Below are 72,089 nucleotides of genomic sequence, written 5' to 3' on the forward strand. Positions count from 1 at the left end.
GGAGTGGATCTAGCAAGCCAGGATATTGCACTTTTTCGGTCTTTGAAATTTGACACACGGGGCAAGCAGCTATTAGTTGTTCCAGGTGTTGCTTCATCTTGGGCCAGAAGAATAGTTGTTTCAGTTTCTGGTAAGTAACTTTGTTGCCTGAGTGATCCCCAGTAGCAGAGGAATGAAAGGTATCAAATAGTTTCTTCCTGAGGTCAGTGGAGGAACCAATAACCATTCTTCCTTTGAATCTCAATATTTCAGCTTGTACTGTGTAGTTTGCATGGCTGGTAGGGTTGATAGCAACTTCTTGTAGCAGTTTGGAGCAATCAGTGTCTCCTATGTAGGAGTTAGTGATATCTGTTGCCCAGGTTGGAGTTGCTAGAGTGATGGCACTGCAAGTGGTTTGTTGAGTTGCTTCCGGTAGTGTGTGTTCCACGAGTTGGAATTTCCTTGACAAGTGCGTCTCGCTGCCCTATTCTCACACCCCTTTTTTGTACTGGATGGAGAAGTCGAATTCCAGTAGCTTCAACATTAGTTTGTGCTGTATCCCCTCTAAGAGTTTCTGGCTTGCTAGGTATTTTAGACTGCTTTGATCAGTCCTGATGATCAGTTTGTTCCCCAAGAAATACTGTCTCCACTTCTTCAATGCTTCCAGAATAGCCATGGCTTCTTTTTCATATACTGATTTCTCTGCATTTGTAGGGCCCAAGCCTTTGCTGAAATATGCCAATGGTCTTGACTGTTGCATGAGTACAGCTCCTATACCTGTGTGGCAAGCATCAGTTTCTAAGATGAAGGGGAGCTTGAAGTCGTGTAATGCCAATAGTGGTGGCTGTGACATGGTTTGCTTCAGTTGTTCGAAAGCCTTGTTTTGTTCAGAAGTCCACTGATAGGCATTCTTCTTCAGACAGCATGCAATGGTTGACAAATGTGTGCATACCAAGGAATGAATCTTCTGTAGTAACCAGTGAGGCCCAGAAATCCTCTTAATTGTTTGATGCACTGAGGGACTGGCCAATTGAGGATGTCTTGTATCTTGGATGGATCAGTAGCCACCCCTTTGCCAGAGATAATGTGTCCCAAGTATTCTATCTGTGGCTATTCAAAATGGCACTTAGAGATTTTTGTTTTGAGGTCATGCATTCTGAGAATGTTGAGCACAATCTTCAGGTGTTCTATGTGCTCTTCTGGTGATTTGCTGTATATGAGGATGTCATCAAAAAATACCAGAACAAATGTGTCAGGTATTTAGAGAATATGGTGTTCATTAGCTCCTGGAAGGTGGCAGGTGCATTGCACAAGCCAAAAGGCATGACCAAATACTCATAGTGCCCTAGATGTGTGGAGAATCCAGTCTTGTGTATGTCTGCCTCATGCATTCTTATCTGGTGGTATCTAGATTTTAAATCAAACTTGGAGAAAATAATTGCTCCTTGTAGTTCATCCAGTAAATCCTCTATGACAGGGATTGGAAATTTGTTCTTGGTAGTTAAGGCATTGAGGGCTCTGAAGTCCACACAGAGTCGCCAAGATTTATCCTTTTTTCTAACCAATATCACAGGAGAGGAGAAAGGGCTTTTGCTGAGCCTAATCTCCTTGTTTTTTAACATTTCCTTGATCACTTGTTCAACAACATTCTTTTGGCTGTGTGACATTCTGTAAGGCCTGATGTTAGGTGGTTTGGCATCAGGTAACAAGGGAATTTGATGATCACAATCTCTTGGTGGTGTCAGGACCAGTCAATGATAGCAACGTTCATCAGCAACAGAAGGCCCGGATCGCCCTCTTCGAAGATCAACGGCTAGGATGTCTTTACCTTTTCGAACTACCTTTTTCGCGCGCTAAGCGTGTTTAAGATTGTAATAAGCACCAAACCTGTTAATCTGTGTGGTCCTGCTCTTTGGATATAAAAAGAGTAGGAGAGGGAGGATGGGAGGCACGCATAATGAAAACCCTAATTTATCCTTCAGCTTTGCACTTTACCTTTACTTAGTTGTGTAGATCTGAGCCACCGGAGCTCCACCTTCTTCCCCTTCTCCGGCCATGGCCAAGTCTTGACCTCCGGGTCCTGACAAGGTGGTATCGTAGCGAGACGAATCCCTCCCTCCCTTTCACCGCTCCATCAAACTACCCACCCTCCTACCCCATCTTCCGCCACCATGCCGGCGGACACCAGATCCCGATCCGTCTCACGCGAGCGCCGCACCCGTGGCGAAGGCCGCGTCGCCACGACGGAGGAAGATGATCCCGAGGATGAACAACGCATGGCCCGGCTTCCGCGTGAGGTCCGCGCCATCCACCGCCGCGTCTACAGGCACGAGCAAGCCTCCGCCGACACCTCGGCCGCTCTGGTCGCGATGCAAGGTGAGATGTCTCGCATGACCCAGATGCTAGCTGCTTTGTTTACTTCGATGCCGTATGCGAGCGCCGCCGCGATTGCACCCTCCTCCCTCCCCAGCCTAACTCGGGCCGGAGCGCCTGCACGTTCAACAGATGGTGTGGCCGGTATCCCACGACTCCTCCGCCCAGGCCAGCGCTTTCACACCGGCCAGCAGCAGCGGGGGCCTGGATTCTAGCTAGATCTCGACACTGGGATCTCACTGGTCGTGGCGCATTTTTCGAGTAGACAAACGACGCGCGGCGTGGAGCAGGGAAGCAGGCAGTGACCTTGAGCGGCGTGGAGCTAGGGCCGGCACGATGGACGAAGGGGGCAAGGGTGGTGTGATCGACTGGTCGGGGACGAAATCTGGTCGGCGCAGTGAAGGAAGGAGCACCAAGGGGCGACGCAGTCGATCTTTTTACTTTTTGTTGCCGACGACACAAACAGTTGTTTGATTTTTGCGGTGGTAGAGTCTGTAAATTCCATAAAAAAAGGGGTAATAAAAAATGGACGGTGGAAACCTTTTTTGCTTTATTATTAGGTATATAGATAGGAACCTCACCCAGCCGCCGCCTCCCTCCGCACCCAGCCGACGCCTCCATCCCCACCCAACCCCTCCCTGCGGCGTCGCCCCTTCACCCTCCACCACCGTCCCCTCCATCCCCCTCTCCTCCCTCCCCACCTGATATTCGCCCCGGTTCGTCTCGCGCGAGGCGGCTCCGGGCGACGACCCAAACCCAAGAAAGGGCAGCTGATCTTCCTCTTCCCGGCCGCTGACGCCGTCGGGGTTGGCGGTGGCGGCCGCGCCCGGCTGCCAAAGGCAGGGCGGTGGTGGCGCGCCCATGGATTCCCCTTCGCGCGGAGGCGGGGTCCTTCAGGGGCGGCGACGGTGGACGGCGGGTCTGGTTGTGGTGGCCTTCAGCTACATCAGCTGGATCATGGCGGGGGACACGGTGGTGTGGCGGGTGGCAAGGTACATGGTCAAGCGGCGGCAGCAATGAGGCTCGGCCGGGCTATCCTGGCGGGCAGCAACCGGCCATCTCCGCGTCGTGGGCGTGCGTAGGTGCTATCCTGACGGCTGCCGACCTCCACCGGCAGAGTTGGAGGAGGAAGATGGACCGTGGTTCCCAGTCATGGCGGCGGTGTGGGTGCCGTCCGTTCCGGCTTTCATGATGGTGGTCCTAGGGTTCTTCTTTCGCGAAGATGAAGACATTCTGGATGCCGATGTTTCTTCATCTAGCCGGAGTGATGAGTTCCGGAAGGCTCGATAGTGAATGGAACTGTGCATCTTTTACCCGGAGTTCACGGATTCGGGTGGTATTCGGTCGCGCGCACCCATGCTTTTATTCCGACCGCTTGGTTTCGGAGGGAGTGGCATGAACCTCTCGCTCTGAGTTGACATCAAGTGATTTTTGGTCCATGGTGAAGTCAAAGCAGAGAATATCATGAAGGCGGGATTCGGGGATTAGCTATAGAAGGTCCATGTCTTTGCGATGTTGAGGAACTTTCTTGGTGTTTCGGGATTCGCAGCAGTGGTATGAAAATGGGACGGCAGCACAGGTGAAGTTCAGAGTCCTACCTTTCAGGGTGAAAACCCAAGGTCTAGCCTTAACTGGTTGTGTCTGGCAATGACCTTGTTGGAGGCATTATTTTGAGAGCGAGGACTATCTTCAGGGTGAAAACCTAAGATCTTTGATCGGGCGACGACAACTCTAGTGCACTGTTCCCTCCTTGGAGGCATCGCTTTTGGAGAGTCTGTATTTCAGGTGTTGTCTTGGTGGAGAATGTGTTGTTGTTGCTAGACCTAGGATACTGTGGCGGGACTTTTATTTCTTAGTTTTTTTTTGGCTGTCTGCATCCGTACTGCTATTAGGGTGTTGTGTTGTTGCAGAGATTAGATGCAATTGATATCTTTTGATATTAATTGCCGCGCGGTGGAAATTAGAGCTCCTGCAAAAACTACCGCATAGTCGCGCGCTGGAAAATAGAGCACATGAAAAGCCTGCCGCGTCATCTCGCGGGCTGCAAACACCTCATCCGGCGTTGTACGCCGAATAGGTGTATCATCTAGAACTAGCAGTACTCTGTTTGCATTCCGAAAACTATTGGCATGGACATTTCACACACCATCACAAAACCCCAAATCAAATACTAAAGGCGGTCGTTGGAGCCTAGTATTTGAAATTCTATACAGACCCTTGCTACAACAGAACAGAGCTTTGGTAACACAATCATGTAACACATAGTAAAATATGTTACGGGTGAAATCAAAGTAACACATAACTTGTGTACCAACGACCGATAGTAACACAACTTATGTAAGGCCTAATGTTATGTTACAATGATATCGACGGTGTAACATATAAATATGTGTCGGAGGTAATGTGATACAAAGTACATTGGCATAGTAACACAGAGATATGTGTTGGTGTGAGTGTGTTACAAGCTTTAGTGCAAGTAACACATAATCATGTGTTTCTATAGTGTTACAGCTCTATTAGAAGGCTTATGGTGAGTTTTCGGTGGCCTGGGGTCAAACTTTAAACGGGGACACTTAATATGCATGCATCAAAAATTCAAAATAGTATTGGATATATTTATTCTATTACAAACTAGCTTCGACCGGAGCCTCCTCGACCTCCTCGAGCAAAATCTCCGACCAATGCCTCCCCGAATCTACTCCGCAAGTAGCAGCGCGTCCAACGCCTCCCCGACCTATGCCTCGAGCAGAAACAAATTCGGGAGGAAATATTTGGGACTTTTGCAATGTGTTCTTTCCACAACTTCGCCAAGTACCCCTTTTGTTCGTATGACATACCTTGTCATTAATCATCCCAAAACACATAGGGGTCCTTGGTGCAACTTCAAGAAAAAATTCCTTTGAACTGTAGATGGATGGAGGCGGCGAATCTCACTTTTATAAATTGCTTCCTACGAACCAACATGTGGTTGGATGGTTAGGAGGGCAATGGCACCCCAAGCCCAGCAGAGTTCAAAACCAAGGTTTGACACTTTGGTGTATCATAAATGCGGAATATTCTCCGGTGGGAGGCAGCATTCCCATTGATAGCGACGCGCATGTGGTGACTTCTTCAATCTACGAACCCGTTGGGTAAAGTTTCTTAGACTCGGGTCTCTCGGAGATGATCATAGGGGTAGGGTGTGCATGCGTTCATAGGGGTTATTATATGCTCATATTTGTAAGCGTTACCGCCTGTATTTCGCAAAAAAATACATCCTACACACAAGGTTTTCCGAGGGCACTACAACTCGCCCAAAAAGTTACCAGGAGGGTCGGCCCCTCAACATCCAATCAGGTTCTAGGAAAATACATCACGACTTTTAATACTAAAATGCATGATAAATTAATTACAAACAACAACAAAATAAACCATCTTGTTTTGACATAGAGTTTCTCCACTTACTCGAAATTTGTACGTCATGAATCTGTTTTTATGAGCAACACGTTGACCACCATCATGTTGCCTTGGTTGTTGTCATATTATTTTGCATGCTAGTTAGAGAAACTTCGAACGATTCTAAATATTGTTTTAATCTATAGATTCGTCTTAATTCAGAGAAAAAATGCTTTGTATTTTACTATAATTACATTCAATCCAAAGTTTCTAGGCACACTTGGTCGTCACCCCTCCCCCGGCTTCCCTTCGTGGTTTTATCCTCAAGCATCCTCTAAATAGGGATATTGATGTATTTTATTTATATTTAAAGGTGGATATTCAACTAATTTGACCAATTGTACATGGTTTTTTTAAAAAATAACTAATCATTTTGCTCTGTCAATCTTATTTTGATCCAGAGGGAAAACCAGCGGCGGGAAAATTTTAGTCATCCCCGCTAATATACAATTTTCCCTCCATTGACAGCTCATATATATTGACCCTCTAATTAATCTCTTTGCCAAATCAATCTCCCCCCTAAAAACACTCATCTACGCATAACTAAATCGCTCCCGACTGCCCTCGGCCACCACATCGCCTCCTCCGCCGCCAACAACCAACCACCGCGCCGCCCCCACTGACCTCCACCATAGTGCCGCCTCCACCTCCGAGATGCCGACCGACGGGGCGCGGCGCCCTGCACCTGCTCACCACCACCGCGCCTCAATCCACCTCTGAGACGCCGACTACATCACCCTCCTCCCAATCGCACCGGGAACTCTATTCCCCTCTTCTTGGTTGCACCTGAGGGCTCGATCTGTTCCCCTCCATCGCCAAGACCGGAATAGCATCCACTCACATGTTTTTTAATAGGATTGTTCTGTTCTACGATCCAAATTGCAGAGGACACGCCCACAACCTCGTTCCGATTGATTTCCATGTCACCTGCAAACTTGTAACTAGGTTGATTCTCCTTTCCCCTTCCCTCGTTTATATGCTATGAGTTCAAGTCTATTGGAAATTTTAATTGTCACTGGATATTTGATGAGTGAAAAGATATGCTCTTGTCCATCTAGAAAAAAATTGTATGTACTTTATTTTAATTTCATCTGAAATTTGTCGACATTATAAATGATAGAGGTGCTGCTGGTAAGATAGTAGATACACGCACATTCACCCTAGGGACCTTGACATATTTTCTTACTTTATTAGAGGTTGATATTCTGCAAATTTGATCAATAAATCTGTTAAAGAAAGTAAAATGCTTTTGCCCCGCCAATCTGGTTATTTCGTTTCCAGATGAAAAACCAATCTGGTTGCAATCCCGATAACCTACACCTACACTTTTCCCTCTGCTAGTCCAACTCTACATGGATTCTATACTTGAATCCAAAATTTGTGTGCCTAAACCAATATGTCTGTATCCTAGATTTTCAGTTAGCAACAATTTCTTCAAAATTAGTCAACTATATCTATACATTCTAGGTCTTAACTGATTATAAATCAGCAATACATGAATGTACAGTTTACACTTAGGCCTTCTTTTTGTCAGTGTTAGACTTGCAGAGTCTAACAGTTAACTGTGCACAAAACTCCCGGTTCTTAACTAGTACTAGAACATTGGCTAGGTGACATGCGCACACAAGCATGAGAAACTAGGAAGAAACTGATGAAACAATCCTGCTGTGTGCCGTTGTTTCTGCACAGTTCTCGCTTAGCTATTTTTTCTTAGTTAACCTTTTCACTTCAAGTACTCATACACTTCTAACTAGAATATAAAATAATTACTTGCTTAACATTTCCGTGTCACCGAACGAGGATGTGGAACATGATAATACAATCATTTACTCATTCAACAAAATTCATCGCCGCCACAAGACCCTCTTATTGATTCTGTGCCGGATGTAATATTTATGTGCCTTTGAGTTTTGGAAGTTGCAGCTTTACGTAGCTCCGTGCTATGAATATCATGCACTATTATTGTCTCTTGTAGGTGAGGAAAATGAGAGATCAAATTGATGAATCTTTTGCAAGATTAGGGACCAGAAATAAGTGCGGACACTCAGTACCTCGAAAACCCTCAATACAACCGCATACTTCTTCACTCAATGTAAATATCCACACAATATCTACAATCGCCGAGTTATTTTCTTTTAGAGTTACATGATTTTCCCTTTAACACCTAGCATCACCAAAATAGCATTAGAAAATATATTTGCAAATTAATTGATGTTTTTGTGTAAGCAACTTCGTTTATTATTTTCTTGAGGGGATATTTAGTTAGTAATTACTACCGTGTTAAAATGGAACTTTGCATACTGACTTGGTAGCTTACTACCATTAATCTTCTAAGCGTGACTCTCTTTTATTATTACTATTAATGATCCAAATTAGGACCCCATAATACATGCAATGAAATTCTGTATATTAGCAAGTAGTGTTCTGGTACTATTAGAAATATATAATTACGAACCTGCATATATTACATACTTAAACATGTGATGTCTACTAGCATAAAACGTGTAGTCTAGTAGATATCCTAGCCATGACACACTAAGGATTTCGCATGCAGCTACAAACATGTTGTGTTTATTTTGACTTTCGAGGTAGATGATAGTTAGATAGTCTCCTTCTGATCCTTGTTCATGTCAACGAGTAGTGCCAGCTGGACACGAGTACTCTTTGAGGGCGATGTTGCATGTTAATCGGTGTATGCCTTGCTAGCCTTTAAAAAAAAACTAGTGCATGTATGTGTGTTTGTAACGAAATGAATGTCAAGAAAGTCTTCCTTAAGACCTTAACCGTAACCATGTGTATTAGTTGGCATAGCTTTCAAGCAAATATATCATACTTGTCGTTGATTGATCATAATATAGGTTGATTCCGAAGTAGTTCTAAAGACTTAAACCTATCCAAACAAGCGGAATGTTGCATATGCTACTATTCGGAGCACTGATACTACAACTAAGTCGGTGGTATTGAGTTGGGTGCGCAATTCTCACTAGTGTGCATAGACAAACCTATTATGGACAGTGAGGAATTAGTATAGGAAGCATCTGATTCCAATACAATTTCTGATGCTTTTTTTTTAGAATTCTTAATCGATTGGCCTTCAGCTTCCGTGAGTTATTTTTTTCCCTCTAATATTTTAGAATCTTATTCATGTACATTTAATCATCAATTATAATTTCCAATTTTATTTTACAGATTTGAAAGAAGGATTGAGTTGCGGCTGAATTCTCTCGGTTGGATCAATAAGCAAATAAACTTTGGAGATCTTTCTTAGCAATAGTTACAGTTTACATTGATAGATTGAAAAATGTATGGAGTAATATCATTTGAGATGATATTTTCTTTCATTGAACTTATGCAAATGCTACGGTGTAATATTCTTCAATTTCTCTTACATTGTAATGATGCGTGCTTCAATTTCTCTCACATTGTAATGGCGCCAAGCATCATATTAAGTAATGAATTGATTTTACATGTGCATTAATTTTATTAAATAAATATATATTCCATAAATTGGGTACCTAATTTTGTGATTAATAATAACAAAAAATAAATTCATTATGTTGCAATAATAATATTGTAGTGTTACTATTGGTATTACCATAGATAAAAAAATGTGTTACTAGGCTATAAATCATAGTGTTACAAGGTGTGGCAATTATGTTACTAATCGTGCCATGAAGCTAAAAATAATGTTACTAATTATGTTACTACAGTTGCAAAAATATGTTACCATTAATGTTCTACGTCTATGAAAATATGTCACTGCCGGTGTTACTATAGTTAAAGAAATGTGTTACCAACGCATCTAGTAACACAGAATATGCGTGTTACTACAACATAAATTGTAACACAATTTTTAACATATGGTAACAATTATTATGTGTGACTGGGTAGACCACCTAGTAACACGGCCTAATGGAACACATCTCAAAATCTGTTACTACATGGCTTTGTAACACTGTTTTGGACCTGTGGTAACACAAGACTGTGTTACCAAAGCTCTGTCCTGCTGTAGCGCTTGGTCGCTTAACTTGGCACATAAATACGCACGGATGGGCAAGCGAAGGCAGGGTCGACCGCTACAACCTTCAATGCTCGCATTGGCAGCAGGTCCATAAGCTAGTTCGCCACAGCACCCGGCACCCAAACCCTGAACTATGGGGTTCTCCGGTGGCTGCAGAGTGAGCGTTTTGCTGCTCTTATCATGGAGTAGTAGTTGCATTTTGATGGCGGTGGCGGGGGCGGACTACGCCAAGTACAAGAACCCGAAACAGCCGCTCAACAAGCGGATCGGCGACCTGTTGGCGCGGATGACCCTGGCGGAGAAGATCGGGCAGATGTCGCAGATCGAGCGCGAGAACGCTACCGCCGGCGTCGTCCGGGAGTACTTCATAGGTACGTTCTTCACAGGGTGTGTTGAACAGTTGAAGCGTAAGGCACAGCATCCTTGAATCGTACGTATACTTAACCATGAACGGTCTCTGGCTGCAGGAAGCGTGCTGAGCGGCGGCGGCAGCGTCCCGTCGACGAACGCGACGCCGGAGGCGTGGGTGGGGATGGTGAACGAGATGCAGAGGGGCGCGCTCTCCACGCGCCTCGGGATCCCGATGCTCTACGGCATCGACGCCGTCCACGGCCATGGCAACGCCTACAAGGCCACCATCTTCCCACACAACGTCGGCCTCGGCTGCACCAGGTACCTGGTTGGATAACTCACTTGGATGAGTTTTCAGTACACGATGAGATCGATCGATGCACTAGTTCTAATTGAATGGCATATTGTTGAAGTCTTGACAGACAAGCCCACGTACCTGCTCCAAGTAGTTTTGTCTGCTCGATGGCAAAAAAAAAAAACAATTGGAAGCGAGAGTGTCGATGGTAATTTTATCCCAAGATTTCAAACGAGGTACCCACGTATCTCCATATGCCTCGTGCATTGTGTAGTTGACTTGTAGTAGGCTAGTAGCTCTCAGTAGTGTGCGTACTTTTGTAGTTTTGTAGGACGGACTCCATAGAGTCTGTTTTTCAATCCTTTTGAAATCAACATTTTAAAGTTTCAAAAAAATCTGAAAAAAACTGAAATGTAGATAACGATTACTTCTACCTCTGTAAAAAACCAATGCGAAATATTATATATCCGGGCTGTATAAAAATGACAAATGTCGGCATGACTGCCGTGCGATCATCTATCTCCCGCTGGTAGTGGTGCGCGCCACCATGAGGCGTCAGAGCATCTCCAGTCGCGTCCCCAAACCGTCCCTCAAAATGATTTGGGGCGCGCCAGACAAAAAAATGTTTCCAACCGCATCCTCCAAAGCCGATTTTTGTCCGGCGCGGTCCGATACGGTGTCCGCCACCCCGAGCCCGTCCCCGCCTCACAGGGGATGCACCGGGGACGCCGGACCACCGAAAAGCGAGGCGAAGCGACGCGGACCCGACCCGAGCTGCTCGGAAGACTAAAACCCCGTCGCCTACCTTTGGTCAAGCGACGTTAATGGCGCCCCAATTTTCCCAGGCGACGCAGGACGCGTCTCATCGTGCATGGCCGCGTGGCCGTCCACGTCGGTATTATTGCGTGCAACCACCCGCTGCCGCCGCTGTACATTAAGAGACCTTGCGGTTCGTCCCAATCTCTCACCGCTCTCAAACCTTCTCCTCGCCGCTCCAAGCAATGTCGTCCTCGTCCTCCTGCAAGATCGCCGCGGCGAACAACTTCGGCCGCGACAATCTAACTGTGAAGGAGGCGTGGGCGTTGTACCACGAGGGATATCCTGTCCCGCCGGACATGCGCCTGCCAAGCAGAGGCGGTTGGAAGATGGCCATGAACGGCATTGGCATCCCGCCGCCGCCGACGCCGGGCGCGGAGCGCTGGAAGGACAACATCGGGGCCCGACGGGCTGAACTCAGCGCCGTGGAGTGGGCGGATCCGACCTGGGCGGCCAAGAACAACAACGACTGGTGGGCCACGTACTTCAAGGCCAAGTACGACGTGGAGAAGCGCAACACCACCGACCTCATCGGCGGGCCGAACAGCTGGAACAGGGACGGGCGCACCCTGTTCTGGGGCGTTCCGGGGCGCACCCTCGAGAACGTCATCCGCGGCATCCGCAATGGTGCTCCAAGGTTGGAGGCGCCTCCCTCACCGCCACCGTCTCCCGCAGCGCAATGACAGCCGAGGAGGACTACGTACTCGTCCTCTTCGAACTCTTCTTCCTCAGGACCGGCCCGATCGACGCCGTCCTCGTCGTACCGCTCGGCGCCCTACACCGTCCCTAATCGCGTGAAGGAGGAGCCGGCGACGCCCGTCAATCCGAGACGCGGCGGCAGCCGCCGGCGGCAAGAGAGGCGCGGCAGCGGCCTCCTCATCCCGAAACCGGAGGTGAAGGAGGAGCCGGAGGAAGCGTCGCAGGAGGCGCTGCTCGTGGAGTAAGAGTGGCAGCAGCGCCTCATCGCCAGCAGCGATGACCCCGAGGACTGCCCAGGGCTGCGAGCGGCGTTCTTGGCATCGCTCAATGACAAGGACGCCTGGAGGGGCGACGTCGAGACAGCGATCGCCATGTCCATCCGCGACTCTGGCAAGCCGCTCGTGGACCTCACCGACGACGGCGAGGCAGGGCCAAGCGGCCTGGTGAAGGACGAGCCCGTCGACGAGCCCGACGAGCGCGTCAAGCAGGAGGTCGTCACCGACGACATGTACAACTTCCATCAGTACTACGACGCCTCCGGCCGCCGCAAGTACTACTAAATTAGGTTTAGTTTAAATTTAGTCGAATCTAGTTCGAATCTATGTAATATATGCAAGTTTGGATGAATTTAATCGAATCTCACATAAGTTTAAAATTTTCAAAATTTTGTTTGGAAAACGCGACTGGGGAGCGACATCCCCAAACGCGGCACGAACAAAACACGTCCTCTAAATGCTCGATCCGGTGCGGTTTAGGGAATGTTTTGGAGACGCGAGATGCTCAGCTAGCAGCAATGGTGTGAAAACCGCGGACTTGACCTTGATCGTCAGCGATCAACTATCCTGAACACTATCCTGACACGCTGCAGCTTATCACGTGCTGCATGCAGTTTATCTTGACCTGGGCTTGCTACATGCACGTACTGGTGCATTCTTTGCCTAAGCAAAGTAATAATCAACAGTTCAGAAAACCATGTCAAAAAAAAAAAAACAGTTCAGAAAACGGGGTTGCCTAGGCTGACAGCCGTCGAGCCGCACTGCCTCCGAACCTCAGCCACCGGGAGATGGTCGCACGTCCAAAGCAAAGCCGTGAACCCTCCACCACGTGAACATATGTTACATATCGTTCATGGATTCGACGATTATTCTAACCGTTTTTAACTCAAAAGATAAGTCCAATGGGAACACGTTTACTCCTTCAAGTGAACGATTAGTTCTAATCGTTCTGCCCTGTGAGGATTACAAATTACCGTTGAACACCTAAATTTACATTTTAGAGGTAAAACATTTACGAGATTCTATAACGAAAATAGTAATATACTCCCTCCGGTCTCTTTTAGTTGACTCAGATTTAGTATACCTTTGTACTAAATTTGAATCAATTAAAAAGGATCGGAGGTATTTTTTTGAGAGAAAGAAATCTTGTTTCTATATGGAAAAGTTCTGATTGAACCCCATGACACCTACACCCCACAACTTTTGAGTTTTTTTTAATATCTCTCAAACAATAGAACTTGTGCAAAAATAGTTCAGATTTTTTGTGCAATATAATTTTTTCTTTAAAAATCAAAACAAATTCTATAAATACAGTATCTATTTAATATTTTAATGTTAGAAAAATCCTAAACTATTTTCTCCAAATTATATCTCAAATGGTCTGCAAACAATCAAATTCAAAGATTGTATTAAAGAGGAGAATTTAATTGAGAGGAAAAAAAGGCTAACGCGGATCATGATGCACCTATGAATAACCCATCCCGGATATGGTCCTCAGACTCTAAAAAATCTAGAAATACCATTAAGGGCACCTCTAGTGGATCCTTTATATTTTAGCCCCTATCCGGCCGAGTATCCTATAGAGGAGTATATTTACTCCTCTAAAGAAAATGGTTTCTAACTGATCCTCTTAACTCCATATTTTTTTCAAATCAAACTATTCAAAGCCAAACGCATGCAAACCTATCTAATAAGTAAAATAGAATGAGTATGAAAGAATAAAATTTAATTTTACAAACCAATTTATTTAACACCAAACAAATTTCAGGGTTTAAATAATTTGAATAGCGCGAGTGTTCAAATGAAGTAAAGGCTCAACTATGAAGTGCTGTGGATTAGTAAGTGATTCTCAAAAGGATCGCAAGTGAGTATGCATTCGGCGCTTTAACCATGTATGCATCGTGTTCTGGCTCAACCATGTTTGCATCGTGTTCTGGGTTAACAGAATCTCCATTGGAGATGTACCAAGAGTTCTGTTCTCCCATGTCGCTCTCTTCTTCAATGGTTATGTTATGCAAGATGATACAACATATCATTATTTTTCATATGTTTTCAATACTTAGCAGAGAAACGAACAATGGCAAACCTCTTTCGAAGCACACCGAAAGCCCTCTCCATGTCCTTTCTTGTGAACTCTTGCATTATGGTGAAGTGAGATGCCTTATGTGTCTCGGTCTTAGGACGAGGGATTGTCTTCACAAAGGTGACCCCATGGAGTATAGATGTCATCTACAAGATAGTAACCCATCATGTATTGATGGTCATTGACTTCATAGTTGAAAGTTGAAGCCTCTCCCCCAACAAGCTTCGCATTCGAACACCCATAGGCAAGCACCCGAATAACAATGGTACACTTTCAGTGGGGTTGCACTGATCTTCCTTGGTACAGTCCTCCTCAACTTAAACAAATCATCATACTTCTCCACGGCTTTTGCAATAGTGAGGAAGAGACTCCTATGCATCCGAAAGCGCGAGAGAAAAAATACCTTTCCGCATAGGTTGCATCAGGGTTGAAGTAATCTCTCATAAGCTTGGCGTGGCTCTTCGCTCCTTCTCGGTTGATGTAGGGCTGAATTGTGATCCTACTCTCGGCCGGCGAAACTCGTCTTCAAGATCACAAACATGGCCATCTGGAAATCGGCCATCTGGAAATCACCGTCGTCTTATTCTTCCTCCTCCTCTGACCAAGAGTCATCGAAGATGAACTCCGCCAACCTCTTCATCTAAATTATACAATTACCTATGTTAAATTTAATTGACAAAACCAAAAACAAGAAAAATAGCAAAAAAAGAAACCCACCTAGAAAAATAGTTGAACACTTGGCGGGTAGAGAAGGTTAGATCATCAGCCGATGTCGTAGAGCTAGCGCCGAAGCTGCATGTGGGCATGCGGGTTGAATGCGACCGGCGGGGCTCAGTGGACGAAGATGCCACTCCAACCTCGGTCGTCGGTTGCACACGAAGCTCTTCGCAACCGAAATACGTAAGTTGGGATTTCGCTGATCCCCCTCTCGATTCCTGCGGCGCTAGCTCTGTAGCCGAACAATGGCATCTCTCTCCACCATCTTCTCTATTTTGCACAAAATCGAGCTCGTTGTGGCTCCTTTTGCGCCAAGTCAGAGAAATCGATGCGGCAGCGACAACGGAGATATCGGTCGACTTCGGTGACAACGAGCGACTTTGGGTGGTGCGGGAGCGCGGCAGAGGGTGCAAGATGATTGGTGGTCAACAGAGACATCGCTGGTGGTGTAGCGGGGTGGAGGGGGAGAGCGCCAGCGCGTGTGGGAGGACAGAAGTTATACTCGGCTAGGTGCAATTTAAAGTTGTAAAACCGAAATTTTAGCCAGCGTGACCAATTATATAGATATGGTTAGAGATGCTCTAACCAAGGTTTAAAATAGCGCGCTATTTCTCCGCTAATATCACGCAATAGCATATTTGGAGGGTTTACGCTAAATTTTAGCAACTTTTCCCGCTATGGCGCTATTTGTGAAATAGCATGATATATCGTGCTAAAACTTCATAGCGTTAGCGCGCTATTTTTTCATGCCAAGTTGCTTCCACGTTTCTTAATAAAGAATTTATAATATGTTGTTGCCTTATGGAATACTGATGTTAGCCTTCTGAAAAACTAGAGATCTATTTGTTGCATGTGGTTATGTATGTATGATTTAGTTATTTTAGAACTAAATATCTAACCTTTTTAGCGAAATCTTTTATTTTTAGACTATATTTGATATTTTTTTCAAAACGCTATTTGAAATATAGCACGCAATTAGCACGATATAGCGTCCATAGCGTTTGAAGGAGACCGACGCTATTTCATTTAGCACGCTATTTTAAACCTTGGCTCTAACTAGACTCAAAATCCGCAATGCAGCTTGTGTTACCGATAGGTGTGTGAGTATAAAACGAAAACTTGGTGGTGCAGGGACCCGGAGCTAGCGAAGAAGATCGGAGCGGCGACGGCGGTGGAGGTGAGGGCGACGGGGATCCCGTACGTGTTCGCTCCGTGCGTGGCGGTATGCAGGGACCCCAGGTGGGGCCGGTGCTACGAGAGTTTCAGCGAGGACCCCAAGGTGGTGCAGCTCATGGCCTCCGTCATCTCGGGCCTCCAGGGCGAGATCCCCACGGGCAGCCGCCGCGGCGCGCCGTTCGTGGCCGGCGGCGGGAAGCGCAACGTCGCGGCGTGCTCGAAGCACTACGTCGGCGACGGCGGCACGGCTGGCGGCGCCAACGAGGGCGACACGGCGGCCACATTCCACGAGCTGCTCAGCGTCCACATGCCGCCCTACTACACCGCCGTCGCCCAGGGCGTCTCCACCGTCATGGTCTCCTTCTCCGGCTGGAACGGCGCCAAGATGCATGCCAACCGTTTCCTCATCACCGACTTCCTCAAAACCACGCTCAGATTCAGGGTCTCTCTCTCTTGATTTCTCTCTGGATTCTGCAGTCTCCTTCATTTCATAGATTATGTTAAGAACCTTTCGATCTCTTCAGGGTTTCGTGATCTCGGATTGGGGAGGGATTGAGAGGATAACGACACCTAAAGGTGCCGACTACATGCTGTCCGTCAAGCTGTCGATTATGGCCGGCATTGACATGGTGAGTGGGTACTGATCACGTGTCAAGTTCACCACTGCTACTGTTACTGTGAGTGTACAACTTAACATCCGGCCGATCACGTCTTTCAGATCATGATCCCGTACACGTACACAGAGTTCATCGACGACCTCAGCACGTTGGTGAAGAACGGCACCATTCCAATGAGCCGGATCGACGACGCCGTCCGTCGGATCCTCCGTGTCAAGTTCACCATGGGCCTCTTCGAGAACCCTTACGCCGACAACAGCCTCGCCGGCGAGCTTGGTAAACAGGAGCACCGCGACCTGGCGCGGGAGGCCGTGAGGAAGTCCCTCGTCCTGCTCAAGAACGGCAAGCCCGGCGAGAAACCGCTCCTGCCGCTGCCCAAGAATGCCGGCACCATCCTGGTCGCCGGCAGCCACGCCCACAACCTCGGCTACCAGTGCGGCGGCTGGACCATCACCTGGCAGGGCGTCGGCGGCAACAACCTCACCACCGGTAAGGATCAAGATCGAAACTGGCACCGTACGCTCATCTGAATCTTACTAATAATGTGAACGCACGCAGGGACTACGATCCTCGAAGGCATCAAGCGCGCCGTGGGGCACGGCACGGAGGTGGTCTACACCGAGAACGCCGACGCCGGCTTCATGCGGCAGAACGAGGCCCGCTTCGACTACGCCGTCGTGGTCGTCGGCGAGCCGCCCTACGCCCAGTCATTCGGCGACAACCACAACCTGACCATCCCGGCGCCCGGGCCGAGCGTGATCCGGGACGTGTGCGGCAGCGTCCGGTGCGCCGTGGTGCTGGTCTCCGGCAGGCCTCTGGTGGTGGAGCCGTACATGGGCGCGATCGACGCGCTGGTGGCGGCGTGGCTGCCGGGGACGGAGGGGCAGGGCGTCAGCGACGTGCTGTTCGGCGACTACGGCTTCACCGGGAAGCTGGCGCGCACGTGGTTCCGATCGGTCGAGCAGCTGCCGATGAACGTCGGCGACGCGCGGTACGATCCGTTGTTCCCCTTCGGGTTCGGGCTCCAGACACGCGCCTACGGCCGCTGACATGGCTGACATGAAAGGTTTGCAGTAGAGTATCAAACATGTAATGAATCTAGTAGTTTGAGAATTTGTGATTCTGTATCATCATCGAGATCATGAGAGAAGTTCAATTTACCCCCCTAAACTCGTCTCAAAGTTCAGATTATAACCCTTAATTTTAATTTGGTTCAATCTTCAACCTTCGGAATTGAACCTTCTACCCTTTTTGACAAATTTTGAACCAGTTTTTCTCCATATATATTGTGCCAACTCATCAACATACAACATACACGGTGCATGTACTTCCTCTCTCTCTCTCTCCATATCACATGATCACCTCATGCCTCCTCATGATCGTCTTCCTCCCTGGAACGAGACCATGGCGACCACAGAGGGGTGCCTCCATCGGACAATAACACACCCGGCGTCTGCTCTCTACACATCACACGTCGGCCCAGCATTCCGCCGGCATGGGGCAACCACCACGCAGCGCAGCGAGCCGGGGGGGAGACATTTTATTCCAGCGGGTGAAGAGTTGAAGATGAAGCATAGATTTGAAGATGAAGAGTTATAGACATAGAATACATGTACGCACTATTTTACTAATACAATACATTACGTGACAAGAAAACCCGGCTTAAGACAATGTAAGGGGTGATTCTGAACCGTTTTTAGAATTCAGGGTTAAAAGTTGAACTAAAGTAAAGTTCAGGATTGTAAGCTAAACTTTAAGACAAGTTTAGAGGGGTAAATTGAACTTCTCTCAGATATCATCAAGTTAGAGCGTGATCCAAATCCATTGGAGCTTTTGGATCAAATCATCAAACCTTGAGTGCACCCCTTCCCCCTCACCACCGACTCTTCCTGGGCATTTCTCGGGCCGGGCCGGGCTTCGGGCTGGCCCGAAAAAATCCCGACGGGAAATCCTTGGCCCGAGCCCGGCCCGGCCCGACCAACTTTCGGCAAATTTTGGCCCGAGCCCGGCCCGCGGCCCGAAAAAGCCCGATTTTTTCCGGGCTGGCCCGACGGCCCGGCCCGATCTAATGGTAATTTTCTTTTTTCTGTGGCCCGAGCCCGGCCCGATATAATTACGGGCTGAAGAATGATGGCCCGAGCCCGGCCCAATAGAGAGAAAAAGCCCGGCCCGGCCCGGGATTTTCGGGCCGGGTCGGGTCGGGCCGTTCGGGCCGGGCTTCCCATGCCCAGGTATGCCACCGACCTGCCCACCACGGGCACCACCCCACACACCCAGACCGTATATCTTTGGAAATTGCATTTTCGTCCCTTTTTAGAGACTGTGATTAGTAAACTTTGATAATTTATAATTACCTGAGAACCAGCCTGTGGTTGGATGGTTAGGAGGGCAGTGGCACCCCCAGCCCACCAGAGTTCAAATCCCAGATTTGACACTTTGGTGTCTCATAAAGGCGGAATATTCTTCAGTGGGAGGCGACGTTCCCGTCGACAGCGAGGCGACTGTGGTGACTTCGTCAATCTCAAGACCCGCCGGATCAGTTCTTCGATGCAGTATCTTGGAGGTGCTCATAGGGGTAGGGTGTGTGTGTGTGCGTGCGTTCATAGGGGTGAGTGTGTGCGCGTATGTATGAGCGTCTTTGATTGTACTGTGTTTCGCAAAAAAAAAAAATTATAATTACCTTACACATCTACACCTATTTACGTTACGAAAACCGTATTTCATAGTTTTAAACACTACGAAAAGTCACAAATATAGGCATGAGATAGAAACTTACAATTGCATATTTTCCTAGCAAGTTATAAATAATTACTACCAATACAAAAAAAACACAAGATCACAAACCGTTGTGTTTAAGTTTCAAGATTTGGAACTTGGTATGAAGCCAAAAAAAAATTTAGTAAATTTACATGAGCCGCTAGCGCAGCCACCGGTCTGCCTCGCTTCCTGTGGACGCCACGGAGGCGCGGACGCGTGGTGGATCATGGTCCTTGTCGGCAGGAGAACTCCATTTATGGTTTTTTCTCATTCTATTTAGGGTTTGTGTCCTACTAAGAAAGACGTGGCGGTGGCGACTCTCTACATATGGAATAAAGTCCTCCCCGCTTAGCCTCCGTTCCAGTGATGTGTCTAGCTTTGCTAGAGGACGTGGGGAGGTTTGTGTCCGGTGAATCTCGGTGGATTTGGTTCGTGTTTCTATTTATCTACGCTTCTCTTCATCGGTGATGGATGCTGCTCTCTTGCGTTTTCTTGTATTGTTGTTGAAGATTATAAATATATAAGTGATTTTTTTTGCAAAAGAGTAATTTTTTAATTCAAAACTTAAGACATGAGTGTCCAAAATATGATTTGGTTGAATCCTTGTTTATTGACGAGTTAGTTGCGTGAACACAAGATCCGAAAGAAGAATATTGCCACAACTCTAGCGTAATTGTTTGTGTACATTTTGTTTACAAATAATTGTCCGTGTCATTGAAAAACATGTTTCATGTGACAAGTCGTTCACTAAATATGTTGGGCCTTAACAACAATTAAAAGTTCTTTACTATCAAATAGGGCAGCTGAACTAGCTAGCAAGCCAATCGCTCCAGTTGCAGGCATTGGCTAGATGAGCCTCCAAATTTCCTTTTTATTTAGTAATCTTAAAAATACTTCCTCTGTCCATATAAAGATACTATAGATTTTTCAAAAAAGTATCCAAATACATCTGAATTTAGGAAAATAAATTGGCAACTTTTTATAGACAAATGTAGTAATAAAGGTACTATTCCGTAAAAAAACTTATACTTCCTCAGTCTAAAAATAAGTAACCCAATTTTATCTAAATATAGAACAATATCTAAACATGTTTTTAGTGTATAGATATATCCATATTTAGAAAAGAAATGAGTCACTGATAGGAAATACGAAGAGATTTGAATGTTACACTTGTTTGTGAACATATGTTAACACACTAGCTTTTTTTAGAATCCCTTTGCCAATTAAAAAATGTGAAAGGTTTGTCCAAATTTAATACTCCATATTTATTAACGGCTTTCCTAAAAATCAGGCACCTGATTTTTAATAGATCTCATTCACCCCTTTTAACGGTTAGATTTCTTGTGTTAAGATTTGTGCAGCCTCTCGTTTTGTTGTCTTACGCGCCTCCCGTTTGTGTTGTTGGTGCTTTATTGGGCTTTTACCGCTGCCTTTTTTCATGGGTTGTTGGGTTTTCTGCTTTCATGCTTTGGCCTTTGGGTTTGTTGTGTGTGACCTCGGTTTAAAATATTGTTTGTTGCTTTGGATCATCGAGCGTATAGCTCGAATGGAGAACAAATTCAGCGAGATTGGTGTTCACTTTGGAAGACCCAAGTCCCTTCCAAGGTGAAGGTTTTTTTGTGGAGGCTATCAAAACAATCTATCCCAACAAATGCCTTACGACACAAATGACATATGCCAGATAGTAGTGTGTGTCAGTTTTGTGGAGCTCATGATTCATGGAAGCATGCGCTTATGGACTGCTCCATGTCCAGGTGTGTTTGGGCATCAATGGAAGAACACATCACTGAACACATGCAAAATACAGATGATGGAGTGATACCTTCAAATTGCATCACATTTTATATCATAATTTAATGTTATTCACTGATATATTTCATATTTAGAGATGATACTTATGTTATTTTATCTATTTTTGCATGTCCGATGATTATTGGAGAATTAACTGCCGGAGTCGGAATTCTGCTGGAAAAAGGACCGTCAAGATACATATTTCTAAAGATCAGCAATTCCCGGAAAATACCTAGTGATGGCGTGTAACTCACACGTTCGTTGGGAACCCCAAGAGGAAGGTATGATGCGCACAGCAGCAAGTTTTCCCTCAGAAAGAAACCAAGGTTTATCGAACCAGGAGGAGCCAAGAAGCACGTTGAAGGTTGATGGCGGCGGGATGTAGTGCGGCGCAACACCAGAGATTCCGGCGCCAACGTGGAACCTGCACAACACAACCAAAGTACTTTGCCCCAACGAAACAGTGAGGTTGTCAATCTCACCGGCTTGCTGTAACAAAGGATTAACTGTATTGTGTGGAAGATGATTGTTTGCAGAAAACAGTAAAACAAGTATTGCAGTAGATTGTATACGATGTAATGAATAGGACCGGGGTCCACAGTTCACTAGAGGTGTCTCTCCCATAAGATAAAAGCATGTTGGGTGAACAAATTACAGTCGGGCAATTGACAAATAGAGAGGGCATAACAATGCACATACATGACATGATAAATATAGTGAGATTTAATTGGGCATTACGACAAAGTACATAGACCGCTATCCAGCATGCATCTATGCCTAAAAGTCCACCTTCAGGTTATCATCCGAACCCCTTCCAGTATTAAGTTGCAAAACAACAGATAATTGCATTAAGTATGGTGCGTAATGTAATCAATAACTACATCCTCGGACATAGCATCAATGTTTTATCCCTAGTGGCAACAAGCACATCCACAACCTTAGAACTTTCCGTCACATCGTCCCAGATTTAATGGAGGCATGAACCCACTATCGAGCATAAATACTCCCTCTTGGAGTTAAGAGCAAAAACTTGGCCGGAGCCTCTACTAATAACGGAGAGCATGCAAGATCATAAACAACCGATGGCGTGTATTTCACACGTTCGTTGGGCAACCCCAAGAGGAAGGTATGATGCGCACAGCAGCAAGTTTTCCTCGGAAAGAAACCAAGGTTTATCGAACCAGGAGGAGCCAAGAAGCACGTTGAAGGTTGATGGCGGCGGGATGTAGTGCGGCGCAACACCGGAGATTCCGGCGCCAACGTGGAACCTGCACAACACAACCAAGCTACTTTGCCCCAACGAAACGAGTGAGGTTGTCAATCTCACCGGCTTGCTGTAACAAAGGATTAACCGTATTGTGTGGAAGATGATTGTTTGCAGAGAAAACAGTAGAAACAAGTATTGCAGTAGATTGTATTTCGAGTAAAGAGAATTGGACCGGGGTCCACAGTTCACTAGAGGTGTCTCTCCCATAAGACGAACAGCATGTTGGGTGAACAAATTACAGTTGGGCAATTGACAAATAAAGAGAGCATGACAATGCACATACATATCATGATGAGTATAGTGAGATTTAATTGGGCATTACGACAAAGTACATAGACCGCCATCCAACTGCATCTATGCCTAAAAAGTCCACCTTCGAGGTTATCATCCGAACCCCTCCGAGTATTAAGTTGCAAACAACGGACAATTGCATTAAGTATGGTGCGTAATGTAATCAACAACTACATCCTTAGACATAGCATCAATGTTTTATCCCTAGTGGCAACGAGCACAACACAACCTTAGAACTTTCGTCACTTGTCCCGGTGTCAATGCGAGGCATGAACCCACTATCGAGCATAAGTACTCCCTCTTGGAGTTAAAAGTAAAAACTTGGCAGAGCCTCTACTAGAAACGGAGAGCATGCAAGATCATAAACAACACATAAGCATAACTTTGATAATCAACATAACAAGTATTCTCTATTCATCGGATCCCAACAAACGCAACATATAGAATTACATATAGATGATCTTGATCATGATAGGCAGCTCACAAGATCCGACAATGATAGCACAATGGGGAGAAGACAACCATCTAGCTACTGCTATGGACCCATAGTCCAGGGGTAGACTACTCACTCATCACTCCGGAGGCGACCATGGCGGTGTAGAGTCCTCCGGGAGATGATTCCCCTCTCCGGCAGGGTGCCGGAGGCGATCTCCAGGATCCCCGAGATGGGATCGGCGGCGACGGCGTCTCAGTAATGTTTTCCGTATCGTGGCTCTCGGTACTGGGGGTTTCGTCACGGAGGCTATTTGTAGGCGGAAGGGCAAGTCAAGAGGCGGCGCGGGGGGCCCACACCACAGGCCGGCGCGGCCAAGGGGGGCCGCGCCGCCCTAGGGTTTGGCGCCCCCGTGGCCCCTCTTCGTCTCGCCTTCGGACTTCTGGAAGCTTCGTGAGAAAATAGGCCTCCGGGCTTTTATTTCGTCCAATTCCGAGAATATTTCTTTACTAGGATTTACGAAACCAAAAACAGCAGAAAACGACAAGCGGCACTTCGGCATCTTGTTAATAGGTTAGTTCCGAGAAAATGCACGAATATGACATAAAGTGTGCATAAAACATGTAGATAACATCAATAATGTGGCATGGAACACAAGAAATTATCGATACGTTGGAGACGTATCGGCATCCCTAAGCTTAGTTCTGCTCGTCCCGAGCAGGTAAAACGATAACAAAGATAATTTCTGGAGTGACATGCCATCATAAACTTGATCATACTATTTGTAAAGCATATGTAGAGAATGCAGCGATCAAAACAATGTGTATGTCATGAGTAAACAAGTGAATCATAAAGCAAAGACTTTTCATGAATAGCACTTCAAGACAAGCATCAATAAGTCTTGCATAAGAGTTAACTCATAAAGCAATAATTCAAAGTAAAGGTATTGAAGCAACACAAAAGAAGATTAAGTTTCAGCGGTTGCTTTCAACTTGTAACATGTATATCTCATGGATATTGTCAACATAGAGTAACATAATAAGTGCAATAAGCAAGTATGTAAGAATCAATGCACAGTTCACACAAGTGTTTGCTTCTTGAGGTGGAGAGAAATAGGTGAAGCTGACTCAACATTGAAAGTAAAAGAATGGTCCTCATAGAGGAAAAGCATCGATTGCTATATTTGTGCTAGAGCTTTGATTTTGAAAACATGAAACAATTTTGTCAACGGTAGTAATAAAGCATATGCATCATGTAAATTATATCTTATAAGTTGCAAGCCTCATGCATAGTGTACTAATAGTGCTCGCACCTTGTCCTAATTAGCTTGGACTACTGGATTATCACCGCAATACATATGCTTTAACCAAGAATCACAAAGGGGTACCTCTATGCCGCCTGTACAAAGGTCTAAGGAGAAAGCTCGCATTTGGATTTCTCGCTTTTGATTATTCTCAACTTAGACATCCATACCGGGACAACATAGACAACGAGATAATGGACTCCTCTTTTAATGCTTTAAGCATTCAACAACAATTAATTCTTTTCTCATTAGAGATTTGAGGATGTTTGTCCAAAACTGAAACTTCCACCATGGAACATGGCTTTAGTTAGCGGCCCAATGTTCTTCTCTCACAATATGCATGCTCAAACCATTCAACTCAGTGTAGATCGCCCTTACTTCCGACAAGACGAACATGCATAGCAACTCACATGAAATTCAACAAAGAGTTGATGGCGTTCCCAGATAAACATGGTTATCGCACAACAAGCAACTTAATAAGAGATAAAGTGCATAATTACATATTCAATACCACAATAGTTTTTAAGCTATTTGTCCCATGAGCTATATATTGCAAAGGTGAATGATGGAATTTTAAAGGTAGCACTCAAGCAATTTACTTTGGAATGGCGGGAAAATACCATGTAGTAGGTAGGTATGGTGGACACAAATGGCATAGTGGTTGGCTCAAGTGTTTTGGATGCATGAGAAGTATTCCCTCTCGATACAAGGTTTAGGCTAGCAAGGTTATTTGAGGCAAACACAAGGATGAACTAGTACAGCAAAACTCACATAAAAGACATATTGAAAGCATTATAATACTCTATACCGTCTTCCTTGTTGTTCAAACTCAAAACTAGAAATTATCTAGACCTTAGAGAAACCAAATATGCAAACCAAATTTTAGCATGCTCTATGTATTTCTTCATTAATGGGTGCAAAGCATATGATGCAAGAGCTTAAACATGAGCACAACAATTGCCAAGTATCACATTACCCAAAACATTTATAGCAATTACTACATGTATCATTTTCCAATTCCAACCATATAACAATTTAACGAAGGAGAAACTTCGCCATGAATACTATGAGTAGAAACCAAGGACATATTTGTCCATAAGCTACAGCGGAGTGTGTATCTCTCCCATAAAGTGAATGCTAGGATCCATTTTATTCAAACAAAACAAAAACAAAAACAAAACGACGCTCCAAGAAAAAGCACATAAGATGTGGCCGAATAAAAATGTAGTTTCGGGGAGGAACCTGATAATTTGTTGATGAAGAAGGGGATGCCTTGGGCATCCCCAAGCTTAGACAGCTTGAGTCTTCTTGATATATGCAGGGGTGAACCGCCGGGTGCATCCCCAAGCTTAGAGCTTTCACTCTCCTTGATCATGTTGCATCATACTCCTCTCTTGATCCTTGAAAACTTCCTCCACACCAAACTCGAAACAACTCATTAGAGGGTTAGTGCACAATATAAATTGACATATTCAGAGGTGACACACTCATTCTTAACACTTCTGGACATTGCATAATGCTACTGGACATTAGTGGATCAAAGAAATTCATCCAACATAGCGAAAGAGGCAATGCGAAATAAAAGGCAGAATCTGTCAAAACAGAACAGTTCGTATTGACGAATTTTAAAATGGCACCAGACTTGCTCAAATGAAAATGCTCAAATTGAATGAAAGTTGCGTACATATCTGAGGATCATGCACGTAAATTGGCATAATTTTCTGAGCTTCCTGCAGGGCAGTGGGCTCAGATTCGTGACAGCAAAGAAATCTGGAACTGCGCAGTAATCCAAATCTAGTACTTACTTTTCTATCAACGGCTTAACTTGGCACAACAAAACTCAAAACTAAGATAAGGAGAGGTTGCTACAGTAGTAAACAACTTCCAAGACACAAAATAAAAACAAAGTACTGTAGCAAAATAACACATGGGTTATCTCCCAAGAAGTTCTTTCTTTATAGCCGTTAAGATGGGCTCAGCAGTTTTAATGATGCACTCGCAAGAAATAGTAGTTGAAGCAAAAGAGAGCATCAAGAGGCAAATTCAAAACACATTTAAGTCTAACATGCTTCCTATGCATAGGAATCTTGTAAATAAACAAGTTCATGAGGAGCAAAGTAACAAGCATAGGAAGATAAAACAAGCATAGCTTCAAAAATTTCAGCACATAGAGAGGTGTTTTAGTAACATGAAAACTTCTACAACCATATTTTCCTCTCTCATAATAACTTTCAGTAGCAACATGAGCAAACTCAACAATATAACTATCACATAAAGCATTATCATGAGTCTCATGCATAAAATTATTACTCTCCACATAAGCATAGTTATTCTTATTAATTGTAGTAGGAGCAAATTCAACAAAGTAGCTATCATTATTATTTTCATCAAGTGTAGGAGGCATATTGTAATCATAATCAAATTTATCCTCCATAACAGGTGGTACCAAAAGACTACTATCATTATCATCATAAATAGGAGGCAAGGTATCATCACAGAAAATTTTCTCCTCAATGCTTGGGGGACTAAAAAGATCATGAAAACCAGCTTCCCCAAGCTTAGAACTTTCTATATCATTATCAACAATGGTGTTCAAAGCGTTCATACTAATATTACTACCAGCATGCAAATAAGATTCCATAGGTTTTTTAATTTTCGCATCAAACAATCCATGTTTTAAATCAGGAAATAGAATAAGAAGCTCACTCTTGTACATTATGCCAAACTAGTGAAATAAAAACATGCATGATATTAAGTAAAGTAAAACAAGTAACTAATTTTTTTTGTATTTTGATTTAGTGCAGCAAACAAAGTAGTAAATAAAATAAAGCAAGACAAAAACAAAGTAAAGAGATTGAGAAGTGGAGACTCCCCTTGCAGCGTGTCTTGATCTCCCGACAACGGCGCCGGAAAAAGAGCTTGATGGCGTGTATTTCACACGTTCGTTGGGCAACCCCAAGAGGAAGGTATGATGCGCACAGCAGCAAGTTTTCCCTCGAAAGAAACCAAGGTTTATCGAACCAGGAGGAGCCAAGAAGCACGTTGAAGGTTGATGGCGGCGGGATGTAGTGCGGCGCAACACCAGAGATTCCGGCGCCAACGTGGAACCTGCACAACACAACCAAGCTACTTTGCCCCAACGAAACAGTGAGGTTGTCAATCTCACCGGCTTGCTGTAACAAAGGATTAACCGTATTGTGTGGAAGATGATTGTTTGCAGAGAAAACAGTAGAAACAAGTATTGCAGTAGATTGTATTTCGATTAAAAGAATGGACCGGGGTCCACAGTTCACTAGAGGTGTCTCTCCCATAAGACGAAGAGCATGTTGGGTGAACAAATTACAGTTGGGCAATTGACAAATAAAGAGAGCATGACAATGCACATACATATCATGATGAGTATAGTGAGATTTAATTGGGCATTACGACAAAGTACATAGACCGCCATCCAACTGCATCTATGCCTAAAAAGTCCACCTTCGAGGTTATCATCCGAACCCCCTCCGGTATTAAGTTGCAAACAACGGACAATTGCATTAAGTATGGTGCGTAATGTAATCAACAACTACATCCTTAGACATAGCATCAATGTTTTATCCCTAGTGGCAACGAGCACAACACAACCTTAGAACTTTCGTCACTCGTCCTGAGTGTCAATGCAGGCATGAACCCACTATCGAGCATAAGTACTCCCTCTTGGAGTTAAAAGTAAAAACTTGGCCAGAGCCTCTACTAGAAACGGAGAGCATGCAAGATCATAAACAACACATAAGCATAACTTTGATAATCAACATAACAAGTATTCTCTATTCATCGGATCCCAACAAACGCAACATATAGAATTACATATAGATGATCTTGATCATGATAGGCAGCTCACAAGATCCGACAATGATAGCACAATGGGGAGAAGACAACCATCTAGCTACTGCTATGGACCCATAGTCCAGGGGTAGACTACTCACTCATCACTCCGGAGGCGACCATGGCGGTGTAGAGTCCTCCGGGAGATGATTCCCTCTCCGGCAGGGTGCCGGAGGCGATCTCCGGGATCCCCGAGATGGGATCGGCGGCGACGGCGTCTCGGTAATGTTTTCCGTATCGTGGCTCTCGGTACTGGGGGTTTCGTCACGGAGGCTATTTGTAGGCGGAAGGGCAAGTCAAGAGGCGGCGCAGGGGCCCACACCACGGGCCGGCGCGGCCAAGGGGGGCCGCGCCGCCCTAGGGTTTGGCGCCCCGTGGCCCCTCTTCGTCTCTCCTTCGGACTTCGGAAGCTTCGTGAGAAAATAGGCCTCTCGGGCTTTTATTTCGTCCAATTCCGAGAATATTTCTTTACTAGGATTTCTGAAACCAAAAACAGCAGAAAACAGCAATCGGCACTTCGGCATCTTGTTAATAGGTTAGTTCCAGAAAATGCACGAATATGACATAAAGTGTGCATAAAACATGTAGATAACATCAATAATGTGGCATGGAACACAAGAAATTATCGATACGTTGGAGACGTATCAACAACACATAGGTAATAGATTGATAATCAACATAACATAGTATTCTCTATCCATCGGATCCCGACAAACACAACATATAGAATTACAGATAGATGATCTTGATCATGTTAGGCAGCTCACAAGATCCAACAATGAAGCACAATGAGGAGAAGACAACCATCTAGCTACTGCTATGGACCCATAGTCCGAGGGTGAACTACTCACTCATCACTCCGGAGGCGACCATGGCGGTGAAGAGTCCTCCGGGAGATGAATCCCCTCTCCGGCGGGTGCCGGAGGAGATCTCCGTAATCCCCCGAGATGGGATTGGCGGCGGCGGCGTCTCGGTAAGGTTTTCCGTATCGTGGCTCTCGGTGCTCGGGGGTTTCGCGACGGAGGCTATTTCTAGGCGGAAGGGCAGGTAAAGAGGCGGCACGAGGGCCCAGACGACAAGCCGGCGCGGCCAGGGCCTGGGCCGCGCCGCCCTGGTGTCTGGCCACCTCGTGGCCCCACTTCGACTCTCCTTCGGTCTTCTGGAAGCTTCGTGGCAAAATAGGACCCTGGGCGTTGATTTCGTCCAATTCCGAGAATATTTCGTTACTAGGATTTCTGAAACCAAAAATAGCAGAAAACAACAACTGGCTCTTCGATATCTTGTTAATAGGTTAGTTCCAGAAAATGCACGAATATGACATAAAGTGTGCATAAAACATGTAGATATCATCAATAATGTGGCATGGAACATAAGAAATTATCGATACGTCGGAGACGTATCGGCATCCCCAAGCTTAGTTCTCGCTCGTCCCGAGCGAGTAAAACGATAACAAAGATAATTTCGAAGTGACATGCCATCATAACCTTGATCATACTATTTGTAAACATATGTAATGAATGCAGCGATCAAAACAATGGTAATGACATGAATAAACAAGTGAATCATAAAGCAAAGACTTTTCATGAATAGTACTTCAAGACAAGCATCAATAAGTCTTACATAAGAGTTAACTCATAAAGCAATAAATCAAAGTAAAGGTATTGAAGCAACACAAAGGAAGATTAAGTTCCAGCGGTTGCTTTCAACTTGTAACATGTATATCTCATGGATAATTGTCAACATAGAGTAATATAATAAGTGCAATATGCAAGTATGTAAGAATCAATGCACAGTTCACACAAGTGTTTGCTTCTTGAGGTGGAGAGAAATAGGTGAACTGACTCAACATGAAAGTAAAAAGAATGGTCCTTCAAAGAGGAAAGCATCGATTGCTATATTTGTGCTAGAGCTTTTATTTTGAAAACATGAAACAATTTTGTCAACGGTAGTAATAAAGCATATGAGTTATGTAAATTATATCTTACAAGTTGCAAGCCTCATGCATAGTATACTAATAGTGCCCGCACCTTGTCCTAATTAGCTTGGACTACCGGATCATTGCAATACACATGTTTTAACCAAGTGTCACAATAGGGTACCTCCATGCCGCATGTACAAAGGTCTAAGGAGAAAGCTCGCATTTCGGATTTCTCGCTTTTGATTATTCTCAACTTAGACATCCATACCGGGACAACATGGACAACAGATAATGGACTCCTCTTTAATGCATAAGCATGTGGCAACAATTATTATTCTCATATGAGATTGAGGATATATGTCCAAAACTGAAACTTCCACCATGGATCATGGCTTTAGTTAGCGGCCCAATGTTCTTCTCTAACAATATGTATGCTCCAACCATTAAGGTGGTAGATCTCTCTTACTTCAGACAAGACGGACGTGCATAGCAACTCACATGATATTCAACAAAGAATAGTTGATGGCGTCCCCAGAAACATGGTTATCGCACAACAAGCAACTTAATAAGAGATAAAGTGCATAAGTACATATTCAATACCACAATAGTTTTTAAGCTATTTGTCCCATGAGCTATATATTGCAAAGGTGAATGATGGAATTTTAAAGGTAGCACTCAAGAAATTTACTTTGGAATGGCGGAGAAATACCATGTAGTAGGTAGGTATGGTGGACACAAATGGCATAGTGGTTGGCTCAAGGATTTTGGATGCATGAGAAGTATTCCCTCTCGATACAAGGTTTAGGCTAGCAAGGTTATTTGAAACAAACACAAGGATAAACGGTGCAGCAAAACTCACATAAAAGACATATTGTAAACATTATAAGACTCTACACCGTCTTCCTTGTTGTTCACAACTCAATACTAGATATTATCTAGACTTTAGAGAAACCAAATATGCAAACCAAATTAGCAAGCTCTAAGTGTTTCTTCATTAATGGGTGCAAAGTATATGATGCAAGAGCTTAAACATGAGCACAACAATTACCAAGTATCAAATTATTCAATACATTTTAGAATTACTACATGTAGCATTTTCCAATTCCAACCATATAACAATTTAACGAAGAAGAAACTTCGCCATGAATACTATGAGTAAAGCCAAAGGACATACTTGTCCATATGCAACAGCGGAGCGTGTCTCTCTCCCACATAGTGAATGCTAGGATCCATTTTATTCAAACAAAAACAAAAACAAAACAAACTGACGCTCCAAGCAAAGCACATAAGATGTGACGGAATAAAAATATAGTTTCAGGGGAGGAACCTGATAATGTTGTCGATGAAGAAGGGGATGCCTTGGGCATCCCCAAGCTTAGACGCTTGAGTCTTCTTAGAATATGCAGGGGTGAACCACCGGGGCATCCCCAAGCTTAGAGCTTTCACTCTCCTTGATCATATTGCATCATACTCCTCTCTTGATCCTTGAAAACTTCCTCCACACCAAACTCGAAACAACTCATTAGAGGGTTAGTGTACAATAAAAATTAACATGTTCAGAGGTGACACAGTCATTCTTAACACTTCTGGACATTGCATAAAGCTACTGGACATTCATGGATCAAAGAAATTCATCCAACATAGCAAAAGAGGCAATGCGAAATAAAAGGCAGAATCTGTCAAAACAAAACAGTCCGTAAAGATGAATTTTATTGAGGTACCAGACTTGCTCAAATGAAAATGCCCAAATTGAATGAAAGTTGCGTACATATCTGAGGATCACTCACGTAAATTGGCTTAATTTTCTGAGTTACCTACAGAGAATTAGGCCCAGATTCGTGACAGCAAAGAAATCTGTTTCTGTGCAGTAATCCAAATCTAGTATGAACTTTACTATCAAAGACTTTACTTGGCACAACTAAACACAAAACTAAGATAGGGAGAGGTTGCTACAGTAGTAAACAACTTCCAAGACTCAAATATAAAACAAAAATACTGTAGTAAAAACATGGGTTGTCTCCCATAAGCGCTTTTCTTTAACGCCTTTCAGCTAGGCGCAGAAAGTGTATATCAAGTAACATCAAAAGACGAAGCATCAACATCATAATTTGTTCTAATAATATAATCATAAGGTAACTTCATTCTCTTTCTAGGGAAGTGTTCCATACCTTTCTTGAGAGGAAATTGATATTTAATATTACCTTCCTTCATATCAATAGTAGCACCAACGGTTCGAAGAAAAGGTCTTCCCAATATAATGGGGCAAGATGCATTGCATTCAATATCCAAGACAACAAAATCAACGTGGACAAGGTTATTGTTAACCATAATATGAACATTATCAACTCTCCCCAAAGGTTTCTTCTTAGCATTATCAGCAAGATTAACATCCAAATAACAATTTTTCAATGGTGGCAAGTCAAGCATTTCATAGACTTTCTTAGGCATAACAGAAATACTTGCACCAAAATCACATAAAGCATTACAATCAAAATCATTGACCCTCATTTTAATGATGGGCTCCCAACCATCCTCTAGCTTTCTAGGAATAGAAGTTTCAAGTTTTAGTTTCTCTTCTCTAGCTTTTATGAGAGCATTTGTAATATGTTTTGTGAAAGCCAAGTTTACAGCGCTAGCATTGGGACTCTTAGCAAGTTTTTGTAAGAACTTTATAACTTCAGAGATGTGGCAATCATCAAAATCTAAATCATTATGAGCTACAGCAATGGGATCATTGTCCCCAAGGTTGGAAAAAATTTCAGCAGTTTTATCACAAGCAGTTTTAGCAGTTTCAGGTAATTTTGCGCGCTTTGCAGTAGGAGTAGTAACATTGCCAACACCAATTATTTTATCATTGATAGTAGGAGGTGCAGCAACATGTGAATCATTAGCATTGCTAGTGGTGGTGATAGTCCAAACTTTAACTACATTACTCTTTTTAGCTAGTTTTTCATTTTCTTCTCTATCCCACCTAGCACGCAATTCAGCCATTAATCTTATATTCTCATTAATTCTAACTTGGATGGCATTTGCTGTAGTAGTAATCTTATTATCAATATCCTCATTAGGCATAACTTTCAATTTTAAAATATCAACATCAGAGGCAAGTCTATCAACTCTAGAAGCAAGAATATCAATTTTATCAAGCTTTTCCTCAACAGATTTGTTAAAAACAGTTTGTGTACCAATAAATTCTTTAAGCATAGCTTCAAGTCCAGGGGGTGTGTTATTATTATTGTAAGAATTCCCATAAGAATTAGCATAACCGTTACCATTATTATAAGGATATGGCCTATAGTTATTACTAGAATTGTTCCGATAAGCATTGTTGTTGAAATTATTATTTTTAATGAAGTTTACATCAACATGTTCTTCTTGGGCAACCAATGAAGCTAACGGAACATTATTAGGATCAACATTAGTCCTATCATTCACAAGCATAGACATAATAGCATCAATCTTATCATTCAGGGAAGAGGATTCTTCAACAGAATTTACCTTCTTACCTTGTGAAGCTCTTTCCGTGTGTCATTCAGAGTAATTAATCATCATATTATCAAGGAACTTTGTTGCTTCATCAAGAGTGATGGACATAAAGGTACCCCCAGCAGCTGAATCCAATAAATTCCGCGAAGAAAAATTTAGTCCCGCATAGAAGGTTTGGATGATCATCCAAGTAGTCAGTCCATGGGTTGGGCAATTTTTAACTAAAGATTTCATTCTCTCCCATGCTTGAGCAACATGTTCATTATCCAATTGTTTAAAATTCATTATGCTACTCCTCAAAGATATAATTTTAGCAGGGGGATAATATCTACCAATAAAAGCATCCTTGCATTTAGTCCAGGAATCAATACTATTCTTAGGCGAAAGATAGCAACCAATCTTTAGCTCTTCCTCTTAATGAGAAAGGAAACAATTTTAATTTTATAATATCACCATCTACATCCTTATACTTTTGCATTTCACATAGTTCAACAAAATTATTAAGATGGGCAGCAACATCATCAGAACTAACACCAGAAAATTTCTCTCGCATAACAAGATTCGATGAAAGCAGGTTTAATTTCAAAGAATTCTGCTGTAGTAGCAGGTGGAGCAATAGGTGTGCATAAGAAATCATTATTATTTGTGTTTGTGAAGTCACACAACTTAGTATTTTCAGGGGTAGCCATTTTAGCAGTAGTAAATAAAGCAAACTAGATAAAATAAATGCAAGTAACTAATTTTTTTGTGTTTTTGATATAGCAAACAAGATAGCAAATAAAGTAAAACTAGCAACTAAATTTTTTTGTGTTTTGATATAATGCAGCAAACAAAGTAGTAAATAAAATAAAGTAAGACAAAAACAAAGTAAAGAGATTGGGAAGTGGAGACTCCCCTTGCAGCGTGTCTTGATCTCCCCGGCAACGGCGCCAGAAAAAGAGCTGGCGTGTAGTTGACGTGGGAGTTAGAAATCTTTGTGGAGTAACTTTTCTTCAGGTCCCCGGCAACGGCGCCAGAAAAAGAGCTTGATGGCGTGTAACTCACACGTTCGTTGGGAACCCCAAGAGGAAGGTATGATGCGCACAGCAGCAAGTTTTCCCTCAGAAAGAAACCAAGGTTTATCGAACCGGGAGGAGCCAAGAAGCACGTTGAAGGTTGATGGCGGCGGGATGTAGTGTGGCGCAACACCGGAGATTCCGGCGCCAACGTGGAACCCGCACAACACAACCAAAGTACTTTGCCCCAACGAAACAGTGAGGTTGTCAATCTCACCGGCTTGCTGTAACAAAGGATTAACCGTATTGTGTGGAAGATGATTGTTTGCAGAAACAGTAAAACAAGTATTGCAGTAGATTGTATACGATGTAAAGAATAGGGCCGGGGTCCACAGTTCACTAGAGGTGTCTCTCCCATAAGATAAAAGCATGTTGGGTGAACAAATTACAGTCGGGCAATTGACAAATAGAGAGGGCATAACAATGCACATACATGACATGATAAATATAGTGAGATTTAATTGGGCATTACGACAAAGTACATAGACCGCTATCCAGCATGCATCTATGCCTAAAAAGTCCACCTTCAGGTTATCATCCGAACCCCTTCCAAGCATTAAGTTGCAAAACAACGAGATAATTGCATTAAGTATGGTGCGTAATGTAATCAATAACTACATCCTCGGACATAGCATCAATGTTTTATCCCTAGTGGCAACAGCACATCCACAACCTTAGAACCTTCTGGCACTGTCCCAGATTCAATGGAGGCATGAACCCACTATCTAGCATAAATACTCCCTCTTGGAGTTAAGAGCAAAAACTTGGCCAGAGCCTCTACTAATAACGGAGAGCATGCAAGATCATAAACAACACATAGGTAATAACTTGATAATTAACATGACATAGTATTCTCTATCCATCGGATCCCGACAAACACAACATATAGTATTACAGATAGATGATCTTGATATGGTTAGGCAGCTCACAAGATCCAACAATGAAGCACAATGAGGAGAAGACAACCATCTAGCTACTGCTATGGACCCATAGTCCAGGGGTGAACTACTTACTCATCACTCCGGAGGCGACCATGGCGGTGAAGAGTCCTCCGGGAGATGAATCCCCTCTCCGGCAGGGTGCCGGAGGAGATCTCCAGAATCCCCCGAGATGGGATTGGCGGCGGCGGCGTCTCGCAAGGTTTTCCGTATCGTGGCTCTCGGTATCGGGGGTTTCGCGACGGAGGCTATTTGTAGGCGGAAGGGCAGGTAAAGAGGCGGCACGAGGGGCCCGGACGACGAGGCCGGCGCGGCCGGGGCCCGGGCCGCGCCGCCCGGTGTCCGGCCACCTCGTGGCCCCACTTCGACTCTCCTTCGGTCTTCGGAAGCTTCGTGGCAAAATAGGACCCCGGGCGTTGATTTCGTCCAATTCCGAGAATATTTCGTTACTAGGATTTCTGAAACCAAAAACAGCAGAAAACAACAACCGGCTCTTCGGCATCTTGTTAATAGGTTAGTTCCAGAAAATGCACGAATATGACATAAAGTGTGCATAAAACATGTAGATATCATCAATAATGTGGCATGGAACATAAGAAATTATCGATACGTCGGAGACGTATCACCTAGAAGTTCCTATTTTGCCAGATGCTGGAGGAAGCCAAAAGGGGAGCCTAAGGTGGGCCCTAGGTGTGGGCCACCCCCTGGCCGGGCCTAGGAATGGTGTGGTGGCCCTGGCCCACCTCTGACAGCGTCCCGTCGCGTATTTCATCCCCCGGAGAACCCTAAGACTGGGGGAAGGCACACATGAAATATTCCACCGCCGCGACGGGGAGGAAAATAACAGAGAGAGAAAAGCTCTCCGGTAGGCAGAAATCTACCGAGGAAATTCCTTCCCGGAGGGGGGGGGAATCGTCGCCATCGTCACCATCATCGAGCTGGACTTCATCGGGATCATCATCATCTCCATCACCAGTACCATCATCTCCACCATCTCCACTCCATCCCACTGTAACATCTTGGGTTTGATTTTATCTAGTTCATAGGGGAAACTTTCCCGGTGTTAATTACTCCTTGTAGTTGATGCTATTGAGTGAAACCATTGGATTAAAGTTTATGTCCAGATTGTTATACATCATTATATCACCTCTGATTATGATCCATATCATGTATTGTGAGTAGTTCGTTTAGTTCTTGAGGACATGGGAGAAGTCAAGATGTTAGTAGTGGAATTATGTTGAGTAATATTTAATGGTTTGATATTTAAGTTGTGGTGCTATTCTTCTAGTGGTGTCATGTGAACACCGACTACATGATACTTCACCTTTATGGGCCTAGTAGAATGCATCGTGTATTTCGCTACTAATTGCGGGGTTGCTGGAGTGACAGAAACCTAAACCCCCGTTGGGAAACCAGTGCATGAGGGAGTGTAGGATCTCAAAGTTTAAGGATGTGGTTAGATTTATCTTAATTACTTTCTTATAGTTGTGGATGCTTGCAAGGGGTATAATCACAAGTATGCATTAGTCTAAGTTAGGGTAGTGCATTAGCATAGGTTCAACCACAGAACACCTACCAAACCAATGAAGATTATTCAGCTGCGTGAAGCAAAAGCACTTGACGAAACTCCCGTGTGTCCTCAAGAACGTTTAGACATCATAAGTAAAACAACCGGCTTGTCCTTTGGTCTAGAAAGGATTGGGCCACTCGCTATAATTATTATTAGTGTCTTTTATTTACTCGTACTTTATTTATTTCAAATATCAAAAACCCTTGAAACCTGTTTGCTAGTATTTAAAGTGAATCCTTGATCAAAACTGCTTGCCAACACCTTCTGCTCCTTGTTAGGTTCGACACTCTTATTTATCGAAAGTACTACGATACACCCCCTATACTTGTGTGTCATCATGGAGACACTCGATCTTGGCTGGCAACTATGATCAAGACTTTGGGGAAGGAAGATCAGGTGAAGGTTTTTGTCACATTGTGGGCGATCTAGAATGCCCGTCGAAAGGCCATCCATGTGCAAGTGTACCAGAGCTCATTATCTGTTCATTGCTTTGTGGACAATTTTATCGCTGACCTTAAGCACGACGAGGAGCAAGGGAGGCAGCGGCAATCGACGCCTTCTGTACAAATAGAAGCAACCTGGATCCCGCCTCCAGGCGGTGTAACCAAGATAAATGTGGATGCCGCGGTTGGAAAGAACTCTGAGCGTGGCACTGTGGTTGTCGTCGCTACGAGTGATTCCGGCGTATTTCTGGGAGCATCGGCCATGGTATTTCATGGGCAAACGAAGGCCGAGACGCTGGAGGTACTAGCGAGAGGTGATTGCATTGGCAAGGAACCTAGATGTTCGGCGTAAAAGTGGCGAGTGACTGCAAGAACGTCGTCAAAAGCTTGGAAGAAGGGACGAGGGGAATCTATACCCATATCGTATGTGGAAGAAGGGACGAGGGTTATAACTAGGATTTTTCCAGTAGCAGATCAGGAACACCAAATTTAGAACAGCTTAAGGCTCAAATCGGACTGAGCGCTAGCCGTCCCCATTTTTTTATGGACAAAGGTAATACTGCCTCCGGTTCATATTAATTGATTCTAATATGGATGTATCTAGACACATTTTAGTTCTAGATATATCCATATTGAAGTCAATTAATATGAATCGGAGGGAGTAGCAATGTTCACACACTAGCTTTTTTTTCTTTTTTTTGAGAAATCACACACTAGCTTTTTTTTTTTTTTTTTTTTTGAGATAAATCACACACTAGCTAAACGGAGTAGTTTTGTTGGAGATGCCCATGGGCCGCCCGTGGCCCGCGTGGGCAAACTTATTGATCTCGGCACTCGCAACTACCTTCCGCCATTCCCCAAAACCCCACACTCCGAAGCCGCCACCGAGCCGAAGCGCCGGAACCCTCAGCGCCGCCCAAGTCGCCGTCTTCTCCCAGCGAAGCGGGTACGGCCACCTCGAACTCCTCTCTCTTACCCCCCCCCCCGGCGCGTCCTCATCCCGCCCTCAGCGGATCTACGAATTATCGATCCATCCATTTCTCGATTTTGTTGAGCTGTTGTTCTTCAAGCGCGCTCGAGATCGATTCCCCGTAGGGTAATCGGCCAGATGTGCATATTCCCCTGTTTAAAAGGCATGGAAATATAGAGTTATGGACAAGCCAGTGGCGGAGCTTGAGAATGACTTTTGAAGGGGCCAAAAGTCTCTAGAAATAGATGAGGGGGGGCAATATAACATATTTTTGTTATATAAGGACAGAAATTTGGTTTCATGAAAATTTTCTCTGAGCTAGGGGGGCCATTGGCCCCTTCGACCCCAACAGAGCTATGCCAGTGGAACAAATGTATGATTTAGCTGAGTTTTATTTTGTCAGTTATGAGCAAATTATGATGCCAAAAGTGTGTAGGGTGTGTTTCGTTAGACAGAAAAACCGGTTATAGCCTCACTGGTCCAGGATAGATTTTTGGTACTGTAAGTATAATCTCGCTTTTGAGGGCCGACTAGCCTCACAGGGCCAGAATAACCTCGCTCAGTTTTGGAAGAAAAAAAATCCACTTAACTCTCAGCGTTGGGCGAACCAGTCCGCAACATATCACTGTATTTTCCATTCTCCATTACGATCTCTCTCTTCCCTTGATTATTTTTCATTCTAAAATCGAGCAGAGTTATTGATTACCTCAATGACTGCAGCAAGAAACGAGCACGATATGCATGTAGTACTTCCGTCTCTCATCTTTCCACTTTCTGTATGTGTGATGGCAATTTCTTTGTAGGTGAGTAGCTAGCTAACTTAGTCATGAATTTATTCGTCCCGTAACTGAGTACTAGCTTGGACTGAAGCATGCATACACAGCTAAGTACTGCAGACGCATCTGGGTTAACTCTAAAAGCTTACCTAGCAGCCCAAGTAATTAGCGCCTCGCTCTCGCCATCAAGCCAATCAACCAAATGCATGGATGGGGCAAGTTCGACTTTGCCAAGCTGAGCTAGCTAAGCTATAGCTGGTTTGAGCCGGAGCTTATAGAGGCAAAGTTTGCCGTTTGCTTTCACAAATCCTAAGATCGTGGCTTATGATACAATTAGCGAAAGTCTGCCGTTTGCCCCCCTTTGCCTCAACAAAGCTTCCACCACTGGAACAAACATATGATTTACAGAGTTTTATTGTGACAGTTACGAGCAGATTATGATACTCACTCCAGCCCAAATTAATTGGTGCAGCCCTGCGCCAATTAATTTGGTCTGGAGGGTGTAGAAGAATTTGCAAACAATGGGGCTGTAGTGAATAGTAGCACCACATTCTGCTATAAGTCATGACATAGCTGCCAAAATGTTTGGTTTATCACCATGCATCGTTGTTTCTCCTTCATAGCTCCAAATGCATTGTTATCACCTATCATTGTCACAACTTCAATGTACCATATGTTCCTACGGTGTAGATGAAAATGCTACACTTCTAGGCACCATAAGTAATATTTCTTCCATTATGTTGCTCCATTGATAAAATACTAGGAGCAGGGGATGTGAACTTTTTTATTTTTATTTCTCTATGCTATTTGAGGATAGTGTTGAATTATCTGACGCCACACCTTGCAGAGATGGATACTTCAGTTCCTTCACCATTTGTCAATGGAGAGACTCTGAAGATGTTTGTTGGGCGAAGAGTGCGCACAGTGGTTCAAGTCCAACGCAATGAAAGTGGAGTTCTTGTCGTCCAGTCCACTGATGGGCATCAGTTGACCATCAGAGGTGCTCCTGGTGCCCCTGAAGCACCGCACTATATAGAGGTTATGGGAATCCCTGACAGCAACCAGTCCATCCGCGCTGAAAGTTGGACAGATTTTGGTGAAAACTTTGGTGAGATTTGACACGCCTATTTATTGTGTTGTTCTTTATTGCATTTTTACGACTACTATTGTGAACTGTTGGTATGTTCTGCTTGCTGCAATGGGTTTAAAGTTTCAAAATTGAAGTTTGTTTCATTTTAAGAGAAGCAGTACCTATTTTGATGTTGCATTTCCGCGTTTGGTCAGTGAGGAGCGCAGCTGAACTAAGATAATGTGCTTTATTTCTGAACCTTTTTGGTACTGACTATTTGGCATTGTTATTCTTTGTTCACATCGACATTGATTCATACATTTCTCATTCAATTCTTGTATTGTTTGAGAGCATCACAAAAATCTAGGCGATTCTCCCTCTTATTCTCTGGAATAACCATTCATTTTCAGATATTTCATAATAAAAAACTGTAAAGTCCGAACTGACTCAAGTTGTTCAAGAGAATTATGCTTCTGCATAGTTATGTCACTTCAGATGCTCCAACTCCCTTTAGAAACCTTAGATCATCAGCGAAATGATTGACATCATCTTTGATATATGTCATGATAACAAACACTGTTCATCCTGTATGGAGAATGTAGCTGTAGCTGTTTATTCTGAAGATGGTTATTTTGCCCACCGTTTAATAAAATAATTCACAACAACTCAATTAAATCTTATTAACAAGAGCTTGTGGTACATTTCAGATTTTGTAGATGCTTTATTCTGCACTTATGTTGCAAGTAGTAGAAATAATTCTACTTTAGCCCTTTTCCCTCCAAAGTTTATCTTTCTACATTACCTCTATATGGGATCAACACTATTTCTTACTTTTTCACATCACCATTGATCTCCCTGTCATGTTTATCATGCAGATCCTGTGCCATTCAATGGACTGTGCAAGCTTGCAAGCGACAAGTACAAGTACCTGTTCCTGTAGAAGTTCAGCATCGCATAGAAGACGTTTGGCAAATCGAGCATGCTTGGAATTGATGCTTCGTTTATCGCTTTAAGATCTGTTCAAACGTTACTTCAGTCACCTCAGTAATTTGGGTCAACTTTATGCACTTATTAGACATATTAACCTAATCTAATCTATGTATCCCTATGGCGGCAAGTGTGTGTGCCCTTGCAGTTGAAGAGATTATTTCCTTTGCTGTTTCTAAGCAAAGTAAACCAAAAGCTTTATGTTACAATCGGATGGATTTGGACACTGGGATAGTTACATCAGTGTGCTGAACATCTGCTGCCAGATCTGTGCCCTGTGTGGTGAGAGCATTGCACACCTAAGTTTATGGTTTAGCCTCATTGTGCATCTACGGTTTACTGTTCAAGTCCTGTACTCCAGTTGATTATGTCAACATATGGTCTAGTACTCTAGTGAGCAGTCAACTCAGTGCCAACCTAACCTAGTGGTAATGAATCCCGGTGGGTTTTTGGTTAGTTGGTGGGATATTAGTTGCTGCAAATTTCTTCCAAATTCAGTGAATGTGTTCTTTTCTTCTCTGAACTACTCCCTCTGTTCGGAATAGATTGATGCTGACACACGCGCGAAATACACACCGTATGGTAGTGTCTTGTGTCAATTAATTTGATCGGAGGTAGTATGTTGAAGTGTAGCACAAGACCCATTTTGCAATCTAATCAACTAAGCATCAATTTCTTCCAAATTCAATGAATGTGTTCTTTTCTCCTTCTCTGAACTATGTTGAAGTATAGCACAAGACCCATTTTGCGATCTAATCAATGAAGCATCAATCTTTTTCTTGCAATTTCTAGCTTTCTTGGGGACTATTTCTGACCAAGTACTTTTCACCGTTCACCAGACAGCACATCGCCTTCAGCAGACACGCTCACTCCTGAAGCCAAGGAAACCAAGCTTTCGACTGTCTAGCAAGGCTAGATGTGAATCATTCCTTCCTTCCTACTAGAGCAAAGCCCTTTTAACAGCAACATCAAGAGGCCCCTGTGGACATCGACTTGGCTGAGTGGCTGTCCCGCTCATACCAATAAAAGTGTCCTAGAATTCCATGGATCCAGGGGTGGTTAGATTGCCCTAAGAATCAAACCAAAGATACATAATAAGATCAAAGACTCGAAGAGACATTGCCATTTTTTTGAGGCCAGGGCCAGATCAGAGACATATTAGAAGTTTATGTGGCACTTAAAATTTTGAGAACAAGCAAGCACTGCACAGTTCGACCATTTCTCATTAGGGTTACTGATGATTGCTGTGTGTTACAGTGATATTCTTGTCTAGCAATTAACGACATCGTGAAAGTATCCAAACTAATTTTGAATAACTTTCGGAAAGTAGATGCACGTGTGCTTTAGGAACCAAATGTGTTTGTCAATCTTGAATCCCCTGAATTTCAATTGTCAATTTTGAAGGTCCACAACCCACTGACGAGCACCAAGTGCGTGTATTTGGTGTTTCTCCAAAAACAAAAAATATCGAAGGTAAACATGTATCCACAAGCAGAAATGGAGGGATTAAGATTAAGATTACCGATTTAACACAAAAGTACCCAATCAAAAACTGGACAGTCAAATTTGTATTCATCTCAATGAAGAAATGAACTTGATAACTCATTTGTCGTTCAGATAACTAGAATAGAATTTGCATATACTCCGTAATAAGGATTCAACCAACAGAATAAAATCATATTTGAGATTTACATAATTGTTTTCCATTCTTCCCTGGGGAGATAAGCACATCAAACATAGTAGTATTTTCATATGACCACTGCCTGAAACTATGAGAAATGTGACGAGATCACCGGGTGGAGAGGGGGTGCATGGACTTAGCGAGCCCGTAGCTCCGTGCTCCTAGGCCGAGGCATCCAAGAACCAAGCCCTGCCGGTACGGCAGAGACGTCGTGCGCCGCGGCGGCGCATCCTGATACCCCGCACCGCCCGGCGCCTTCTTGACCGACGACGTGGATCGGCGCGCAGGCAGCGGCGCTGGGCAGGGAAGGGCTTTCCTTGCCCGCGACGGCCATATGGACGGCAGCCAGGAGCCTGACCTCTCGGCACCGGTGGTGATAGGCGGCGGCGGCCTCACCGAGGGGTCGCTGCAGGTGCGGCCGAGGAGGTCCCGGAGCGATATCCTCCGCCGGATGGTCTTGGAAGATGACGAGGAGGAGGACGAAGACGAATCTGACGCGAAGGAGCCGGAAGGCGGCGCGTTCTTGTCGAGCCGGGGGCTCCGGGGCGGCGATGCCGACCTGGCCCGGCGATGCCGTGGTGACCGGCCGTCGACGCCGCCCTCCTCCATCTGCTCCCCGCGATCGGCTTCTTGGAGGATGGGGGAGAGGCAGCCGACGCGGATGCGGCCGGAGACGAAGAGCTCCTCGGCGGAGCACATGGTGGCGCCGGCGGCAGCGCCGCCGACGCCGCGGTCGCGCGCGGCGAACTCGAAGTCGCCGGCGGCCGTGCAGAAGTCCCCGTCGGTGGAGGGAGCGTAGTGGACCGACGCGCAGGACGCTGGCGGCGAGCGGAGGATGTAGTGCACGGGGCTGGCCGGGCAGCTGAAGAAGTAGTGGATGCCTGCTGCACCGTCTTCGTCGTGGTCACCGTCTCGGCCGGAGCAGATGTGGCGAGGCCGCGTAGGGCTGCTGGGCGCGGTGGCGAGACTGCCCTCGTCGTCGGCGAGGCCCTGCATTTTGCAGCGGTCGATGCCACGGGAGGCGAGGGGCCAGCGCGGGGTGCGAGGTTTGGTGGCGAAGGCGAGGCCGGGTGCGAGACTGATGGGGGCGGGAGGATGGAGAAGGGTTAGCTGGCGGTATATGTAAACGGAAGTGTTTCGTCGTGTCGTGGGTCGTGGCCTCCTAGTACGTGGGTTCGTGGCCTTCGGCCACATGTTTAAATGCTATATATTTTCGGGAGCCGTTCAATGTTTCTCAATTGAATGACCAAACTCCAACCTTAATTTCAGAAATAAATATTGTACTGTAATAGATTTTAGCTCAAACTTGATTAAATTTAAGCTAAAGTCTCGACACTTATTATGCATCAGATGGAATACATTGTTCTTTTCCGCCAAACATGTTCAACTAGTCTACCATTGGGGTTATATGGTGGGGTGTGACATCGATATGGAGTATAACCCGCATCTCGGCTAGGTGTGGACCTAGAATACATTTCAATGGGGGGCATTTGTGTTGGAAAATTAAAATTTTGAATGTTAATTTAAAAATTCAAAAGGATCTTTAAATTTTGAGTGGGAGCCTAGGCCTCCATGAAGCTCTCTTCGGAATCACCCCTGCGTTTCGCCTCCTAAGGTTTTGGATGCCAATATTGAGCGAATGTTTCTCAAAGCGAACAATTTTGGACGAACCAAAAATTGCCAAATGGCAACTTATTTTTCTCGTTCGATCGGGAGACTATAATCCAAACGGTATTTCCTTATAATGTTTAAGATTTGTAGTTCAATACTCCTCTCTCTCCTCGAAACGCTTGCGTGAATTGCATGCATCCGGGATGAATAAGGTGATCATGAGCATTGGAGGATCCAAAAACTTTCCAAAACGTAGACAAATAACATGCTAGAGTGTCTAAAATGTTATTTTCTGTGTACATGCCTGCAAAAGTTCAACCTATCTGGGTGGGTGACCGGTGATAGATATTGTATTTTTATCTATCTTTTTGTAATTAAATGTATGCACAAAGTTATGATTGCACACCTTCAACGTAACCATCAATCATATGCATTACAAGTGTCTGGCACCCATCTGACAAGTTTAAAAAGGGGAGGAGCAACGTGTTGGCTCCCGGGTTACTTGGAGTCTCATTTAATTGAATTGAAATATACAACGAAAACCTTCAAAAATAAATGATGGATACACATAGATGTGTTCCATAGATTTGTGGGTTTTTTCTTCAACAATACACTAATTTGTAAGCTATGCAAAGAATATAGATGTGTGGCTCCAAACAACTCTATTATGCTCGGCAGATTTGTTTGTTTTTCGCTTAGGTCACAATTGGAAAGATGAGTTGAAAAAGAACAATCGCCTGCGTAACCTACATTTCATCTATATTTTCAAGAATTTTTAACATTTGGCTCCATTTTTCAGTTTCTCTAAAAGCGACCTCAACTTTTCAGCACAGAGGCGGTACTATTTTGTGCATTTGCTATGTCCCTCTAAAACCAAGACACTACTTGCCATGTGGCAATCTTAGAGCAAGGTGTGTGTCATACGCGTGAACCATTGCAAAGAAGTTCCATGGCCCCAAAATGCATAATGTACATGCCCTCCCATGCGACGAGTTCAAAGGAGAACTCGATTCATGCGTCACCACACTGACTAGAAAACATCCCTTGTAAAATCAGATCGAGCAGAGATATTCAAATTCAAAACGAGGCCTTGGCTAGTGTCAACAAAGATCATTTTTTATTAGCCTCTATTATGTCAAGGCCTACACGATTTTCCTCAACGGCTTGGAAAAACTCGAAAGAATAACCTGCTAGGCAGCACCTTCAATCTATCTAGAATGGGTGGGTCAAACCGTTGTTTATCTTTAATTTGAAGAAGAACCAAAGCCGTTGTTTATTGCTTCCAGGTCTGGGCTCGCTAACCACAACTCCGATGATCGTGAGGAGCACCAGGCCGGAGAACCGGCGCTGGCCGCCACGCGAAAACGCTAAACAAGTATAGCAGCATTTCGAAGCGAACAGGGAGACGACGCAATCTACGGGCGTATGATATCGTTGGAGCCGCTGGTGGCTGGTCTGCTCGGTATTAAAATGGGAGGTAGTGGACGCCCAGATTTTGGCGACTCGCGAGAGCAGAGACGGAGCCTGTCGTGCGTGCTTCAGTTAAGTACACCAACACGTACCTACGGGCCGCACCACGAGCTCGCATCTTTCGTTTGGATACGTCGACCGATGGACATTGTCCACGGAGATCTCATAAAGTTTCTGCTGAGACGGAACTCAAAATTTCACTATTGAGCACCTCTCCCAATCTGTGGAGCTTTGGTCTCTCAGATAACATGCATCCATCTCTAGGAAAATATTGGGATGATATTTTGAGAGGCACACTCCGAGTACCTAATATTCGGCCAAGTCGATATATGAGGTGCAATTTTTGGGATCAACTCTACCAACTATGAACAAGACGGCGTAAAAAGGTTTAGGCTTCCCAGAGATCAAATTCTTTGCTTGGCTTGCCACATAAAATAAAATTTGCACGGCGGATTGATTGGAGAGGCTCGTTGGACAAGTTGTGGCTTAGATCATCTCCACTCGTTCCCCCATATGGGCTCCGGCGGTGCCGATTTTTGGCCCATATGGGGGCTCCGGCAGTAAACACAAAATGGGGGCCGGTTGGTCCTCAGCTGTGACCCTCATACAAATGGTGTATATTCAAATAAAATTATTATTATTCCATTACAAATAAAATACTAGACATATTCATATCTAGGTCTATAGTACATGTACTCAAAGTCGTCGAACTCACCGTCATTGTCGTCGAAGGAGCCATCGTCGTCGCTCGTCGGGCGCGGCTCGAACCTACGAGGCGGCGGTGGTGGTTGCATCCGCACAGGCTGTGGCGGCGCACGCGGCGGGAACAGATGGCCGCAACGGCTGCAACCTTGGCCACCGTCGCCACAGCGTGCGCGGTAGGCCTGCTCCTCCTTCTCATAGCTGGCGAGCTCCATCTCCCGGCGATTGGCGAAGAAGGCGTCCCAAGTGGCGGCGTTGTCGGGATCCCAGCGGGGATCCATGCGCTGCTCGGGGGTGAGCTCGACGTAGTAGTGGTGGGTGATGGCCGCACGTCGAGCTGCACCATGGGGGCCTGGGGAGACTGGTACGCCTCCGGCGCCAGCCCAGGGGGCATAGGAACCCATGCGAGCAGCGGTAGTTAGAGGCGCTCCGCGTGGGTGAGGGCAAGATCATTGGATGCCATGGTTGAGATGTGTGAGAGAGAAATCCGTAGAACTAGGGTATGAGATGTGGCCCTTCCACCACTTCCCGCCTACATATAGCGGCGACAGTGGCAGGAAGCGGTGGAAATGGTTGGAAGATGTAGGCAGGAAGCGGTGGAATTGGCGGGAATCAGCGAAACTGGAGTGAAGATGTAGGCACATCTCGCTGCCAAGACTAGCCCCGCGGCGATTTTCCTGCCATCCAGCGCCCCCGCTAGCCTCCCTTTCTACTGGGTTCGGCCTGGGGGCGCCAGATGGAAAGTTGAGCCTCGCCGGTGTGAAAAACAAATTGGGGGCCGCGGCTTGGCGCGATTTTTTGGCGACGACGCTCCCCAAAAACCTATAGGGGCCTTTGGGGAGGGTGAGTGGAGATGCTCTTATGTCCACTTTGCAAACAAACGACGGGGCCCATCGACCACCTCTTCATCAATTGCCGCTATTTTGTTCGGCTTTGGGGTTTCGTCAAAGATTTGATGGGTATCCCGACATACACCCAAGGCAATGGATGGGTCTCTCAATTACGAGCTGGTGGGACATGATGTCGGGGGGCTCCACCCTAAACCGCAAGGCCCTTGCTTCCCCAACTTTGCTTACCACGTGGGAGATTCAGAATGAGTGCAGCGCAAGGGTTTTCCATAACAAGCATGCTTCAATTAATTCAAGTGATAAGATAGAGAGAGAAAAACCTGGCTGTGGATTTTAGCGGGTGCTAGTTTGAGTGAAAAAAAACCAGGATAGTAGTTTTATAATAACTCTTTTTAATTTCTCGTAAAGTTCTTCTTAATTAATTGACTGGACTGGGGCAAAGCTTTTACCCTTGTTTTTTTTTTAAAAAAGCATATAGCAAAATCTCAAACATCCATGCGACATACATGAAGTTCCGAACTTTTTTTTTACGGAACACAAAAGTAGACGCTCATAAATACACATATTATGAAGTTCTGAACTCCAAACTACATCGTAGCATTTCGATAATACCAAGGGCAGAACTAAGTTATATTGTGCATTTCCTTCAAAAAGAAAGTTATATTGTGCATTACTTGTAGTTCTAGTTCCGATCCTTCCCAAAATATGCACACTTCCAAAATAATTCACATACTTACTCGTGTGGTGTGCTCTACGCGGTACGTCCGTCTAGCACGACATAAAGTTCCTATCCCATCCGTCAGCTTTTCTCCCTGGATTTCGAAACCCTAACTAATCAAAGCAGGCAAAGTGATCCACCCTTGGATTGCAAGTCCGGAAAAGCGCCATTTGGATCGAGCGAGACTGAACGATGCGTCGACGATTACTTCAGACCCTGTCCGGTTTAATTGCAGTGAGGCCGGCATGTTTAGCGCAGCGGTCGGCTGTTGAAGATGACAAATAATTAAGCACACACATAATTTTCGGCTGATCTGAACTCTGAAAGCGACAATTAATTAAAGAAATCAAGCCACTGATTCAACGTTCGAGTTAGTTTAAGGGCACTATCACATCTTTTTTCTTAGTATTTGTCTTTTCTGGCTATCGTTCTTGTTGTATTGTTCCTGTGAGTGAGATGGGTTTCTCCGTGTGGCGTTGTCCACGGATTAGAGCGGATTTTGTGAAGCCTAATTGCAATGGTGTGAAGTTGTGGTTGTTGGAGATCAGGGTTAGAGTTCGGTTGCAGCAACCTACCACTGTCTCCTCATTCTCACTCTTCTACGCCTAAGAGTACCCTTTAAATCTAGCGCGTGCGAAAAAACACTAAAATACCGCGCGGTGGCTAGTTTTGATGCTCCACACGGGAAAATCGCGCGCGGGGGATATATTTTGCCGGCACCCAGGAAAAAGCTGCCAATGGAGTAGATAGTCTCTGGTCCAAACTATGTTTAATTAGTTTTATTTTATTGTACTAATTGGTGCCGAACTATGTTGAATGTTATTTTCTGTCTATTTGTTTCGTGTTGTTTGTCTATTTTTTGCGCAAAACTATGAACTAGTGTGTTTGTGGTGCTGCATTTTTGTGCGTGTGGTAAACCTTCTGCGCATGATATTTTAGTGCCTCCCATGAAGCAAAATCTCTCTGCGCGCGCTATCAACAAAACAGGGCGATGTATCGTGTTTTTACCGCGTGGAGATAGCGCGGCTGCTGGAGCTGCTCTAATAGTAGTATGTACTACCTCCATCCCAGGTCTATATTTTTTCAGAAAGTCAAACGAAGTAAAGTTTGATCAAAATTTTAGAAGAATTTATGAAAAAAATATGATATTTTATAGGTACCATATGAAAATATATTTCATTATCTATCTAATGATATTGATTTTGTACTTTTCATGTTAATGGTTTTTGATAAAAATTTAGCCAAACTTAACATAGTTTGACTTTTTGAAAAAAATAGGACTTAAGTCTTGGGATGGAGGTAGTATATACTTTCTTTCTTAAACAAGGCAAAATCTATTTCATTGATTAAGGAGAACCAATGGCAAGAAGGCCAATTAAAGCACAAAACAAAAAAAGATTACTCTCGCGGCATGATTGCACCCAAGTGCTTTGACCCGTGGCTTCCCAAAGTGCGGCATTCCGCCTAATAGCCGAAATAACAACGGAAGGCATAGAAAAACTCTAGTATTGCGCTCATTCCATATTTCCTAAGCGGAGAGCAAGACCAAGAAAGATAGCCCACTGTGCCTCCCATCCACTCCAACAATGGAGCACCACCAATCTTTTACCGAGACAAAATTTGTCCATTGATCAATGTCGACGTCCATCAAACCAAGCCAATTATTGATGCTCATTTAAATGCGGCGAGTGTACCTACATTGAGAAGGAGATGTGCCGCCGTCTGGGTATCGCGCTTGCAAAGTTACGAAATTAACAGCACAACCGATGGGCTCTGTGTACGTCTTCTCAAAGCTAATCAATTTTTTAATGACAACAGGAGAGCTGCTATTTCATTTCATTAGAGGGAAAGACGGTTACGGAGAAGGAGGTGAGAAAAGGACCAACCTAAAGCACACTATTTACAGGGGAGTTAACCTGGATCGAAGGGGGTCCCTCCGTACTGAGCAACAAGAGGAATGGGTGCCCCGGCCAGCTTCCATGCAGCCGCTTCATCCTTTAGACGAATAACAAAATCCGCCATGGGGAGCTCATTCTTTTAAAAAATGCGTCTATTCCGCTCTTTCCAGATTTCCCAGCAAATAAGGTTTGATGCTGGAAAGATGTTTTTCCTCTGGGCCTTGGAGCGCCTACTCACCATGTCCCTGTACCATTCTTGTATTGACAGATCCTTGCCCAATCACCTCTCTGTTTTGAGGGCGTCCAAACCAAAGAGCACCGCCATATGGTCCCAAATTTTGATGGAAAAGGAACATTCTGTGAAGAGATGGGAGGCGGTTTCAAGGTTTCTCCGGCATAAGGGGCAAAAATATTCATTCTCACAGCCCCTCTGTAGTAGCTTATCTACCGTAAGCACACGATCTAGCATGAGCGTCCAGATGAAAAACTTGCACCTTGCAGGTGCCCATCCCTTCCAAATCAACCTCTTGACCAGTAGCTCCCAGGAATTGCAACTTGTAAGTTGAACTGGCAGTGTAGATTTCCTTGCCACCGAATTTCCAAGCAATATCATCCGGCTCATCAGTAAGGTGGATAGACTCAATTAGCTGGGCAAGCCTGAACAGCTGAGGCAGGTGCTAAGTATCCAGGTGATGACGCACGTCAAGCAGCCACTTCTCGTTATCGAAGGCCTCCTTAACCGTCCTATTTTTTCTAGTGGAGATTTTGAAAATGTATGGGGCGATTTCGGCTGGGACTTGGTCCATCAACCATCGATCCGACCAGAACATCGCCTTGGAGCCATCACCCAAGGTGATCTTTGTTGCTGCTTCAAACAGGGCCTTATCCTTTTTAGAGGCAGGGATTTTCATATGGGCCCAAGGCTTGTTAGGCTTTTTCCATTTCTGCCACATCCACCTCAAACGTAGCGCCGTTGCCGAAGGCCTTGATATAATGCACTCCCAGACCCCCCAGCGCCTTGGGTCTACATACCTGTTTCCAACTGACACGACATTTTCCCCAGTTGCATGTTGTGTCCCCATCCCAAAGCCAGGCTCTACGCCTCCGATCGAACTCCTTCCGGACCCACGCTGGCATATTATTGATAGTCATAAGGTAGACTGGCAGCGATGAAAGCACGGAGTTCAGCATCTCCAAACGACCAGCTTTGCTCATGACTCTGGCCTTCCAAGTGGCGAGGTATTTGTCCACCTTGTCAAGTAGCGCTTGCCAGTCAGGGGAAGGAGCTGACCGGAATGCCCATGGCATGTTCAAGACCGTCAATGTCGATGCCAGCGATTAGCGTAAATGAGCTTTTGGCCAAGTTAGTTAGCAGCCCGGTAGCGCAGCCGAACCCTGCGAGGATATCACGAAGGCCCTGGATGTCTTGCAACGTAGGGTTGATGAATAGTGCTATGTCGTCTGCGTAGAGAGAGGCCGTGAACGTGCACTTCTTTTCTCTAAGCTTGGTTAGGATTCCCGCCCCAGAAGCGAGGTCAAAGAGCCGGTGAAGCGGCTCCATGGCTAGGTCAAAAAGGAAGGGGGATAAGGAGTCCCCTTGTCTTAAACCTCTGTGGTGGTCGATTGGGCGGCCGGGGACCCCGTTGATGAGAACCTTGGAGGTAGCCGTTCTGAAGAGCGTGGCGATCCAATTCCTCCATCGAATAGGGAAGCCCCTAGCTTGAAGCATGTCCAAGATGTATGTCCATGAAACTGAGTCAAAAGCTTTAGCAATATCTAGCTTGAGAAGCAGCGATGGTGTTTTAGTTTGGTGGTAGTGTTTAGCCAGATTCTGGACGTAGAGAAAGTTGTCTTGAATGCTCCTGCCACTAATGAAGGCACTCTGACATGGGGAAACTAACTCATCCATGCGTGGCTGCAACCTGGCGGCAAGAATCTTTGAGACCAGCTTAACAAATGAGTGTATTAGACTTATAGGCCGGAAGTGTGACATCATAGTGGGCATGTCATTCTTGGGCAGCAGGATGTAGAATGCAGTGTTAAGACTGTTGAAGGAAGGGTCATTGAGGTCGTAGAATTTGTTGAGTGCTCGCAGCAGGTCAGCCTTCACGACATTCCAAGAGGTTTTGAAAAACCCAGCGGAGAAACCGTCTGGCCCAGGCGCTTTGTCCGATGGTGTATCAAAGACCGTAGCCTTCAACTCCTCAGGGGTAAATGGAGCATCTAGCTCCGAAAGGTCTGGCACTGGAAGCCCAAGCTGAGGCCAATCAAAACTTTGCGTGCAAGGGACATCTTTGCCTATGATCTTGCTCATGTGATCATAGCTAACTTTCTCCAGCTCCGAGGGAGATGTCGCAATCCCGTCCTCTGTAGTTAGGGATTGGATTCTGTTCTTTTGCTTTCTACGAAAGGCCCTTGAATGGAAGTACTTGGTGTTGGCGTCTCCAAGTTTTAGCATCTGACCCTAGCTCGCTGCCTGGCTTTAATACGGTTAATGATAGCCAGTCCAACTTCCCGAGCCTTGAGGCATGAACGGAGCTCCCTCTCCTCCACCGAGAGTTGTCTCACCTCCTGCGCCGTGTCAAGCCGGAGAATAATTTCTTGCCCCACAAGCATTTGCTTTCTGATGTCACCAATATAGTTTCTTGCCCAGACTATCAGACACTTCGCCAACCTTTTGAGCTTGCAGTCAAGCACAACAAAGTTGTTGGTGAAATGACAAGGCTCCTCCCAAGATTGTTGTACTACTTTGCTGTAACCCTGCAGTAGTGGCCAGAAGCTTTCGAAGCGAAATCTGAGAGGGGGTTTGACGACGATGTCTTGTACAAGTAGAAGGGGGCAGTGGTCAGACATGGAGGAAGCGTGAGGCAGCAGCTTTGCAGCCGGATGCATGTCGTTCCACTCAGAATTGCAGAAGGCTCTGTCTAAGCGCACCAGAGTAGGGTCCTGTTGCTCGTTGCTCTAGGTAAACCGCCTCCCGACCAACTTAATCTCCTTGAGGTAACTCGCATCCACCGCGGCTTTGAATTTCCGCATCCAACTTCTGTTAACCCTTGGTTTATTTTTGTCCGCATCGTGCGGGATGAGGTTAAAATCGCCAATCACCATTTAGGCTCCAAAAATCTGCGCATGGATGGCCACCAACTCATTGAGGAATGCCATCTTTCTTGCGTCATCATATGGACCATAAACCGAAGTCAAACTCCAGATTTGGCCAGTTTGACGATCAACTAGTGTTGCCGTGATTGAGAACTCGCGCACGTCAACGTTTGTTGCTTGGAACCTATCTTGGCACCAGAACATGAGAACCCCACCCTTTGTTCCTACGTTCGGGAGTTGGGCGAAGCCCGTAAGCGCTTGGCCGACAATATCAGCTCTATCATGACTCGTTAGCACCCTAAGTTTTGATTCTTGTACACACAGAATGGAGCATCTCGAGCTGTGAACAAGATTACACACGACCGTGCGCCTCTCACGATCGTTCAAACCTCTTACATTCCACTTAAGCAGCTTAAGATGTGTTAACATGGTGACTGTGACAACTAAAACAGTAGACAATCCGGCGAGGCCGGTAGCAGTGGATGATGCAGAACATTGAGATGAAGAACACAAGCTGTCGGAGGCCACACCGGCTATAGGTATGGGCAAGACCTCTGGGCAGCGAAGCTACACACACGCATGCGGAGAACGTCGCGGACGGCCCAAACCGGCTACATGTAAAGGAGAGGGCAACCCATGATAAACTGCCTAACAGGTAGATTGTACTATGCATAGAAACTAAGAGGGACAAAGGAAGACAAACACCTAGATTGCCATAGGTGTTTCCCTCAGCAGGTCATGCAGGTCCTTGATAACGCGTGAAGCACACGTCCGTTGGGAACCCCAAGAGGAAGGTGTGATGCGTACAGCAGCAAGTTTCCCTCAGTAAGAAACCAAGGTTTATCGAACCAGTAGAAGATGAAGGCCACGTGAAGGTTGTTGGTGAAGGAGTGTAGTGTGGCGCAACACCAGGGATTCCGGCGCCAACGTGGAACCTGCACAACACAATCAAAATACTTTGCCCCAACTTAACAGTGAGGTTGTCAATCTCACCGGCTTGCTTTAAACAAAGGATTAAACGTATGGTGTGGAGAATGATGTTTGTTTGCGAAGAACAACAGAGAACAGAGATTGCAGTAGATTGTATTTCAGAGGTAAAAGAATGGACCGGGGTCCACAGTGAAAGGATCGTATGCCGCACCTAGAGGGGGGGTGAATAGGTGCTAACCAATTTTTAGTTCTTTTTCAATTTAGGCTTGACACAAAGGTAAATTCTCTAGATATGCAACTAAGTGAATTTACCTATATGACAAGGTAAGCAACTACACAAGATATAGCTACACAATATAAGAGATAGAATAGGATAGAGGTAACCGAGAGTGGAGCACGCGATGACACGGAGATGATTCCCCTAGTTCCCTTCCTTTGCAAGAAGGTACGTCTACGTTTGGAGGAGTGTGGTTGCTACGAAAGCCAAACCAACGAGCCACGAAGGCTTCACTCAGATCTCCTGTGAGCAACGCCACGAAGGCCTAGCCCACTTCCACTAAGGGATTTCCTCGAGGCGGAAACCGGGCCTTTACAAGGTTCTTGGGGCACTCATCCACAACCGAATTGGAGGCTCCCAAATCTGTAACAATACAACAATCAACAACAACTCATCAACACAAATCAACTAGGGATCCAAAGAGAAACACTAGCAAGGGGGGGGGGCTCAACAAAATGAGGGGGAAATGCAAATTGCTTCGGTGAAGATGTAGATCGGGGTCTTCTCCTTTTATTCTCCAAAGCACAAGGGATTTGGGTGGTTGAGGGAGGAGATCCGATGGATTTGGTGTTCTTGGTGGCTCAACAATGGTGTTTTGCTTTTTGGGGAAGAAGTGAGCAGCTGAGCCATTTGGAGAAGAAGACTATAAGTAGTCGGTGGAGATCCTGCCGATCCTGCTGTTGGAGAGAGGTGGCCGGTAGTACCGGCCAGGTTGGGCCAGTACTACCGCCCTTAGGCGAGAGGCGCGGCCAACAAGAGCGGGCCACGTGGCCGGGAGGGGCCTGGAGCGCGCGGGCCGGGAGGGGAGGCTGGAGCCTCCGGCCGGGGTACCGGCCAAGGTACCGCCGGGGCTCCAACCACCCTAGCACAAGTGCTGAGCCACTCGGGCTTCTTCCGGTACCACGGGCGGTACCTAGCCCGGAGGCTCCGGCCGCTGCGTGGCTGATGTCTACGTTCCCCCTCCTTTCCTGTAGACAGTGTTGGGCCTCCAAGTGCAGAGGTTTGTAGAACAGCAGCAAGTTTCCCTTAAGTGGATACCCAAGGTTTATCGAACTCAGGGAGGAAGAGGTCAAAGATATCCCTCTCATGCAACCCTCGCAACCACAAAGCAAGAAGTCTCTTGTGTCCCCAACACACCAAATAGGTGCACTAGTTCGGCGAAGAGATAGTGAAATACAGGTGGTATAAATAAGTATGAGCAGTAGCAACGGTGGCGTGAAAAGTGCTTGGCGTGTAGTTGATGGTGGTGGTATTGCAGCAGTAGTAACGCAATAAAACAAGTAACAAGCAGTAGTAACTCAGCGAGTAGTAACGCAGCGAGTAGTAAACAAGTAGTAGTAACTCAGCGAGTATTTAGGAACAAGGCCTAGGGAATAGACTTTCACTAGTGGACACTCTCAACATCGACCACATAACTGAACAGTATAAATGCATACTCTACACTTTTGTTGGATGATGAACACATTGCGTAGGATTACACGAACCCTCAATGCCGGAGTTAACAAGCTCCACAATAATGCTCATGTTTAAGTAACCTTTAGTGTAAGATAGATCAACGCTACTAAACCAAGTACTAGCATAGCATGCACACTCGTCACCTTCATGCATATGTAGGAGGAATAGATCACATCAATATTATCATAGCAATAGTTAACTCCATAATCTACAAGAGATCACGATCATAGCATAAACCAAGTACTAACACGGTGCACCCACTCGTCGCCTTTACACACGTGCAGGAGGAATAGAACTACTTTAATAACATCACTAGAGTAGCACATAGATAGTAGTGATACAAACTCATATGAATCTCAATGAGATCATTGTATTGAAGTACATGGAAGAGAGATGAACCACATAGCTACCGGTACAGCCCCGAGCCTCGATGGAGAACTACTCCCTCCTCATGGGAGCAGCAGCGGTGATGAAGATGGCGGTGGAGATGGCAGCGGTGTTGATGGAGATGGCAGCGGTGTCGATGGAGAAGCCTTCCGGGGCACTTCCCCGCTCCGGCAGGGTGCCGGAACAGAGTTCTGTCCCCGAATTGGAGTTTCGCGATGGCGGCGGCGCCACGGAACTTTTCCGGAGTTTCGTCAATTGGTGTCGAGGTTTTAGGTCACGACGACTTAAATAGGCGAAGAGTCGGAGTCGGAGGGGGCCCGGGCTGCCCGGACCATAGGGGGCGCGCCCCCCTTGGGCCGCGCCGCCCACAGGTGTGGGGCCCCCCGGCACCCCTCTCGACCTTTCTTCGGTGCTCCGGAAGCTTCGCGTATTTCTAAGACTTTCGGCGTTGATTTCGTCCGATTCCGAGAATATTTCGTTACTAGGATTTCGAAACCAAAAACAGCAGAAAACAGGAACCGGCACTTCGGCATCTTGTTAATAGGTTAGTTCCGTAAAATGCACGAATATGACATAAAGTGTGCATAAAACATGTAGATAACATCAATAATGTGGCATGGAACACAAGAAATTATCGATACGTTGGAGACGTATCAGCATCCCCAAGCTTAGTTTTGCTCGTCCCGAGCAGGTAAAACGATAACAAAGATAATTTCTGGAGTGACATGCCATCATAACCTTGATCATACTATTTGTACAGCATATGTAGTGAATGCAGTGATCAAAACAATGTATATGACATGTGTAAACAACTGAATCATAAAGCAAAGACTTTTCATGAATAGCACTTCAAGACAAGCATCAATAAGTCTTGCATAAGAGTTAACTCATAAAGCAATAATTCAAAGTAAAGACATTGAAGCAACACAAAGGAAGATGAAGTTTCAGCGGTTACTTTCAACTTATAACATGTATATCTCATGGATAATTGTCAATGCAAAGCAATATAACAAGTGCAATATGCAAATATGTAAGAATCAATGCACAGTTCACACAAGTGTTTGCTTCTTGAGATGGAGAGAAATAGGTGAACTGACTCAACAATAAAAGTAAAAGAATGGTCCTCATAGAGGAAAAGCATCGATTGCTATATTTGTGCTAGAGCTTTGATTTTGAAAACATCAAGAGAGCATAAAAGTAAAGTTTTGAGAGGTGTTTGTTGTTGTCAACGAATGGTAGCGGGTACTCTAACCCCCTTGCCAGACAAACCTTCAAAGAGCGGCTCCCATTTTATTTTATTTTTGGATGGCACTCCTTCCAACCTTTCTTTCACAAACCATGGCTAACCGAATCCTCGGGTGCCTGCCAACAATCTCATACCATGAAGGAGTACCTTTTTATTTTAGTTTTATTATGATGACACTCCTCCCAACCTTTGCTTACACAAGCCATGGCTAACCGAATCCTTCGGGTGCCGTCCAACAATCACATACCATGGAGGAGTGTCTATTTTTGTTAATTAATTTGGGACTGGGAATCCCATTGCCAGCTCTTTTTGCAAAATTATTAGATAAGCGGATGAAGCCACTAGTCCATTGGTGAAAGTTGCCCAACAAGATTGAAAGATAAACACCACATACTTCCTCATGAGCTATAAAACATTGACACAAATCAGAGGTGATAAATTTTGAATTGTTTAAAGGTAGCACTCAAGCAATTTACTTTGGAATGGCGGAGAAATACCATGTAGTAGGTAGGTATGGTGGACACAAATGGCATAGTGGTTGGCTCAAGTATTTGGATGCATGAGAAGTATTCCCTCTCGATACAAGGTTTAGGCTAGCAAGGTTGTTTGAAACAAACACAAGTATGAACTAGTACAGCAAAACTTACATAAAAGACATATTACAAGCATTATAAGACTATACATCGTCTTCCTTGTTCTTCAAACACCTTACTAGAAATTATCTAGACCTTAGAGAGACCAATTATGCAAACCAAATTTTAGCATGCTCTATGTATTCTTCACTAATAGGTGCAAAGTATATGATGCAAGAGCTTAAACATGAGCACAACAATTGCCAAGTATCACATTACCCAAGACATTATAGCAATTACTACATGTATCATTTTCCAATTCCAACCATATAACAATTTAACGAAGAGGAAACTTCGCCATGAATATTATGAGCTAAGAACACATGTGTTCATTTGAACCAGCGGAGTGTGTCTCTCTCCCACACAAGCATGATGTAATCCAATTTATTCAAACAAAAACAAAAACAAAAGCAAACAAACAGACGCTCCAAGAAAAAGCACATAAGATGTGGCCGAATAAAAATGTAGTTTCAAGAGAAGGAACCTGATAATTTGTCGATGAAGAAGGGGATGCCTTGGGCATCCCCAAGCTTAGACGCTTGAGTCTTCTTGATATATGCAGGGATGAACCACCGGGTGCATCCCCAAGCTTAGAGCTTTCACTCTCCTTGATCATAGTATATCATCCTCCTCTCTTGACCCTTGAAAACTTCCTCCACACCAAACTCGAAACAACTCATTAGAGGGTTAGTGGACAATAAAAATTCACATGTTCAGAGGTGACACAATCATTCTTAACACTTCTGGACATTGCATAAAGCTACTGGACATTAATGGATCAAAGAAATTCATCCAACATAGCAAAAGAGGCAATGCGAAATAAAAGGCAGAATCTGTCAAAACAGAACAGTTCGTATTGACGAATTTTAAAATGGCACCAGACTTGCTCAAATGAAAATGCTCAAATTGAATGAAAGTTGCGTACATATCTGAGGATCATGCTCGTAAATTGGCATAATTTTCTGAGCTTCCTGCAGGGCAGTGGGCTCAGATTCGTGACAGCAAAGAAATCTGGAACTGCGCAGTAATCCAAATCTAGTACTTACTTTTCTATCAACGGCTTAACTTGGCACAACAAAACTCAAAACTAAGATAAGGAGAGGTTGCTACAGTAGTAAACAACTTCCAAGACACAAAATAAAAACAAAGTACTGTAGCAAAATAACACATGGGTTATCTCCCAAGAAGTTCTTTTCTTTATAGCCATTAAGATGGGCTCAGCAGTTTTAATGATGCACTCGCAAGAGATAGTATTTGAAGCAAAAGAGAGCACCAAGAGGCAAATTCAAAACAAATTTAAGTCTAACATGCTTCCTATGAAGAGGAATCTTGTACACAAATGAATTCATGAAGAACAAAGTGACAAGCATAAGAGGATAAAACACGAGTAACTTCAAGATTCTCAACATAAAGAGGGGAAACTTAATATTATTAAGATGCATGCGACCATATTTCCCTCTCTCATAATAACTTTCAGTAGCATCATTGATGAAATCCACAATATACCCATCACTTAAAACATTCTTATCATGGTTCATATGCATAGAAGTATCATTAAATTTGGCGCAAGAAGAGTTATTCTCATTAATAGTAATTGGAGCAAGATTATTATCAAGAATTTGAACATGGTAAACAAGTTGTCTATTAAGGGAATTGTTTTTAGTAACCCAATCATGACTATGACAAGTTTCATAAGGATAGTTAGAACCTATATCATAGCATTCTTTATAATAATCATTAGGGATCGGAGGCACATTGTCATCATTTTCGAATTAATTTCCCGAGATATTTGCAATATCAAAAGTAGTGTGCTCATTCAAATCATGATTGCTAATGTATGTAAAGGGCATAGGAAGATCATCATATTCAGATTCATTATCACAATAATCATTAGGAGCAACATACTTACGGTTACCTATTGTTATCTCATATACGCGGGGATATGATGTTACCTCTTTCTTTTTATTCTCCTTCTTCTTCTTCTTCTTCTTCTTCGTTCCCTTCTTCTTCTCCTTCTCTTCCTTCTCCTCGTTCCCTTCTTCAGGAGGGAGAGGCTTGAAGGGTGGCTTGTCCGCATAACCTGATTTACTTTCGAAACAATAGAAGAAACTTGGGAGGATCCCTCCTTTTCATTAATTAGTTGAAAACACACGAGCGGTCCTATCATATTTTGGCAAGGTGTCATCTTCTAAAATATTTTGTATGTAAGTATTTGTATGGCTATTATCAATGCAATAAGAAAAACACCCATGCAGGACATCATCAATATCAAGATCACTCATATGTAACAAAGAGATTTTTCTCGACGAGTTCTTCACACCCCAAAAATAAAGTAAGTTCATCATGCTGATTAGGAGTAATTTCATCATCACAATACAAATTTGCAGCACTCATTGGGTTCAAAATATCATCTGGAGGAGCATTGAAAATTAAAATGACCCACTTCATGGCAAACTTCACAAATAAAAGGATAGAGGGCACAAACTTTTTTACCAAGATCATCTAGAGCCCTAAACCACTTTCTAGTTTTTTCATTAGCATGATGGATGCAATATTCATCTTTGATTTGATTAATTCCACAAGGTCTATGTATTCCACAAAAATTAACATGCTTATAGGAAATAGCATTCTTAGGAGTTTGAGCATGCTTATTGCAATAATTAACAACAATTTCATTCTTCATGCAAGCCTCTTTAAAAGGTTCATGATACTTATCAAAATTATTTTTAGGCAATTCAAAATGAGAAGCAAAGGCTTTATAAAGATTTGCAGCAACTTGAGAGTCAAGACCATAAGTAGCACTCATATTTCGAAATTTATCGGTATCCATGAAAGCTTCAATGCATTCATAATCATAATTTATACTCGACTCTTTACCTTCATTGTTCTCCCATCCTTCAGGCGTTGTCCTCAATCCGATCAAGGAGGTCCCACCTAGCTTCAACCTCCTTGCTTGTGAAAGATCCCTCCGAACACGCGTCCAGATAGTCCTTGTGTTGTCCTGAAAGTCTCGCATAAAAATTGTTAACAATAACATTACGGGGGAGCTCATGAATGGGACATTTGAGCATTAGAGATTTCAATCTCCCCCACGCTTGAGAAATACTCTCTCCATCACGAGGATAAAAGTTATAAATATAATTCCTATCAATATGCACTTCATGCGGAGGATAAAATTTAGAATAAAAGAGAGATGCAATTTCCTCCCAACCAAGAGAATGCCTATTCTCCAACAATTTATACCAATGCGCCGCTTTACCGGACAGCGAAACGGAGAATAGCTTCTTCTTCACTTCATCCATAGAGATACCTGCACACTTGAATAACCCGCATAATTCATGCAAAAACAGTAAATGATCTCTAGGATGGACAGTTCCATCCCCTTTATAGTGATTGTCCATAACACGTTCAATAATTTTCATGGGTACTTTATACGAAATACTTTCAGCAGGTGGATTTAAAATATCAGAAGCATTATTAGAGTTATCGCATATGGGAGATAAAGCATTATCAGAACAAATTTTCTCCCCTAAAGATGGGAAGCTAAAAAGACCACAAAAACTAGCTTCCCCAAGCTTAGACTTCTTCATAGCATTAGCGGTAATTGCATTCATACTAATAACATCGCTACTAGCATGCAAATAAGGTTCCATAGGTTTTTTAATTTTCGCATCAAACAATTCTAAATCAGGAAAAAGATTAAAAAGCTCACTAAATTTTTTGTTGTTTTCCATTATGCCTAACTAGTGTAAACAAGAAACAAAAAGTTGCAATTGCAGGATCTAAAGGAAATAGCTTCGAGCACACACACAACGGCGCCAGAAAAATACTTTACCTGGGACCGGAGTATGAGAGCCTTTTACCTTTCCTCCCCGGCAACGGCGCCGAGAAAAGTGCTTGATGTCTACGTTCCCCTCCTTTCCTCGTAGACGGTGTTGGGCCTCCAAGTGCGAGGTTTGTAGAACAGCGAGCAAGTTTCCCTTAAGTGGATACCCAAGGTTTATCGAACTCGGGGAGGAAGAGGTCAAAGATATCCCTCTCATGCAACCCTGCAACCACAAAGCAAGAAGTCTCTTGTGTCCCCAACACACCAAATAGGTGCACTAGTTCGGCGAAGAGATAGTGAAATACAGGTGGTATAAATAAGTATGAGCGAGTAGCAACGGTGGCGGAAAAGTGCTTGGCGTGTAGTTGATGGTGGTGGTATTGCAGCAGTAGTAACGCTAGGTAAAACAGTAACAAGCAGTAGTAACTCAGCAGTAGTAACGCAGCAGTAGTAAACAAGTAGTAGTAACTCAGCAGTATTTAGGAACAAGGCCTAGGGAATAGACTTTCACTAGTGGACACTCTCAACATCGACCACATAACGTAACGGATAAATGCATACTCTACACTTTTGTTGGATGATGAACACATTGCGTAGGATTACACGAACCCTCAATGCCGGAGTTAACAAGCTCCACAATAATGCTCATGTTTAAGTAACCTTTAGTGTAAGATAGATCAACGCTACTAAACCAAGTACTAGCATAGCATGCACACTCGTCACCTTCATGCATATGTAGGAGGAATAGATCACATCAATATTATCATAGCAATAGTTAACTCCATAATCTACAAGAGATCACGATCATAGCATAAACCAAGTACTAACACGGTGCACCCACTGTCGCCTTTACACACGTGCGGGAGGAATAGAACTACTTTAATAACATCACTAGAGTAGCACATAGATAGTAGTGATACAAACTCATATGAATCTCAATGAGATCATTGTATTGAAGTACATGGAAGAGAGATGAACCACATAGCTACCGGTACAGCCCCGAGCCTCGATGGAGAACTACTCCCTCCTCATGGGAGCAGCAGCGGTGATGAAGATGGCGGTGGAGATGGCAGCGGTGTTGATGGAGATGGCAGCGGTGTCGATGGAGAAGCCTTCCGGGGCACTTCCCCGCTCCGGCAGGTGCCGGAACAGAGTTCCGTCCCCGAATTGGAGTTTCGCGATGGCGGCGGCGCCACGAGTAACTTTTCTCGGAGTTTCGTCAATTGGTGTCGAGGTTTTAGGTCACGACGACTTAAATAGGCGAAGAGTCGGAGTCGGAGGGGGCCCGGGCTGCCCGGACCATAGGGGCGCGCCCCCTTGGGCCGCGCCGCCCACGGGTGTGGGGCCCCCCGGCACCCCTCCGACCTTTCTTCGGTGCTCTGGAAGCTTCGCGTATTTCTAAGACTTTCGGCGTTGATTTCGTCCGATTCCGAGAATATTTCGTTACTAGGATTTCGAAACCAAAAACAGCAGAAAACAGAAGCGGCACTTCGGCATCTTGTTAATAGGTTAGTTCCAGAAAATGCACGAATATGACATAAAGTGTGCATAAAACATGTAGATAACATCAATAATGTGGCATGGAACACAAGAAATTATCGATACGTTGGAGACGTATCAGTGGCCGGTGGTACCGCCCGCACCACCGCCGGGGACCACCCCTCCTCTCCTTTCTTCTTCTTTTCTTTTCTTCTTCATTTCTTCTCTTTCTTCATTTCTTCCTCTTTTCTTCTTTGCTCTTCTATTCTTTCTTCTAAGAAGATTCTCTCAAGGATAGCATAGCATATCTTCAAAATCTCTTCAACTTTTGGGCATACCGATCAACGCTACAACATACAAATCTTATATAACAAAATGATCATATAAAATTATTGTCATCAACACCAAAACCACAAATAAAAGATATATGTCCTTTCACACAGTTCACTAGTGGTGTCTCTCCAATAAGATAAATAGCATGTTGGGTGAACAAATTACAGTTGGGCAATTGACAAATAGAGAGGGCATAACAATGCACATACATATCATGATGACTAATATGAGATTTACTTAGGGCATTACGACAAATAACATAGACCGCTATCCAGCATGCATCTATGCCTAAAAAGTCCACCTTCGGGTTAACATCCACACCCCTTCCAGTATTAAGTTGTAAACAACAGACAATTGCATTAAGTACTGTGCGTAATGTAATCAACACAAATATCCTTAGACAAAGCATTGATGTTTTATCCCTAGTGGCAACAGCACATCCATAACCTTAGAACTTTCCATCCTTTGTCCCAGATTCAATGGAGGCATGAACCCACTATCGAGCATAAATACTCCCTCTTGGAGTTACAAGTATCAACTCGGCCGAGCCTCTACTAGCAACAGAGAGCATGCAAGATCATAAACAACACATATATGATAGATCAATAATCAACTTGACATAGTATTCCATATTCATCGGATCCCAACAAACACAACATGTAGCATTACAAATAGACGATCCCGGTTCTGTTAGGTAGCTCACAAGATCTAAACATGATAGCACAAGAGGAGAAGACAACCATCTAGCTACTGCTATGGACCCATAGTCCAAGGATGAACTACTCACGCATCAATCCGGAGGCGGGCATGATGGTGTAGAGTCCTCCGGTGATGATTCCCCTCTCCGGCAGGGTGCCGGAGGCGATCTCCTAAATCCCCAGAGATGGGATTGGCGGCGACGGCGTCACAGTATGTTTTCTCGTATCGTGGCTCTCGGTACTAGGGTTTTCGCGACGGAGAGAATAAATAGGCGAAGGGGCAGAGTCGGAGGAGTCCCGAGGGGCCCACCCCATAGGTGGGTGCGCCCCCCTCCTGGCCGCGCCGCCTTGTGGTGTGGGCCCCCTTGGCCTCTCTCCATCTCTCCTTCGGTGTTCTGGAAGGCTCCGTGGAAAATAAGACCGTGGGCTTTTGTTTCGTCCAATTCCGAGAATATTTCCTGTGTAAGATTTCTGAAACCAAAAACAGCAGAAAACGAGAGCTGGCGCTTCGGCATCTTGTTAATAGGTTAGTGCCGGAAAATGCATCAAAATGATATAAAGTGTATATAAAACATGTGAGTATTGTCATAAAACTAGCATGGAACATAAGAAATTATAGATAGGTTTGAGACGTATCAGTCCTGTTCAGGGAGCACAAAGCCAGGCCGGGTCACGGCCTCCGTCAGAGCGGCAAGCCCCTGGACGTTGCCTTGAGTGAGCGGATACTTGAACATGCGCAAGTATTGAGCTTGGATTTCATCGTTGAACTCGTCCTCCCGCTGGATTAGCCCCAACTTCTTACATGCACTGGCTCGGGCCCGGCGGGAAGCTAGCATGGTGGAGGTCTTGGTCGCCGGCCTATTGCATCGGCAGATCGCAGTATCCATGCATAGAATGTTCTTGGGGGCAGCTCTTTTCTTCTTCGGCCTAGTGTTTCTCGGAAAGCCAAGCACTGACGGGGAAAGCAAACCAAGAAACTTGCTCATGAGGGATGTTTTGGGATCCATGTGCAGCTTCTCCACTCCCTCCGTCAGTTCCTCCATCAAACCCGGACCACAGAGCTTGGTGGCGCGTAAGGCCTGCAGGGCATTGGACTTGAGGGTAACTTCCTGCAGAGCTTCATCGTCAAGGTCATCCGAGGACGAGGAAGAGATCCTCGGCATCATCTGCGCCCTGGGAGTGACAAGGATATCCTGTAGTTGTCAGCCCGGCGACCTCGGCTCCACCTCAAGGACGATCTACTCCGTGACCATCGCGGCCCAGGCTGTGCATGGGTCACCTGTGGCCTCAACTCGCTCAAGCGTGCCCGGCCCGAACACGTACTTGCCCACAGGACTGGGAAGCTGCTTAGCCCTGTACATCATCTGGTTTGGGCCAGGGTGCGCTCCAGGCACCGGCTCGTCGACCCACACCCTGTGCCAATCCATCACCGATAGTTGGCTGGGCACCAAGTCGCCCGATCTCTCTGTGAAGAAGTCAGCCCAGCGCTCGGCTTCAAGGTGCTCTGGTACCCTGTGCAACGGCGACCGCAGGTGTGGAGGGGAAGCAGGAAGGTCTGTGACTTGCTCATAAGCTGCGCCATGTGTGATGTTTGCTGACCAACAATCCTCAAACCCCACCTCCCCATGACAATGCCTGCCGAAGCTGTGAAGCTCCTCCCAAGGAATCAGAGGAGAGGGAGGTGCCGGGATGCAAGATGTGAAATGGGCAAGGTTGTCCGGGCTGGGGAAGCGCAACCCAAGAGGCGGCGTAGCATCAGCGTTGCCCATGTCAGCAAAGTTTCCCATCTCAACAGGGGACAGCTGCCTGGGGCTTGGAAGGAGCATCCAACCGATCGGGCCTGGGGGCGGAGACGGTGTACTCCCCCAAGCTGAAGACCCCTCCGCTGTACGTGATCTGCTCCTACGGCCGCGGCTGCGATCACCGCTAGTCCTGCCCGCCTCACACTGCAGTGCCGCCGCTTGGCTGGGCTGTGCCTGCGGGTTCGACATGAACGAAGCCAGCACAGTTGGCGCCTCGGCGCCATGCAGCTTGATGTCTACGCACGCTTCTATTCCTGTAGACAGTGTTGGGTCTCCAAGAGCAGAGGTTTGTAGAACAGCAGCAAGTTTCCCTTAAGTGAATCACCCAAGGTTTATCGAACTCAGGGAGGTAGAGGTCAAAGATATCCCTCTCAAGCAACCATGCAATTACGATACAAGAAGTCTCTTGTGTCCCCAACACACTGATACGTCTCCGACGTATCGATAATTTCTTATGTTCCATGCCACATTATTGATGATATCTACATGTTTTATGCATACTTTATGTCATATTTATGCATTTTCCGGCACTAACCTATTGACGAGATGCCGAAGAGCCGATTCTTTGTTTTCTGTTGTTTTTGGTTTCGAGAAATCCCGATAAGGAAATATTCTCGGAATTGGACGAAATCAACGCCCGGGGGCCTATTTTACACGAAGCTTCCGGAAGACCGAAGAGAAGACGAAGTGGGGCCACGGGCGCCGCCACACTAGGGCGGCGCGGCCCGGGGGGGGCCCGCGCGGCCCTAGCGTGTGGGGCCCCGTGACGCCCCCGACCTGCCCTTCGCCTACATATAGTCTTCGTCGCGAAACCCCCGATGCGAGAGCCACGATACGGAAAACCTTCCGGAGACGCCGCCGCCGCCAATCCCATCTCGGGGGATTCGGGAGATCGCCTCCGGCACCTGCCGGAGAGGGGAATCATCTCCCGGAGGACTCTTCACCGCCATGGTCGCCTCCGGAGTGATGAGTGAGTAGTTCACCCACGGACTATGGGTCCATAGCAGTAGCAAGATGGTCGTCTTCTCCTTATGTGCTTCATTGTCGGATCTTGTGAGCTGCCTAACATGATCAAGATCATCTATCCGTAATGCTATATGTTGTGTTTGTTGGGATCCGATGGATAGAGAATACTATGTTATGTTGATTATCGAGTCTATTACCTATGTGTTGTTTATAATCTTGCATGCTCTCCGTTATTAGTAGAGGCTCCGGCCAAGTTTTTACTCTTAACTCCAAGAGGGAGTATTTATGCTCGATAGTGGGTTCATGCCTCCATTAAATGCAGGACGAGTGACAGAAAGTTCTAAGGTTGTGGATGTGTTGTTACCACTAGGGATAAAACATTGATGCTATGTCCGAGGATGTAGTTATTGGTTACATTACGCACCATACTTAATGCAATTGTCTGTTGTTTGCAACTTAATACTGGAAGGGGTTCGGATGATAACCTGAAGGTGGACTTTTTAGGCATAGATGCATGCTTGGATAGCGGTCTATGTACTTTGTCGTAATGCCCAATTAAATCTCACTATACTCATCATATCATGTATGTGCATGGTCATGCCCTCTCTATTTGTCAATTGCCCAACTGTAATTTGTTCACCCAACATGCTATTTATCTTATGGGAGAGACACCTCTAGTGAGCTGTGGACCCCGGTCCATTCTTTTACATCGAATACAATCTATTGCAATACTTGTTCTACTTGTTTTACTGCAAACAATCATCATCCACACTATACATCTAATCATTTGTTACAGCAAGCCGGTGAGATTGACAACCTCGCTTGTTTCGTTGGGGCAAGGTACTTTGGTTGTGTTGTGCGGGTTCCACGTTGGCGCCGGAATCCCTGGTGTTGCGCCGCACTACATCCCGCCGCCATCAACCTTCGACGTGCTTCTTGGCTCCCTACTGGTTCGATAACCTTGGTTTCTTGCGAGGGAAAACTTGCTGTTGTGCGCATCACACCTTCCTCTTGGGGTTCCCAACGGACGTGTCATCTACGCGCATCAAGACTTGTTTTATGGCGCCGTTGCTGGGGAGATCAAGACACGGCTGCAGGGGAGTCTCCACAATCCAATCTCTTTACTTTGTTTTTGTCTTGCTTTATTTTATTTACTTTCTTGTTTGCTGCATTATATCAAAACACAAAAAAATTAGTTGCTAGCTTTACTTTATTTACTGTCTTGCACTCTATATCAAAAACACAAAAAAAAATTAGTTACTTGCATTTTACTTTTGTTACCATGTCTAGTTCTGCACTTGTTACTTCTTCACCTGAGGAATTAGTCTTCACTTTTAAACAAGGGGATGAGGAGAGTTTTAAAGATGCTTGGTCCAGAATTTTTACTTCTTATCGTAAAGCTGAACCTCAAATGACTCTAAGTTTGCTCCTTAGTAATTTTTATTTTGGTCTTATGATTCGCTATAGATATGCCTTGGATGCTTGTAGTGGGAGGAGATTTCCTTCATTGCAATGGGGATCAAGCTTTTAATGCCATAAAAAAGTTGGTTGCATCACATGATTCAGCTAATAACTTTGATTCAGCCCTTATTAGCATTTATAATAGATTAAACACTCTTGAGACAAGTGCATCTCGCTTGAATGAGAATTATGGATATGTTCGTAACCGTCTTGATCAAGTTTTAGTGAACTCTGAACCTTCATTATGGCATCCTACTATTAAAATTGTTATCGGTGACCAAACTCTTCATGCCAATTGTGATATTATGTCAGAATTTTGCCTAATGCCTAAGAGTATTCATGAATCTTTGAAACTTTGGGGATTCGTTGAAGGGGGGAAGGAATAACTCTTATTGATAACTCTGTTATAATTCCTAAAGGAATAGCTGCGGGTGTGCATACAACCATTCTTGGGAGAACAATATCCATTGATTATCTTGTTAATGAATGTGCGGGAACAGGACAAATCACACTCGGAAGATCCTGCTTGAAACTATTGGGAGCGAGTCATAGATATGGGAGAAGGCACCCTAAAATTCACCTCTACACCCGGGGGTAGACATATATTCCCTAAATCAAAGAGTAAGAAAAAGAACAAGAAAGGTAAGGGTAAAGCCCAAGGTAATGTTGATACTTGCATCTCTTGATAACACTTGATATACACTTTACGCGCCTAGGCTGAAAGACGTTAAAGAAAAGCGCTTATGGGAGACAACCCATGTTTTTATTACGAGTACTTTTATTTTATATTTGAGTCTTGGAAGTTGTTACTACTGTAGCAACCTCTCCTTATCTTAGTTTTGTGCATTGTTGTGCCAAGTAAAGTCTTTGATAGTAAGGTTCATACTAGATTTGGATTACTGCGCAGAAACAGATTTCTTTGCTGTCACGAATCTGGGCGTAATTCTCTGTAGGTAACTCAGAAAATTATGCCAATTTACGTGAGTGATCCTCAGATATGTACGCAACTTTAATTCAATTTGAGCATTTTCATCTGAGCAAGTCTGGTGCCTCAATAAAATCATCTTTACGAACTATTCTGTTTTCACAGATTCTGCCTTTTATTTCGCATTGCCTGTTTTGCTATGCTTGATGGATTTTTCTATTCCATTAACTTTCAGTAGCTTTGTGCAATGTCCAGAAGTGTTAAGAATGATTATGTCACCTCTGAACATGTAAATTTTAATTGTGCACTAACCCTCTAATGAGTTGTTTTGAGTTTGGTGTGGAGGAAGTTTTCAAGGATCAAGAGAGGAGGATGATACAATATGATCAAGGAGAGTGAAAGCTCTAAGCTTGGGGATGCCCCGGTGGTTCACCCCTGCATATTTTAAGAAGACTCAAGCGTCTAAGCTTGGGGATGCCCAAGGCATCCCCTTCTTCATCGACAACATTATTAGGTTCCTCCCCTGAAACTATATTTTTATTCCATCACATCTTATGTGCTTTGCTTGGAGCATCGGTTTGTTTTTGTTTTTGTTTTCGTTTGAATAAAATGGATCCTAGCATTCATTGTGTGGGAGAGAGACACGCTCCGTTGTTGCATATGGACAAATATGTCCTTAGGCTTTACTCATAGTATTCATGGCGAAGGTTGATCTTCTTCGTTAAATTGTTATATGGTTGGAATCGGGAAATGCTACATGTAGTAATTCTAAAATGTCTTGAATAATTTGATACTTGGCAATTGTTGTGCTCATGTTTAAGCTCTTGCATCATATACTTTGCACCTATTAATGAAGAAATACATAGAGCTTGCTAAAATTTGGTTTGCATAATTGGTCTCTCTAAAGTCTAGATAATTTCTAGTATTGAGTTTGAACAACAAGGAAGACGGTGTAGAGTCTTATAATGTTTACAATATGTCTTTTATGTGAGTTTTGCTGCACCGGTTCATCCTTATGTTTGTTTCAAATAACCTTGCTAGCCTAAACCTTGTATCGAGAGGGAATACTTCTCATGCATCCAAAATCCTTGAGCCAACCACTATGCCATTTGTGTCCACCATACCTACCTACTACATGGTATTTCTCCGCCATTCCAAAGTAAATTGCTTGAGTGCTACCTTTAAAATTTCCATTCTTTACCTTTGCAATATATAGCTCATGGGACAAATAGCTTAAAAACTATTGTGGTATTGAATATGTACTTATGCACTTTATCTCTTATTAAGTTGTTTGTTGTGCGATAACCATGTTCCTGGGGACGCCATCAACTACTCTTTGTTGAATATCATGTGAGTTGCTATGCATGTCCGTCTTGTACTGAAGTAAGGGAGATTTACCACTCATTTAATGGTTAGAGCATGCATAATGTTAGAGAAGAACATTGGGCCGCTAACTAAAGCCATGATCCATGGTGGAAGTTTCAGTTTTGGACATATATCCTCAATCTCATATGAGAACATTAATTGTTGCTACATGCTTATGCATTAAAGAGGAGTCCATTATCTGTTGTCTATGTTGTCCCGGTATGGATGTCTAAGTTGAGAATAATCAAAAGCGAGAAATCCAATGCGAGCTTTCTCCTTAGACCTTTGTACATGCGGCATAGAGGTACCCCTTTGTGACACTTGGTTAAAACATGTGTATTGCGATGACAATCCCGGTAATCCAAGCTAATTAGGACAAGGTGCGGGCACTATTAGTATACTATGCATGAGGCTTGCAACTTGTAAGATATAATTTACATGATACATATGCTTTATTACTACCGTTGACAAAAAAAATTCTTGCTTTCAAAACCAAAGCTCTAGCACAAATATAGCAATCAATGC

General features: G+C 44.6%; 3 protein-coding genes across 3 annotated transcripts; 2 read left to right on the top strand and 1 right to left on the bottom strand.

The window, feature by feature from the left end:
- Nucleotides 1–9,941: 9,941 nt before the first annotated feature.
- LOC124663811 (beta-glucosidase BoGH3B-like) lies at nucleotides 9,942–17,886 on the top strand. The gene is made up of 6 exons (XM_047201468.1): nucleotides 9,942–10,179; nucleotides 10,276–10,480; nucleotides 16,176–16,662; nucleotides 16,745–16,849; nucleotides 16,939–17,326; nucleotides 17,396–17,886. Exons 1-6 carry the CDS (start codon nucleotides 9,942–9,944, stop codon nucleotides 17,884–17,886), a joined length of 1,914 nt encoding a protein of 637 aa, XP_047057424.1.
- Nucleotides 17,887–38,823: 20,937 nt separating this feature from the next.
- On the top strand, nucleotides 38,824–41,886 carry LOC124667390 (replication protein A 14 kDa subunit-like). The gene is made up of 3 exons (XM_047204681.1): nucleotides 38,824–38,899; nucleotides 40,547–40,807; nucleotides 41,644–41,886. The coding sequence occupies exons 2-3, from the start codon at nucleotides 40,549–40,551 to the stop codon at nucleotides 41,706–41,708; spliced, it is 324 nt and encodes a 107-aa protein (XP_047060637.1). The 5' UTR covers nucleotides 38,824–38,899; nucleotides 40,547–40,548; the 3' UTR covers nucleotides 41,709–41,886.
- Nucleotides 41,887–43,544: 1,658 nt separating this feature from the next.
- LOC124663812 lies at nucleotides 43,545–44,432 on the bottom strand. Its single transcript, XM_047201469.1, has one exon. It carries the CDS (start codon nucleotides 44,430–44,432, stop codon nucleotides 43,545–43,547), a length of 888 nt encoding a protein of 295 aa, XP_047057425.1.
- Between the last annotated feature and the right edge of the window lie 27,657 nt (nucleotides 44,433–72,089).

This window comes from Lolium rigidum, chromosome 6 (assembly GCF_022539505.1).
Source record: "Lolium rigidum isolate FL_2022 chromosome 6, APGP_CSIRO_Lrig_0.1, whole genome shotgun sequence".
Classification (NCBI taxonomy): Eukaryota; Viridiplantae; Streptophyta; class Magnoliopsida; order Poales; family Poaceae; genus Lolium; species Lolium rigidum.

What these genes read in the sequence shown, in the direction of transcription:
- LOC124663811 (XM_047201468.1), top strand. Translation starts at nt 9,942, where the DNA reads ATGGGGTTCTCCGGTGGCTGCAGAGTGAGCGTTTTGCTGCTCTTATCA. An exon ending in GTCGGCCTCGGCTGCACCAG is followed by an intron (nt 10,481 to 16,175) that starts GTACCTGGTTGG and finishes TTGGTGGTGCAG; the next exon opens with GGACCCGGAGCTAGCGAAGA. An exon ending in AAACCACGCTCAGATTCAGG is followed by an intron (nt 16,663 to 16,744) that starts GTCTCTCTCTCT and finishes CGATCTCTTCAG; the next exon opens with GGTTTCGTGATCTCGGATTG.
- LOC124663812 (XM_047201469.1), bottom strand. Translation starts at nt 44,432, where the DNA reads ATGCAGGGCCTCGCCGACGACGAGGGCAGTCTCGCCACCGCGCCCAGC.
- LOC124667390 (XM_047204681.1), top strand. Translation starts at nt 40,549, where the DNA reads ATGGATACTTCAGTTCCTTCACCATTTGTCAATGGAGAGACTCTGAAG. An exon ending in AGATTTTGGTGAAAACTTTG is followed by an intron (nt 40,808 to 41,643) that starts GTGAGATTTGAC and finishes TTTATCATGCAG; the next exon opens with ATCCTGTGCCATTCAATGGA.